The sequence below is a fragment of the Triplophysa dalaica genome, chromosome 23, assembly GCF_015846415.1.
Source record: "Triplophysa dalaica isolate WHDGS20190420 chromosome 23, ASM1584641v1, whole genome shotgun sequence".
Lineage (NCBI taxonomy): Eukaryota > Metazoa > Chordata > Actinopteri > Cypriniformes > Nemacheilidae > Triplophysa > Triplophysa dalaica.
In genome coordinates this window covers 17,463,636-17,533,804 of record NC_079564.1, presented here as the reverse complement: position 1 = coordinate 17,533,804, position 70,169 = coordinate 17,463,636, and the positions used below count along the sequence as shown (strand labels likewise).

The window sequence follows — 70,169 nt, the reverse complement described above, 5'->3', positions numbered from 1 at the left end:
TACTGGCTTCGGGATGGAGACTGGGAGGGATTGGACGGTGGTTGTGACTGCTGCGGCAGAGCACGGGAGGAAGCACGGGCCCCTGCGGGGGCGGTCGCTGCGGCGATACTGGCTTCGGGAAGGTGACATGGGGAGGGATTGGATTATGGTTGTGGCTGCTGCGGCAGAGCACGGGGCCGAAGCACGGGGCCCTGCGGGGACGGTCGCTGCGGCGATACTGGCTTCTGTAGAATTGGTGTCTGCTGCGGCAGAGCATGAGTTTGCTGCGGGAGAGTATAGAAAGCATTGGCCCCTGAGGCTTCTGATGAAACGCTTTTGCTGCGTTGGATCGTTGGGGGGAAACAGGGCTCTGGCCGAACTGAGGGTGGCTGGGGATTTCTTATTTGATACTTAGATGAGTCTGGTGATGAGTGTCCGATGGGCTTCTCTGATGAGGGCCCGGTCAGACCTGATGTAAGTCTTGAATGCTTCAGATGACCAGCGTCCGAGCGCTTGAATCTGAAGTTGAGAAAGGCCCTTTTGTGATCCTGTAGTTGCTGCGCCAATGCGGAATGAATGACTAGAGAAATGGTCTGCTGGAATGCCGGAGTGGAGCAAAACTGACTTCAGGTGTTTTTGGAACCAGAAGCGTGTGACGGGTAGGTTTGAATCGTCTACGAAGAGCGGTTCGGATGGTGATTTGACTTGAGATCTTCTAAAACGGAGGTAGGCTACGAGGGTTTGGTATGGCTGGAGTGGAGTTTGAAGATTGAAGATGTAAATAAAATGTCCTCTTTTGGCTTGATCTGTCTTGCTTTGCTTGATGAAAAAGGAGATTGTTTCCGAATCGAGCACTGATAGATCTGAAAAGTTGGGATGAATTGCGGGATCGTAATTTGCTGTGGTGGAGATTTCCGAACATCGGAGAAATCCAAAGAAAGCCAGAATGAACATGGCATCTAGCGTGCGAGCTGTATGTTTGGAGTGGTATCCTCTGCGAAGGGTTGTAATACATTTGCTCAAAATTTCTATAGTGATGGGTTGTCTGGCATCTGGGAGGGCGGGTCGGTTTCTCTGGATGCCTTTTATAAGCATGGAAGCTTGGGAGCTGGCTATGACTGGGGAAGGGGCATTGAACATTAATTTATGGAAAAATTGGATTCCGCTCAAGTATCCTTTAATTGAGCTTGCTTGAAGATTTTTAATGGTACTTAGGAAGGAGATAAATGATGTGATGGAGAGGAGAGAGAAATCTGGGAAGGGGAGGTTATAGGTGTGGTGAAATACTTTGAAGTTTCTCCAGGCTGTGAGATAATGCTGTATGGTCCTTGGGGAGACAGCTTGAATGATGGCGTCGAGTGAAACGTCCAGCATGGCTTTTAAAGGGTGATTTATATGAAGATCAATTCTGAATATGGAGGTACAGGTGTTGGATAGAGGTCCGCATCCGGCGCTAGCTGCCTGAATTTCTGCTAGAATCTGTGCCCTGATGTTGCTGGACACTGGGGGCGGTTCCAGGACCGGGGCGTTGATGGGCACCGACATAGGAGCTGCTGAGGCCAATGAAAATTGAGGGCGGGCCTGAGGCAGAGCGAGGAGGGAGGGAATTGCGGCCGCTGGAGCAGCTGACGGAGGAGGCCTTTCGATAGCGGCGGCATCCGTGGCGGGGGCTTGAGGGAAGGAGGGATGGCCGAAGCTCTGGGGGAGGTAAGGGAAATTTTGAGCCGGGGCCTGTGTCGCTGACGGAGGCGGTCTCACGTTAGTGGATGACATTGGCGCCGCTGGCCACGAGCTTGCAGATGTGAGGGGAAAAGGTTGGAAGCGATCTGGAACCGCATGCTGAGGCAGGCTCGTTGGATGTTGGTAGTTGAAGATGGTGGGGGCGGGCCGAATTTCCTGTGAAGCCGCGGGGAGAGGAGTATGCAGCGGCTCGTGCTGTTCATCCGGCGCGCGGCCCAGACTGGCCGAAATCCTTCTGCGACGGGCTGGGGTTTCCCTGACATGCCCTGCTGATGCGGCGGAAGGCCCTGCCCGGGCTGAAGGAGGCCTGAAAGCCTGAACCGGCTCATTGGCAACTTCCTGTTGCGGGGAAGATCTGGCTGGTGGGTGTTCTGACTGCAGCGCGACGTAGATGTCGTACAGCTCGGCTTTGCTCAGCCGGCTGCTCAGGTTCACATCCCGATTGGACAGTGCGAGTCGCAGTCCTGCGACTGTCCACTTCCCGATGGCTGGGATTACTGAGTGCGCCGAGGCGTATGATGACGCCGGTGAGGAGGACGGGGGCCTAACCTGGCTCTGTACGGAAGAGCGGTTGCGTTTAGAGGCTTGACGAGTCGGTCGGCTTTGCTGGCGGCCTCGTTCTTGTTCTGCCGGTTGGGATGTAGCTTCCGGGCTTAGGATGGAACGCTGCCGAGCGCTCGAAGAGGCCGGAGTATCTTGCATGATTGGGCTGTCGTTAACAGCGGATTCGTGGGTCTCAGACATGTTAGAAACAGAAGAGATGTCGCAGGTAAGAGGTCTTGCTTATTTATGGGCTGGCTCGCTTAGCAGGTAGGGTGGAAGCCATGATTGCTGATTGCGAACCAGCCGGGTTTGATTATATGCTCCGGCTCCTCCCGAACTTTGTTTATAAAACATCATTTAAAAGACTAACAAGCAGGGTGAGTCTTTATTTTCTTGCCTGTTAAGCGCATGTGTGACGCAATTGCGTCACAAGCAGCTATATGCATGTGAAATGAGCCGAAGGAAACTAAAAAGCAACATTGTTTCATAAAGCATCCCACGTTGAAGCACACAGAAGGTATTTTCAATGATGTTTTAACTTGTTCGCTCGACTGCATAAGTGTATTCCATATATTCAATATTAGTTGAATACCGTTTATATTTCAAGATCGCTTTCTCACTTCAAATGGAAGCAAACACAGTTGGCAGTAAAAATGACACATTTCTGTGGCATTCCCAATTTAATAAGAAATGATAAGGATTAAAACGTCAAATTCTAGTGTTCATTCATCTAACAATACTGCCAAGCTCGGTTCCAATAATTCAGCATTGTTTCAGAAAAAAGTATTTCTATTTGATGTTCAGATATGGCAGTTCCTTTTCTGTTGGTCTCTCGATGTTGTGTCGAACCGACAGATGGGGTTTGTCTTGTGAACCTATCAACTTCGACTAGACTTAGAAAAGGCCAATGAAATTGGCGAATAAAATTTGCATGCCGGACTCTGCCCCCGGATATCCGGGTATAAAATGGAGATGGCGTTGTTCTTTGGAGCCTTCAATTCATGATCAACTTCAGAACTATCGTTTTTTACTACACTTCTGCTGGATTTTTACGACGTGGTGAAATGGACTTTCCCTTCCTTCCTCCCCCGGGCATCTCGGCAGTTCCATAAGTGTTCAAGTTTTTTTCTCTAAAAGAGCTAAAAAGAGAGTCTTTGTTCCTCAACCACGTATTTGGAAATGGTGCGTGATGATGATGAGATGTCCCTTGCAGCATCGGTGGATGACTTACTGTCATCCGACTCCTACGATTCCTCGGATCTCCCTCCCTCGGGAATAATCTCCCCCCTTTCACACTGAAAGTGTATGAAGCCACCATTGCTGCTCATCACGACCCAGTTGCTGGTAAGTCTCTAGGACAGCACAACCTGATCATAAGGTTCCTAAGGGGTGAGAGAAGCGCTACGTACCCTCGGCTCCCCTTGAGCCCCTTGGAGATGCCACTCTTTCTCATCTCACGATGAAAACTGCTCTCCTGATGGCGCTCGCCTCCATCAAGAGGGTATGGGACTTACAAGCATTCTCCGTGTCCACAGATCGCCGAGAACTCGGGGCCGGTGATTCTCACGTTATCCTGAGACCACTAGCCCAGCTACGTGCCCAAAGTTCCCACCACTCTGGGGAGGAACACCCAACCCCATCCATGATGTGTCCAGTATGCGCATTGCGCCTCTACTTGGACCGCACTCAGAGCTTCATGAGCTCTGAGCAACTCTTTGTCTGTTTTGGAGGCTGTCTCAAAACCGAGATTGGCGCACTTGATTAATGGATGCCGTCATGACGGCGTACCGGTCTCAAGATTGCCCGTGCCTACTGGCAGTGAGAGCTCACTCCACCCGGAGTATAGCCTCCTCTTGGACACTGGCTCAGGGTGCCTCTCTGGCAGACATCTGCAGAGCAGCGGGTTGGGCTATGCCCAACACCTTCGTGTGGTTCTACAGCCTCCGCATAAAACCAGTGTCAGCCCGAGTCTTGAAGGGCATCAGGTAAGGCCGGTATGGTGTACACCTGCAAGGGCCTCTTCCCCCCTCCTAGGTGGTTAGTGTGCTATTTTCGTCTCCTGTTTTCCCCCACTGGGTGAAGAACAGGCATGTCCATCCATCACTAGGCATCTCCTTCGGATGGGCTGGGAAGTGCAGCCCTGCCCCCTTAGCCCGGGTCCCAGCTGAGTTATCTACCACATAGCTCTAACCGGTCTTAGTGCTCCAGACGTAGTTACCCCCCCGCAGGGCGGTTCCGTCTAATGTATACTTGTGATTGGTTCCCACTTTGCAAACCATGACCTTCCTTAGGTGGACCTCCACATTCCTCCCATGAGTTCTCCTCTAAACAGCGAGACCATGTTGGTATCTCCACTAAACTGCTCCCTATGGTAGGAAGTGGTCTCTGTTGCGCATCCCCCATTTGAGGAAGTTGCGCTTACCCAGTGGCCTTACGGTATCGGGCAACTTCTCCCTGTTAGAGAAACAAGGCCGCTGCCTGTGAGGGCCGAAGTCAGGCGCTTTCCACCTTTTCAAAAAAGCTCTGGGACCCCCTTGCTATCCACTGGTATATTACAATTTCACGGTAGAGCTCACGTCTGACACGCCCCGGCCAGTCACCATTGCTTTGCTTGAGATTGTGGCGTGGCGTTTTCCATAGGAACCACATCTGTTGGTTCGACACAACATCTAGTGACCGACAGAAAGGGAACGTCTTTGTCATGGATGTTACCTCAGTTCCCTGATGGAGGGCACGAGTTGTTGTGTCCTACATGCCACCCGCTGCAGCAGTCGTGAGAGGCTCTCTGGCTCATCAGCCCAAAGGTGAATGAATGCAGCACGTCGTCTCCCTTTTATCCCCGGATATCCGGGGACAGAGTCCTCATGCAAATTTTATTTGCCAATTTCATTGGCCTCTTCTAAGTCTTGTCGAAGTTGATAGGTCCTTAAGACAAACACCATCTGTCGGTTCGACAAAAAGTCTCGTTTCCTCCATCAGCGAAATGTAAGCTTCAGCGCAAGTTCTGCCGGGAAGACACAATCTCACGTCACTTACTACGTATAGACCAAGAAACAAACATCACCTAACACTCAGAGTATAGAAGATCGCCACTTACCCTTTGTTTGCGTTCGCAGTTGAAGCAGCCGACATTCATCCTTACTTATGCTGACTGCAGCCCAATAACCATGAGACGGCATCTGCGAGAGAAGGTTTTCTAGAACAAAAAATGTTACATGAATGCCATTCGTGAAGCCATCTTTTCACCACATGGAGCAACGTTGCCACCAGCCTCCTGGAAACAGTCGCATCAAGCATGCCGAACCGAGTGTTTGAAGTGAATAACAAGAATGTGGGGCTACTCACAACCATTTTTGACAATTATAGTTCTATTGTGGGATTTTTTTTGGACTATGATCTTAAACTTTTGATCACTTTTGATTGGTTACGATCCACGAGTGAGAAATGCAAATACTTACGGAAGGCGCTTCAGGTGCCTCCCGGACAAGAACCAGCAGACTAGGAAACAGCTTTTCCCCAGAGCTGTTTCATTATTGAACTCTGCTCCCCACTGATTCCACTACCCCTAATAACTTTAACTGTAATGCTGCTATTACATTGTTTACATTGCACTACATGGCTGCCATGCATGACTGAACTGTACACACCAGTACTTCATGTTATCTGCTCTATCGGACTGTTTACACACACATAGCATCATTTGCACTCTATACTGCTCACTTGCACACCAGGAATATTATACTGAATGCTCATTTGCACTAATGGACTACTCTTATAACTGCATTACCTCATCTACTGCACTGTAACTTTCATAACTGCATTACCTCATCTACTGCACTGTAACTTCAATAACTGCACCAACTTCTCTACTGCACTGTAACTCATCTATTGCATTACTGCATCTATTGCATAACTAACTGCATCTACTCATCTATTGCACTATAACTTCTATAACTGCATTAACTCATCTACTGCAGTATAACTTCAATAACTGCACTAACTCATCTACTGCACTGTAAATGTATAACTGCATCTACTCATGTATTGCACTATAACTTCAATAACTGCATTAACTCATGTACTGCACCGTACCTTTAATAACCACATCAACTCATCTACTGCACTGTAACTGTATAACTGCATCTACTCATGTATTGCACTATAACTTCAAAACTGCATTAACTCATGTACTGCACCGTACCTGTAATAACCGCATCAACTCATCTATTGCACTGTAACTTTAATAGCTAATGTCTGTAACTAATGCACACTCAAGTCACTTGCACTATTGTATAGTCTATATTGTTATCTGTTCATAACCACCTGTACATTAATGTTCACAGTATATAGCCTTCTGTTTATATTGTTCATAGTACATACCGACTGTCATATTTTCATAGTACATGCCCATTGTATAGTATTTTCCTAATATTGTATTCTGTATTTATTCACACTGTATATCCTGCACTTGCTAATTGCACTTCTGGTTAGACCTAAATTACATTTCGTTACACTGTACTTGTATATGTGTAATGACAATAAAGTCTAATCTAATCTAATCTAATCTAAAAAAAAAAAAATTAATACTTGTTATGTTTCCCTGGTATAAAGATTTTGTTCAGGGATGTATATCCCTTGAACAGGATTAATCTTTTGTCATGATTTGTCAGACAGGATCCCTTGTTTTATGTTGGAGAGAGACTATTTTGGCACCTATTGGTTGCCTTACTCTCTCTCCGGTCTTGTTCCTGTCCTCCTGTTTCCTAGTTAGAGTTAATTAGTTTATCCCCTGCAACTTTCCCCTCTTGATTTGGTTCCCTTTATATTGAACTTGTGTCTCTTGTCTTGTCTTGTGCTGGTTCATTGTATCTGTCTCTTGTGTCATGTGGGTGAGTTCTTGTAGTCTAGTCTAGTCTAGTCTTGATATTTGAGATGAGATGAGATGAGATTCAATTTATTGTCATTACACATGTACAAGTACTATGCAACGAAATGTATCAAGAAGGAAATAAAGCATAACATGAGGAAGGTGTGGAGAAAAACAAGCACACAGTACACATAGACAAGACTTGCAACAGGGAAAGTAATCCAGCTCCAGCAAGCATCCATCCGGTCCTGCAGCCATTACGGGGCTTAACACAGACCCGCTTGCCAAGCTGGCGGGTCAAAGCGACGGAGGCTTGGAATCGGTCAGAATCTGTGTTTGTGTGTGTGTCTGTATGATGGATAAGGTCCAAAAGTCTGTGTGTGTGTGAGTGTATGATGGGGGAGGGAACGCAAGAGCGTCTCGCCACATTGCCCTTCAGGGTTGTTTCTCCAGTATCGGCCTGGGTCAAGGCCAATCCTGGTTCAGGGGGGCCGAAAAGATAAGATTGCAGTTGTTTCGTCTTGAGGCGAGTAAACCGCATTCCAATTCCACGGCTACTCTCTTTGTCCATTTTGGTCTCTAGCATCATCAATTTTCCTTTCCATAGCCGTGAGCTTTTTCAAGATATAATCCATATTGCGATTAATAGTCTCAGTCTCAGTGCTGACTGCTCTTCCCACGGCCTCCGTCAAAACGGGAAGCCTTGTGAGGCTTTGGACAGCTGTTCCCGTTTTAAGAATTTTTCGATAACCCATGGCAAAGCATAATCCAATCAGCATAATAGATGTTATCATGGTTCCGAAAAGGTAGATATCTTCAATGTCCTCCACGGAAAGAGCCGCCAGACACACGATCCGCCATCTCTCCCACCCGTCCATCGTGTAGCCAGCTGCGAACATTCCGTCAGGGCATTCAGGTTCACCTTTGTTTCTCGTCGAGAAAATGGTGTCAATTGTGCTAAGGGACCAGTTGATCAGATCCATAATTTCCAAATTTAGAGAGCAGTGCAGAGAGAGTCTCTCAATAGATGAGACAAGACAAGACAGGAGACAAAGCAGGCAAGATATGTGCAAAGACGGGGAGTGAGAAAATGCGACCGCCTCCGCTGAGAGCCAAACGAGAAGGGCCCTGATTTGAAGTTATGTCTTCTGTTTAATTTTAGTCTTGTTTAGGTGTAGTTAGCCCTTGTTCCCCCTGTGTCCCTTTATGTTATGTTGTTAACCCCCTCGTGGGTTTTTGTTTTGTCTTGTTATTATTTATTATTAAAGTCTTGTTACCCCTTACCTCCCTGTCTGCACTTGGGTCCTCTGTCTCTCACTGCACCCACCCCGAGAATCATGACATCATTACATTATTTATTATAGGGCATATGACGTGACGTATGATTTATTTCAGTCATGTTTGAAAAACCAAAAGCAGGATGATTTTAAGTTAAGATAAGACTGTTCATGCAATGTTATGATTTAATTGCAAAATTAATAACTGTAATTACAGTGTACATTTTTTTGGAGCTTGTTTTGGTTACCATTGGTCACAATATTACAACTATATCACAACAATATCACAACAGTGAAATGTGATGTGCTGGTTCCACAACATAATATAAACACGCTCTTAACATTAAAACTTTTTTAAAAGGTTGAATTATTTATTCTTGCATGCAGTAGCCAGTGAGATAAGGTTGAAGCTGTTAGTTATGAGGTCAGAGGTGTGAGTACTGGCAGCAGGTGATGTTTCTGTACTTGCCTTCTCGCTGTTCCTCATTCTCACACATGCTGTCCGCTCTGCACCTCATTTTAAAAGCAGGTGTTATTTTATTACGCACAGTTCTTAAGCACATTAGCCATGTGCTATCCATTCACCTATTTAGAATGGGGTCATTCATCTCGCGCCGCTATACATTGAAATCTATACTGCAAGATGTGTTGATGGGGTGTGACGATGGAGTGTTGATGGGATGCAATGACATTTTTGGTTTGTCTTGTTTAAATTGAGTCATGCATTGCAGATGGGTTTAAGCAATGAATTAGCCATTTGACAATGTGAAAATGTGTTTTTTTTGTTTCCACTTTGTGGAATTGTTACTTATTTATTGCTATACAGTACTTCTTGAATTAATCATTATTTGGATTTCTCATCAATAGACGAAAGAAAGTGAACACTGGATATACAATCTTAAAGCTTATGTCTTGGGCCAATTTCAGGATAAAAGATATTACTATGTCCTACTATCTTCACTTCTGCCAGAATTACAAACACACAAACATCCCTATGTAGGTTAGAGAAGGTCATTTTGGCTTTGAGACACTTTGGCATTTTGACTTTTGCACACACTCACATAGCTAAAGGATTTATGTGTTGTTGGATGCTTGCTTGTTTCAGTGAAGACAGCTCAATGACAGATATCCCACGCATGCACACAGACTCACACATAAACACACATTAAAAACACACACACTCACAAAAGTTTAAAAAGCTATACCTGAACTATATTTATTCTAAATGGAGATTTCAAAATCTGATTATTAACTCATGCTTTTACAGTCTGTATGATTTTATTTTTTTATTAATAGATGACAGACGTTTAGAGACAGACAATCTCACTTAACATTCACCTTCACTAAATATATTTTATTGTCCATGCAATGGAAGGAAATGGTGACCGAGTCTTTAACATTCTTATGTTTGTCACCCACTGACAGAAGTAAGAGAGATGGGTTTGAAACAACATTAGGGTGCGTTTAAAAAAACAACAGAATTTATATAAAACTATAAATTAATTCAGAAATATACATAATTGAATACAGAATATGTGAAGATTTAAAATTTTCAATGAATTGGAAAATCTAAAGATGCCAATTAAAACTTGTTTATGACTCTTTCATCTGCAAAACACAACGATATTTTGCGGAATGTCTTTTGTAATTATACAATGGAAGACAATGGGTTTCAGTGTTGTTTGGTTATCAACATTCTTCAAAATATCTTCTTTAGTGTTCTACAGAAGAAAGACAATAATTTATGTTTGAGACATGATGTTAAGTTAATGAAGCCAGAATTTTTATTTCTACTAGTGGAAGTGATCATACACTTCCAAACAGCCCATATAATAATAGCAGAGAGCTATTCAACCTTGACAAAACTGCTTCCCTTTAGTCCTAAATGAGTGAGGTAAGCCCAGCGGTCTCTTCACAAGCATCTTGACAATTTGACCAGAGAGACCCAACGTTGCTCAATACACCTTCCTATCATGGCAAAGTATAATACGTATATTCAAAATGAAATGAATATCGTCCCGGCAGTAATGATAGCGTGCTCATAGACCTATTTCTGGTTTCGAGTGAGGACAGGCTCATATATTCAAATATAGCTTTCTTGCATGTATTTTAAACCTGATAATCTAGGATCATGTGTCCTACACGGTAAATGTGCTCGAGTGGATGTTTCTGCATAATTGAGTCAGTAGACACAGTTGTGTCCACTGCTAGGCAACAGTATACTCAGTATACTCTTCGTCACATGACTGAAGATGAAAAATAAATCTGACAAAGTCAAATCAAAGGTAGATTCATTAACTAAATAACTTAGTTGGGAGTCAGTATGTAGTCATTTGCATATTAATGCCTTCATTTTAAAGCTGTTTATTGTCCTCATTTTGAAAGCGAGGTCAAGTGTGTTTGCGTGTGTGTGTTTGTGTATGTATGTGCGGGATTAAGTCATTTGTCACAGTTTGTGATATCTAACTCTGCTCTAGTTGTTTGTCCCTGTCTTTATTTGGCTAAAGTTTGACATTGGTAACACCCTCCTTATGGTTTCTGATAGCCACGTGCCCATCTGTCAACACCACATGTCATCTATATAAACGCAACAGCATCTAGCGCTCCATCACATCCATACACACTCTACATAAAGACCAACTCAAGCGCCTAACAGAACCATTAAAATGCCTTTAAGCACAAGGCTTATGAAGCCCCAAGCCAAGAAACCAGGTAAAGATTTACTCTTATCAATTCATCTATGCATGGTTTTTGTTTTTTTATTTCTGTTGTGGAATTGTGGATGTATCACGTGAATTTCACTTGTGTGCATGTATTTAAAATATTATAACACCTACAGTGACTTAATTCAGTCTGTGTCCTTAAAATATAACATTTCAATAGCTTCAGTAGCCTTCATCCGATTAAAATGAATTAAAAAGAAATAATGTTTTTTATTAAGGTTTGGGTTGGTCAGAAATATTAAGATCTAACATTTTGCATTTAATCATTTAGCAGCAGAGGTATTATAGCTTATAGGGCTCTAGACTAACACTTGAGAGAGGTGGCACTGGTGCTACCAAGTTATTCAGTTACGAAACTGAACACCTTTTTCAAGGTTTGTTAATATGGGAATTTTTACATTATTTTGTTTTTATATGTTCGTTTCAGAGTAAGAAAGCGTGAAAGAGAATTCTGTTTAGTATTTTGTGCTCAACTCTCTGGGCGTGAGCATATCTCAAACAACCCGCGAGTCCTGAAGGCTTTTAGTGTTTAATTCTTCATGAAAGCTACATTGATACACGTTTGCCTTCTTTCAATAGCTTACAAAAGAATAGTATTCAACGAATGTATAACGTTTTGTATGCTTTGCGGTATTGTTAGAGAGCTTTATACAATAGCTTAGTGCTTAAAGTTTAAACACATGTTTCCTGCATTAGCTTCACATGCATGCAATACTCGCAACACATTTTGTTATGTTTGCTGTTTTGTACCTTAGCCGCAGAAATTCATGTATTCTGCATATTTATTTCAATTGCAAGATTGAGCGTCTGGTCCAGTGTTCGAATTGTGTCAAAGCTCTTGAGGGGCCCCTAACTAGCCCTTAAAAAATTGCTATCAATCTTACTGTTATTTTTCTATTTTGAATTGTACGTTTTTGTTTACAAAAACAAATGTCTTAAGATTTAGTCTGTACGATGTCTGTCTTGCTGAGATTTCGCCTTTTGCTAAATCTCTAGGATTCATTGATAATAGTAAGATTAACAATTTTTATGATAACATTTTTCCGATTTTCCTATCCTTTATTTATTTTTATTTTTTCTTGTCCTTTGATACTTGATATGAACCAATGCAGAATAAGAAAAACAAATGTAATTTCTTTGGGTGAAAGCAGAAGGGTATCCCTCTCGTCAAATTTGTTTTTATTTGCAGAACGGAGCGCAAAATAATATCAGTGGAATGTGAAAGTTTTCTAAAAGGAAGAAAAATATTCTTGGGGAAAAGCAAAAGTTTGGAAAGGAATGCATCGCAACATCATAACATCCTTGCATATCAAAATTAAAACTGTTGAGTAACTTTATTAATATTTTACATGAGATTTTATTTAAATTAATTCAGTTAAAGTTTTTGCAATGTTGCTATATGTTTTTGTTATTTTATAATTATTATGTTAATTTTGTTATCTTGCTATGTAAGAATTTTTAATTTAAGTTTATTTTTTGTTTATTATTTAAATTTTAGTGGCTTAAAAATTTTTCAGTTTATTTCTTAGGCAACATTTCAGTTTTTCGTTTAGTTTACGTTTTCCAATAATTTTTTTGGCCGATATTTGATTTCACAACAGAAAGGCCTTCAAAGTTTCAATTAATTAAACTATATTAATAACGTTCACATATACTGATTCTATTCAAAGCCACACATGAGGTGTTCGTAGAGAAAGTCTGTAGTGCTTTGTTTTACAACAAGTACAAACAGTCCAGGTACTTATTCTCAGTTTTGGGCAGATGTTAATCATTGAAGTGCTAGGAAGAAGTCACATAATCATTTTGAGGATTGTGGGTTATCTGGGCTACTGGGTCATTGGGTTACTATCACACATTTCAACAGAACATATGTATACCGAACGGGTCTGAAGTGTGATCCGAACATTGCAGACAGAAGACTCAGAATGGTAATTGACATTTTATCATAACATAGACATAATAATTTGAAAAGATCAGATGTATTAACGTCCCCAGAGTTATTACAGCTTTTTTATTATTACATTTAAAACTCTTACGGCATAAATTACAATTTATAAAACTTTTAGAAGAAAAAGTAAAATATGAAATTGTCCTACTGGTGAGTGTAATTAACATACATCAATTCGGGGTCTCATGTGTCAATTTTTCAAAATTGAGTTTTACATGATATAATATATAAATAAGCTCTCCATTGATGTTTGGTTTGTTAGAGATAGGACAATTCTTGTTTGAAATATAACAATTTAAAACTCTGGGATCTGAGGGTGCAAAATATTGAGAAAATCACCTTTAAAATTGTCCAAATTAAGTCCTTAACATAGCGTATTATTTCAAAAAACAAACCTACTGGTGCACTTAGGAAGCCTCTAAAGAACAGTGAAGGGAAATATACTGTATATACACATGTGGGGAACCTGGTCACACCAGTCGACAGTGTGGGGACCATAAGGAGATGATGAACCGAGGTGCAATGTTATCACAATTGGCAGAAGTGACTGAGACATTAAGAGGAGCTTCGTCGAGTGAATTTGCAGACACCAATAGGCCTTCAGTAATCCGAAGCCATAAATCTGACTGGAAGGCTGATGAAGGACCCAAAATGCTAAAGGAGAGTGCTTTTGGAGACTGTTTGACAGTGGACGTAAAAATTGCAGGGGTGCCCACGAAATGCCTGCTGGACACTGGTTCAAAGGTCACCACCATCTTGGAGTCTAACTTTAAACAGCATTTCGGAGAGCGAGAGATCCAACTGTCGTCTGCTAACTGGGTGCGCCTTAGTGCAGCAAACGGATTGCACATTCCTGTTCTTGGATGACTACAGGCATATATAGAGGTCATGAGAAGTGTGCTTCCATGAAAGTGTGTCTTTGTGCTCACAGTGTCCAACCCCGTTGCACAGGAGTTGAAAGGATTGGATGGAATTCTGGGAATGAATTTTGTTGAAGGGTGTTAAGGTGGACAAGGACAAGGTTCAGGGTTTGGATGCATGGCCTCGCCATCGAACGTGAGGGAGATTAGACGGCTGTTAGGATTTATGAGTTACTATTGCCGATTTTTTCCAGGGTTGGCACATCTGGCCATCTGGACACCCAGCAAAGGAATTTAGCAAGACAGCTTGGACGTCTGAAACTAAGGCATCAAGTACTGTTCTGAGTGATTTCGGGTCCAGGAGATGGAGGAGACATTTGGCAGTTGATAGTGCCAGAGTCTTTCCGGAAGAAAGTGTATGAGGGAGAGCAAAAGCATGGAGGACATTTTGTAAGTAAGAGTACACTGGAGTAGATGCGACGGAGTTATTATTGGCCCTCAATGGCCAATGATGTGCAGACATGGGTAACCCAGTGTCGGAGATGTACTTTGGCTAATGACGTGTTCCCCTGGATTCGTGTTTTTGCCATGGACTACACTGTGCTTTAGAGATCAGCTGGAAGCTAAAAAAAGGTTCAAGTTCTTACAGACATGTTTAAAAGATTTATTGTGATAGTCCCGACAAAAGACAGGCAGCACCTACTACCGTCAAAGTTATTGTGAGATACTGGATGCCCTTCTTATGCACTCAGATCAAGGGAGATGTTTTGAGCAAAGCATAATCAAAGAGATCTGTAAGCTGTATGGAATCAGCAAGAGTTGCAACAGTCCCTATCATCCACAAAGGAACGCACAGTGTGAAAGATTCAATTGCACCATGCATGATATGCTGCGGATGTCACCGGCTGAAAAGAAGAAGGATTGGAAAACACACTTGCCTGAGCTGGAAATGGCTTTCAAAGGTCATGTTAATTCTTTGGCAGGTTACTCTCCTTTTTATCTAATGTTTGAGCGGGATGCAAGACTGCCCATGGATGTAATGGGAGGAATGGATCTGGTGGATGATGAAGCGGATGATTTGGATGAGGGGTAAAGAATCATGATGAACAGCCGAGGACTGCAGTGGAGACTGCAAAGGCAACTTCCGCAGAAACTTCCGCAGAAACTTCCAGGAGTAGGAAGGGAAGAAGTGCTCATTAAACCTGGTGACAGAGTACTGTTGGGTAATCATAAGTTAAGGGGGTGGAACAAGATTCAAAATAAGTGGGAGCCTGTGCCATATTTGATGGTACAGCAGAATCATGATATTCCGTCCCAAATTAGGGGGTCCCACAAAGGTGGTTCACAGAGATCAATTGAGACACTGCACATTTCCCTCACCCACAAGACAGGTTGCACATGAAAAATAAGAAACTGAGTTTTCAGATACAGATGTCACCTCACCTGATTTGGTCTACATTCTGTATGAAACATGTGTCAATTGCTGATTTACCTGGGGAAGTTGAGGGTGGGGTTGAAGGTAAGGAATATAAGGGATAGAAACAAAACAAGACATTTCAGAAGCTGCTTCTAGGGCAGTACCTAGTCTTAAACATTCTGAGAAATTCACAAGGTAGATTGCCTGTGAGATATTAGAATGATTACATTATGTCATATAGAGGCTTCAGTGTCAATAAGACTGTAATTAAAATATCAAACAATGTGTTATTTGCTTCAAGAGCATAAACACATATTAATATGATCTGTTGATGAATCAAATAATGACTGTTCTTGTGCTTTCTGTTATTCTTGGGAGCTGGTCATGTTGGAGAGTCCTGTATATGCCAGAGTTTAGCAGGGGGGATGTGGAGGCATGTAAGGACTTTTATTTTGAAAAGGGTTTTTCAAACGGGTTACTGTGAGTTGTACCGCTGTTTAACCAAGTCGGGTGTTTTTTGAAGATATAAACAGGCGTCATTTGTTTTTGTTTTGTAATGCAGCCTAGCTGCTGTGATTTTGCTACTTGTCGTTTTTGGTACCATCATGCCACTGTGTGGACTCGTACGGCTTTGCAAACTCATTGACACTTTCTTTTGAAAACATTTTTCTTTTCTTTTTCTTTCCATAGTACGTTTTTTGGCAGATTTGCAGTAGTTTATTTAAAGATTCTGATTTTGTTTTAATAGATGGACTAATGAACTGATAATCGAGTTTGAGCAAGCGAGTAAATTTGCCTTGCAGGGTTAAAGGATTGTTTCATGTACCGGAAATGTTTGTAGAAATATTTCCCTCTCTGATGTTTCTCACTGGGATTGTAGATCTAAAGGTGTCATATATCGCGAATACATGTTTTTTGTGTCTTTGGTGAGTTATAAATTGGCCATGCATTTATTAGACATGTAAAATTGCAAAAATTAAAGTGTCGGAACAAAAGATGCATTTTATCTAAAAGCGAATGCTCACCCAGACATGCCTGAAACACTTTGTGTAATCACACCCAGGGGCGGACTGGCCATCTGGCTTTCCGGCGTTATCCCGGTGGGGGCGCTATCATTTTTGGATGGTTTGGCCGCTCAGACGGACGAATTATAAATGCAAATGCACGCAACGCGAATGCAAAAGACAGGTATCCATAACACCCCTCCCACTCCGTTGACAGACCAATCGTTGCGAAAAGAAAGCCTCATTGTTTGCCCTTCCAAAAGATGAAATAACTAAAAGAATGGTTACATTTTATTTACAATACTGTTCCAGAACTGTACAATCCAAATATTCAAGTGTGTGCAGCACATTTCACAGTTGTTTGCTTCATGAACCTGGGAGAGATCAAGGCCGGCTCTGCACGAAAGCTTTGGTTAAAAACTGGAGCAATTCCAACCATTTCAACTTCGCAACTGGCGCTTCAGATTCGCAGCCTGTAAGTATATTTTCATTGTAAAAGACTTTGTAAAAGACTGATACGGACTAACGTGAGTTGAGTTTGTCTTGTGTTTGTGCAAAATGCAGACACGCGTGCAACGTGAAAAAACACAACATAAGTCCTAATAATCAGTAATTATGTTCGAACTAGAGGCAACAAATGTTCTGTTTATAATCTTTGTTGAATTGCGTCGAGACATGGCGTAACAATGATTGATCACTAACGGCAAATCTTTATAGCGTCGTATATAAAAGGTAAAACAGTTAGCTATAGTTTTTAACTATTTAAAAAAAAAAAAAACTTCCCAATTCTTTACATCCTGTTTAAGTCTGTTATAATTTTTGTTTTCCCATCTTCTCTTTATTTGGGTTTTATTGTGGGGAGAAAAGAAACTTAACAAAAGTTTGAATCTGAAGGAAACTTTATTTTTCAATATATACTGTACATTTCTTGGTGAAACACAAAGAAAGGGAAACATAGAGTTTATATTATCTTATGATTGTTTCTTCACTTTCTTTTCTACACCTTAAAGAAACTAAATGTAAAACGTTTATCTGGGAGTAGGGGCATTTCCCGTCATGTTGTCTGGTAATTGGGAAAAGGATAAATTATTCAATTGCACACCAAGGGGGCATTTTTCTCTCCAGTCTTAACTAAAATAGAAAGACAAAATCAATACAGAGAAAAACATACTTAAAAGCTTAAGAATAGGAATTAATTGTTCTAGGGGTGGGGACCTAGCTCCTTTCATTTTCCTAGTTGTCCTAGATAGTGCAGAGATCCCCTACGTTGTAGTGAAATTGTCTCATACTTTTAAGAATTAAATTGTATTAAACTATGTACAAGTCTTCCAAGTTAATCTTTTAAGTAAACTTTGTTGCTTTAAGGGTCCATTGCTGGGCTTAGTTACTAGCGCAGGTAGTCAAGGACGATGTAAATTCTAGAGCGAGAACATTTCAACTGCGCCGTCTATTGGTGAATCGGGGAAGTCAAACTTAATTTTCCATCAACTAAACTGCTTGAACGCATATAAGACACCCCAGAATTATGGTGTAGTGAAAACATAGAAAAAACTACCGATAAACAAAATGTATTATCGGAGTTAAAGTTTCAAGTATGAAAATATGTTACTGTGGAAACATTAAGCAACTATTTATCAATCCATGCATCTACCTACCTACCTACCTACCTACCTATCTACCTACCTACCTACATGCCTACCTAAACTGTAAAACTTTGCTGTAGTTTTTGCAGAGGGTTTGCCAGTAACCTACTGTAGATTTAATTACTACTTAATATACTTTCCAATTAGTACTATTTTCAATTACTTTAATGAAAATGAAAAAACTTTGAGTTTCGAGATTCAAATGAACAAGAAGAGACTGGCATTAGCACAGCAACACTGCATTCTTCCTAAGCATTTTTCTTTTCTATGATGTAAAAATATTTAAAACTTCTTAAATAACGATACATTTACATAACAAGTAAAGCGACCCAAGATATTTAGTCTCGTTTTTATGAAAGAAAAATATATAAACTAAGGGTAAGTTCATTCTTAAAACAAATTTGTACATTAAATCTACAGTAAATTACTGGCAAACCTGCTGCGAAATTACAACAAAGTTTTACAGTGTACCTACAGTACCTATCTTTCTTTCTTTCCTTCCTTCCTATATGTTTGTCTGCCTGCCTTCCTGTCTGTCTGTCTGTTTAAAATGTAGATCATTTTTACTATTATAGACAACATATGGACTGAAATGGACACCTCTCTGGACAATGTAAAGAGAAGAGATAAACTACTGAAACGTCTAAATCAGATGTCAGTGAGAAAGCAAAATGATGTGTAAATATAATTTAGTCCAGAAAACAGCCCACTGTCAAGTCCAGATGAGATTTAAAAAAGTAAAATACTTCCTGATAAATCATATGAACATTGTTTAAGAGACAAGACATGTGTTTTTGGTGTTCGGTGACTTTCCTTTTGTCCCTCAACTTAGGTTCAAAAAATATAAAATGATACAATGTTGCTTTAAAAAAATGGAAGAAACAAATAAGAAAATTACACAATACCAATAGATGACCTGGGAAAAGAAATCAAAGCCTTGAGAGCAGAGAATCAGCGAATAAAAGCACTGAACTTCAAATTGCAAAATGGTAGGTTATCTATATACAAAGGCCCAATTATAGATTTTTTACTATGAATGAATGAGATCTTTAAAACATTGTTTTCTTTATTTAGAGATTATTAACAGAATTGCGGAGTTGCTGCCTTACATGCATGCTGTGCCAACCTCCCTAATAGGTTCAGCTTGCAGCGCTCCTTCTACTCTTCTCCTGACCTGGACCATGTGAGAATACTATTGTTAGATATTATTTTCACACCATATAAATAAATCTTGTGTGCTTTAAGAAAACATACATTTCTGTAAAACACAGATTAAAACATATTGCCAATTCAATTTATAATTTAATGTGTTTTGCACAGGTTTAAATCCAAAGAAATCGAAACATTGCGAAGGATACATTCCAAGTGTGTGTTGGTAGAGGGTCACATCTTTGTCAGCCATGAACAAGGATTTAGCTGTGCCTGCTTTTGAAAGGAGCATGTTAGCTACCGCAGCCTTTCTGAAAAAAAAATGTAATGCCCACAAAGAATCACAAGCCAAGGGTCTTTGGATACACAAAAGTGGAACTTATTATATGTATACAAGTGTTGAAGGTCTTTAGGAATAGTTCATCTAAAAATGAAAAATGTTGTCATCACTTTTACACCCTTCAGTTGTTACAAATGACAATGTGTCAATGGAGACCCAAAACGCAACAAAGAAATGTTTTGAGGTTTGCAACAACTGCAGGGTGAGCAAATGATGACGTCATTTTTCATTTTTGGGTGAATTATTCCAAAAATTTTCTCATAACAAGTATCTGACACTAAAGTATATTGACATTTCTCTTTCAGGCACTTTTCAGAAAAAAATTCCAGCAACTCCCCAAAAGTTTCTTTGGGCTGCTTTACAGGAAAAAAATGATGAGGAACATAAACTTCTTAGCAGGTTTTACATTCTAATTTGTGTTTTATATTTTAAGTGTTTTACACATTTTGTTTCACATATCAACAATTCAGTAAGATGATCATTTACTGTTCTCATATTTACAGTACCTTATACAGTATTTAAACATTTACACTCACCTAAAGGATTATTAGGAACACCTGTTCAATTTCTCATTAATGCAATTATGGTGGTGGTGTAATGGTGTGGGGGATGTTTTCTTGGCACACTTTAGATCACTTAGTGCCAATTGGGCATCGTTTAAATGCCACGGCCTACCTGAGCACTGTTTCTGACCATGTCCATCCCTTAATGACCACCATGTACACATCCTCTGATGGCTTCTTCCAGCAGGATAATGCACCATGTCACAAAGCTCCAATCATTTCAAACTGGTTTCTTGAACATGACAATGAGTTCACTGAACTAAAATGGCCCCCACAGTCACCAGATCTCAACCCAATAGAGCATCTTTGGGATGTGGTGGAACGGGAGCTTCATGCATCCCACAAATCTCCATCAACTGCAAGATGCTATCCTATCAATATGGGCCAACATTTATAAAGAATGTTTTCAGCACCTTGTTGAATAAATGTCACATAGAATTAAGGCAGTTCTGAAGGCGAAAGAGGGGCAAACACAGTATTAGTATGGTGTTCCTAATAATCCTTTAGGTGATTGTATATATTGGACATAAGAGGCGAGGTCAAATTCACTACAACACAGCATGTATTATTTATACATTTTTTATTAGCTAGGATTTATCTCTCGTTTTCCAGAGTCCAGAGGTATTTGGTTTCTGCTGAATAATGGGCAATGTTCTGTTCAGAGGGTTCATTTTCTTCACACTTGTCGCATCTCTCCATGCTGTTTTGAAGTAATAAACAATTAACATTTTCTGAAATCGTTTTTCTTTTTTTTGGTATTCAAATTGAGGCACATGACATTGCTTTTTAAAAGTATTTCGTTAGAAGGCCCTGAATATCCCTTCGGCAGTCCAACAGGATAATAGTTAATTGGGATTCATGCAGAAGTCCTGTAGGAACTGATCACTTCAGCTTTCCTGTACAGTAAGATTCCTGCAGGAGTCCTTAGGATTCCTGTATGTTTCCTGTATGGTTCATTCTTGAGTCCTTTGCAGTGGCGTAGCCAAAATTAAATTTTTGAGGGGGCCTGTCTGTGAATGAGGGGGCCATTAGGTATATGTATAGGTTTCTATAAATATAGACATTTATAGATACTAAAATGATGCACCTATATTATACAGCTCATTTCACCATTTTATCAATCATCAACATGTTACAATTAGTGATTTCAGGATGATTCTCTTTTTCACTTGCGTGTTAGGGCGCCACCTGCTAGGTGTCAAAACTAACTTGTTTGGCTGCAAATACACAAATCACTTTTGCACCATATATCACACAGATATTTGCTGCAAAATGAGAGTTTGTTCGAACTTGTGTCAGAGACTCGCAGCTGCAGATTCAAGCAGTTGTAGTTGTGTTCTTTTGTTTGCACTAGAACAATATGCAAGACTAAAACCTTTAATTTGTGAGAAAATGTTTTACAAGTATTCAACTCTCAATTGCATGAATTCACATACTGTTTGCGGACGTGCAAAACTCGTCTGTGAACGCACGTCTTTCGGTGCAGATGTGTGAATGTGTTTTGCACCATATTTACGGCAGCATCTGTAGCAAAAATGTGAGTGGACGAGTATCTTATATTTATATTGTAAAATTGGATTTGTGCACTTGCACTGAAGGATTCAAGAAGGTGTTACTGTTGTGTTGTGTTTGCGGGAGACAAAAAAGTTTACAATTTGCAACTTCAAATTTTTACTTCAAATTTACTGATACACATGTGAGGCCGACCTCTACAACTACAAATTCCACTCTCACAGGTGCTCAGTAGTTTTGCACCAAAAATACCTTCATAGAAAACAGTCTCTTATTCACCTCAATACCTTTACTATAGCTCACAGAACAGAAGCACGCTTTGTGCAGATATTTGCGTATTCTATACAGAAATGAAAAAGAACAACAACAAAATGTGCACTCACACAAATGCTCCCAAATATATTTTGAGGTCACACATGTTAAATAAATGGAGCATATGCGACTAAAATGGTCGCAATTTCGAGCCCTGCACTCCATAATGCCAATTACTTGAGGATATTGGGTTCTAGCGCGACCAATCGAATATCGCGAGACATATCCCAGCAAACATGTGGACGTTTAATGACTGTTGAAAAGACCTTTATTATAAGATATGTTGCTGCTTAATTTAAGCTTGCGTTCATATAATCAAACACCCATTGTGTAACATCCTGTAGAGGAAGCATTTAAGGTTAAATTGACAGAGGTTCTAAAAAGGTCCAAAATCAGTCCATTCAGACCTGAACGTCTATAAAACTTTTATCACGTGCACATCACATTAACAAACATTAACAAAATTAGCGTTTTAATTTAGGACAGTATATTTTATAGTGAACATAACATTTTTGAGTTGTCTTCCATTTGTTAGCTACTATTCAAACAAGAAAATATAAATAGTACAATGTTAATGGCATTTTCTCAAAACAGTTCTACATTAATGTTAAGCAGCCATAAATCAAACAAGAAAATCACAAGAGTACAGTATTATAGTTAACACATATGATACAATTTTACTCTTTCCATTTTTTTCAAAATGTTTTCTCTCATTTCTTGATCCACCAGCTCTTCCAGGAGTCTGATTCACGCTTGACTATTGATGCATTGTAGTCAGAACTATGGCACAACCAGTTATTTCCTAACAGTCTTTTATCACTGTTATACAGCAATTAAACGAATAAACAATAAAATCCTGGACTGGAGTCAGTGAAAATTGTTACCGACTCATTTTTTATATCCACCAACCCCAGCATGCTTCAGGTGTTCCACCAGTGCTGCATCAAAGTCTAAATCTGTTGCATTTAGGATACACATGTTCACAGCATCTGAGTGACAGAAGAGAATATGAATATTAAAAAAGTAGAAAAAAATCAAACGGAAAGTTTGAGGTAAATGAGAAACTTATTTTGAAAATGTATAATGATCCCACGACTAAATTTAAAGTACATTTAAATACATACAAGATTGTGATTAACTTTCATGTTATTTTACTCAAGAACACAAGAATAAACTTTTTTAAGGGTCATAAAAAAAAATGAAGAAAAAATAAATTCTTCATTCCATGCTGTTCGATTTGAAAGATTTACTTCAGTAAACAGCTTGCATTCTGGATCATGGCAAGTCGACATCTTCTATCAAGAGTCTCGATTGTGAGAGAATATATGTCCGATTAGTGAAAAACAGCATTGTCAATACAAGTTTATTTATATAGGGCTTTTCACAATGTGCATTGTTTTAAAGCAGCTTTACAGGGGCAAACAGGAAAAACAGAAAAGGTAAAATACAGCAAAGTGCATGGTGTTTATAGAACGAGCAAGGTCATGCTAATAAATAATATCTAATTAATGAATAAATAAATAAATAAACAAGTCTCCCGGTGAGCACGCCAACACTGCCCTGCTGTGGCGAGGAACCCAAACTCCAATGATTGATTGATGGAAAAAAAAAAACTTGGGAGAAACCAGGCTCAACCGGGAGGGCCAGATCCCCTCTGACGTGTCATAGCTGCACTCAGTGACCCAGACCAAAAGCCACCGAGCAAATATCCACGAGCAAGAGGGAGAGCCCACCATCCGCAACCCAGAAAGTCCCACTCGCCGAAAACCGTGCAGGTCCAACCCAGTCCCACTCCACGATCGACACCAGAAAACAATTCAATTCAATTCAATTCAAGTTTATTTATATAGCGCTTTTCACAATGTGTATTGTTTCAAAGCAGCTTTACAGGGGCAAACAGGAAAAACAGAAAAGTTAAAACACAGCACAGTGCATGGTATTTATACAACGAGTAAGTTCATTCTAATAAATAACATCTAATTTCTAAATAAATAAATGAATGAATGCAGTCTCCCGGTGAGCAGGCCAACACTGCCCTGCTGTGGCGAGGAACCCAAACTCCAATGATTGATTAATGGAGAAAAAAACCTCGGGAGAAACCAGGCTCAACCGGGAGGGCCAGATCCCCTCTGACGTGTCATAGCTGCACTCAGACTGGTGACATGTGATTTTAGTTTAGCATTTAATACCAAATATTGTAACTTCAGCATTAATAAGACAAATAGTCCGTCTTTGCTCTTGGTTGGGGATGTAGTGGTCTGAGCTGGGATGGTCCGATGGTCATATTTCTCTTGGCAGATGGTGGAATTGCCTTAGATGGAGCTGGGATGGTCAGTCAGTCTGCAGCTGTATCTGGTGTAATCTCAATTGGGGATGGGCATCTGTCGGTCGTCTGGACATGGTGGAACTTCTTCCTACCTCGGGATGGGCATCTGTCGGTCGTCTGGACATGGTGGAACTTCTTCCTACCTCGGGATGGGCATCCCGAGGCAGAGGCGGAAAGAGAATAAAGAGAATAATTAGCGTAGCTGCTGTTCATTAACTATGCATTAAGTGAAAGCTTGGCTGAAAAGATGTGTCTTTAATCTAGATTTAAATTGGGAGAGTGTGTCTGACCCTCGAATAGTATCAGGAAGGCTATTCCAGAGTTTAGGTGCTACGTATGAGAAAGCTCGTCCACCTTTGGTGGATTTTGTTATTCTAGGTATTGTCAAAAGTCCTAAGTTTTGAGATCTCAGCGAGCGTGATGGGTTGTAACGTGATAAAAGCTCGGTTAAGTAAGTAGGTGCTAAACCGTTCAGGGCTTTGTAAGTAATTAAAATAATTTTAAAATCAATGCGATACTTAATGGGTAGCCAGTGAAGCGATGATAAAACTGGGGTTATGTGATCGTATTTTCTTGACCTAGTAAGAACTCTGGCAGCTGCATTCTGAACTAACTGTAGTTTGTTTATCGATGATACAGGACAACCACTAAGTAGAGCATTACAATAGTCAAGCCGTGAGGTCACAAATGCATGAATAAGCTTTTCTGCGTCTGCAACACATAAACTATTTCGTAATTTGGCAACATTTCTAAGGTGGAAGAAGGCTGTTTTTGTGATATTTGAGATGTGATTTTTAAATGACAGGTTGCCGTCTAATATAACGCCTAGGTCTTTAACTGTATTTGTTGGAGTAACAGTGCAGCTTTCAATTTGCAGGCTGTAATCGGAGATATTCGGTTTACTTAATTTTGGTGCTATAAGTAATATTTCTGTTTTGCTAGAGTTTAAAAGGAGGAAATTACTAGTCATCCAATGTTTTATGTCCTCGATGCACTCTGCCAGTTTGGATAGCTTAAAGGAATCATCTGGTCTTGATGAGATATATAGCTGAGTATCATCTGCATAACAGTGGAAGCTAATTCCATGTTTTCTAATAATGTTGCCGAGGGGCAGCATGTATATGGAGAAAAGCAAGGGTCCTAAAACCGATCCCTGTGGTAATCCATAATTGACTTGCGTAAGATTTGACGATTTCCCATTTAAATGGACGTATTGATATCGGTCTGTTAAGTAAGATCTGAACCATTGCAGTGCCTGTCCCTGAATACCGATATAATGGTGTAAACGATCTAGTAGTATTTTATGGTCTACAGTATCGAAAGCAGCACTAAGGTCAAGCAGGACTAAGAGTGAGATGTTTCCTTTATCTGAAGCAATAAGAAGGTCATTTGTAATTCTAACGAGCGCAGTTTCAGTGCTGTGATGCGGTCTAAAGCCAGACTGAAACTTTTCGTGCATGTCATTATTTTGTAGGAAGGTACACAGTTGAGTTGACACTACTTTTTCTAGTATTTTAGACAAGTACGGGAGATTTGAAATCGGTCTATAGCTTCCAAGTTCATTTGGGTCTAAATTTGGTTTTTTGATAAGAGGCTTAATTACAGCCAGTTTAAAGGGTCCTGGGACATGTCCTAGATTAATAGACGAGTTGATTATGTTACAAATGGGCTCAATTACAGCAGGTAGTAACTCTTTTAATAAAGTAGTCGGAATGGGGTCTAATAAGCATGTCGTCGGTTTGGATGTTGCAATAATTTTAATTAAATCTTCCTGATTTATAGGAGAAAAACACTCTAGCTTTTCTTTTTGGGTGACGGTTGAAACTAATTCTTCCGACAAACTTGGAGGTTTGGTTTTAGCTATGTTGTCTCGTATTATTTCGATTTTCTCTGTAAAAAATTTCATGAATTCATTGCTACCAAGGTGCGGCGGAATACCCAGGTCAGGTGGAGTCTGTTTGTTTGTTAATTTAGCAATTGTACTAAATAAAAACCTTGGATTGTTTTTGTTATTTTCTATGAGGTTACGGAAGTGCTCGGCTTTTGCTGCTTTTAGTGCCTTTTTGTAACAGCTTGCACTCTCTTTCCATGCAATTTTAAAGACCTCTAATTGGGTTTGTTTCCATTTTCGCTCCAGTTTACGCGTTTCTCTTTTTAGGGCGCGAGTGGTGTTATCATACCATGGTGCTATGTTCTTTTCATTTATCCTTTTTGACTTCATAGGTGCGACCGCTTCTAATGTATTAGAGAAAATAGTGCCCATGTTGCTGGTCATGTCATCGAGCAATTTTATATTCGTTGGAAAGGTTATTAGAGAAGTCAGATCTGGCAAGTTCTTTACGAAACTATCTTTAGTAGTTGAGGTGATTGTTCTACCTTGTCGATAACGAGATATACAACTGATTTCTGCAGTGCGCAGTGTACATATTATAAGATGGTGATCGGAAACATCGTCGCTTTGAGGTATAATATCGATATTGGTTAGATCGGCTCCGTGAGATATAATCAAGTCTAGGGTATGATTAAGGCGATGAGTAGGTCTATTGATGTATTGTGTTACACCACAAGAGTCTAGTAGTTCTTTAAACGCCACAGCTAATGGATCGTTAGCACTGTCTACGTGGATATTAAAATCTCCAACAATCAGTACTTTATCGACGTTAACCAATAGATCCGATAAGAAGTCTGCGAACTCTATCAGAAAATTAGTGTAAGGCCCAGGGGGTCTATACACAGTAACCAATGTAAGAGAGACCAATGATTTTTTACTTTTGTTTGGAACTGTTATGTTCAACGCAAGCATTTCAAATGATTTAAATGTATGCATTGTTCTCCGCGTAACGGTAAGAAAGTCTCTAAAGATTGTTGCGACACCACCACCTCGACCAACCGGACGTGGCTCATGAATATAACCGTAGCTTGGAGGAGTAGACTCATTTAGACCAAAATAATCATTTGGCTTAAGCCAGGTTTCAGTGAGGCAAAGTATATCAAAACTGTTGTCTGTGATCATTTCATTTACAATAACTGCTTTTGGATTTAGTGATCTAATATTAAGTAGCCCAAACTTTAGGCGTTGGTTTTGCTCATTAAATATATTGTCTTTTGGTTTAATCATGATAAGATTTTTTCTCTGACTTTTAAATAAATTATTATTTGGTTGTATTATTCGGGGGACAGACACAGTCTCTATGCATTTGAAAGCAGTAACATTCTTAACAGTTGGGTGAGAAGAACACAGACTGTAGTTAAAATTTGTACTTACTAGTCAAATGGTTCGTAGCGTCTTTGAGATGTTGTCAGACAGAATTTCCGCTCCAATGCTGCTGGGGTGCAGCCCGTCGGGGCGGAAAAGCCTAGGTCGCTCCCAGAACAGATCAAAATTATTTACAAAGAGCAGCTTCTGTTCAATACACCATGACATTAACCAATTATTAAGCATAAATAGTCTACTGAACTTTTCGTTCCCTCGTCGGTAAGTTGGAAGCGGCCCTGATACGATGATCCTCGCCGTGGGCGATGCGTTGCGAACAGTATCGACCAGACTCCTGAAGTCCCTCTTCAGGATCTCCGACTGCCGCATTCTCACATCATTCACCCCCGCGTGCAGAACTACGGCTCCTACTCTTGCATCATCCTTCAGAATCGCAGTTACCTGCGCAGACACATCGAGAACACGGGCGCCAGGAAAACAGTGAGTGCGCACCTTACCTTCATTGAAGGAGGCGCGTACGTTCCGGACGATTGAGTCTCCGATGACCACAGCGTTGGATTTCGTCTCGCAGAGGGCGGCAAAGCGATTTCTCGTAGAAATCTCGAAGACCGGTCGCGGCGGTGGGGGAGAGGTCATCGCTCCGGTCCTGGATTTCGCCTTCCGCCGTGTGTGTGCAGGTGCAGGAGTGAAGTTCATTTCGGCTCGTCGTGGTCTTGAAGCCTGGGCTCTGTGCATAGAAACACACGGAGTAGAAGTGATAGGAGTATTACAATCACGTCGAACACTTACCGCAGCTTTGCGAGCGTCAGCCCGGGATGTTTCCATCGCCGTTTTACGTTCTCGCAGACGTGTTTGCCTCTCGAGTAGATCGTGGATCTGCTTCTCCAATACTTCCAGTTCTGACTGAAGTGCGAAGAAAGATTCATCATCTGCACTCAGAGGTAACGTTAAACACATATCTGAATCATTAGCCATTAGTGGTGTCATAATGAGAACAGTGAGTTAAGCAGTAAAGGCAATATTCAGAAACTTAAGGCTGGGAATGCTAACAGCCTGAGTGCTAATAGCGAATGATCGTATAAAACAAATCTATCTGTGCGTTATATGACGATATTTGGTATGGGATACACTTAAGGATAGGTTTAACCCTCTGTGAGTTATCAATTTACAATATAAATATTAAGAAATAACAGGAATAAACGATATATTTAGAAAAAGTTTGACGGAGCTCTGTCTCAAACCACGCTCTCTCAGCGAACAGGAAGTGATGAGGTCCAGAGGAACAACAAGGGAAAATAGTAATGGCATGTTGTAACTTTATTTCTCTGTTGTCCGACATCGACCACAAACCAACAACCCCCTCACTCCACACAAACACCCACCCAGGAACCTCCAATCTGGGCCACTGAATGCAGCTATAACTTCAAACTACGGACATGTGATGTAAGTTTAGCACCAAGTATTGTATTTTCAGCATTAATGTACAAGTAGTCCGTCTTTGCTCTTGGTTGGTCGTATTTCTCTTGGGTGGTGGTGGAATTGCCTTAGATGGAGCTGGGCTGGTCAGTCAGTCTGCAGCTGTAGCTGGCGTAATCTCTAGTTGGGGACGGGCATATGTCGATCATCTGGACCTGGCAGAATTTCTTCCTAGGCGGAGGCAGAAAGAGAATAATTTTTGTTTTTTTATTGATGATACAGGACAACCACTTAGTATAGCATTACAATTGTCAAGTCTTGAGGTCACAAATGCATGAATAAGTTTTTCTTTATCAGCAACACATAAATATTTCGTAGTTTGGCAACATTTCTAAGATGGAAGAAGGCTGTTTCTGTGATATTTGAGATGTGATTTTTACAGGTTGCCGTCTAATATAAAGCTTAAGTCTTTAACTGTATTTGTTGGAGTAACAGTGCAGCCTTCAATTAGCAGGTTGTAATATGAGATATTCTGTTTACGTGTTTTTGGTGCTATAAGTAATATTTCTGTTTTGCTAGTGTGTAAAAGAATGAAATTTACCCCACACCCTCTTCAATTCCACTGTGGTGCCCTTGAGAAATACCTTTAACTAGGTGTGTAAACTTCGTAAAAGTGTGATTTCTGGTAAAACCAGATATTCCTATAGAGAATGTCTATTAAAAAATAAAATGATCTTGCTACCAGTGTGTGTGCCCTGCGATGGGTTGGCACTCCATCCAGGGTGTATCCTGCCTTGATGCCCGATGACTCCTGAGATAGGCACAGGCTCCCCGTGACCCGAGGTAGTTCGGATAAGCTGTAGAAAATGGAATGGAATGGAATGATCTTGCTACCAATTTCCCAGAAAGAAGCATTACATAGCCAAGTCAAGTGTAGAAACCAGCAGAGTTTTTTTTAAGTTACGTTAACCCTACTACCTTCAAGCTAGTTAATTTTAGCCAAACTCAAACTATGTGACAGTCTATATTTCTTTCAGTTCCTTCATGTCAAACAAGTAAAACTCAACCACATTAATAAAACAATACAAAATTTACTTATTCAACAGAAGTTTTGTAATACTTAAAAAAAAGATTCCTCCTCTACAGTGGCCATACTGAAACGGAATGCTTCATCGTGCTCTCGCAAGATACTCTATGACTTTGTGAAAATCTATGGGATTGTGAAATATTGCGAGATTTGTAATAAAATCTTAACAGCACAGTTCTGGCAATCATCCACTTTAAATTGTGACCAAAAATATTTATAAATCTGTAGCTGATTTATATGTACAGTATATTAACTTAAATAAAAGTAATAAAATTGTAATGTAGTCCAACAGAAAAAGTCTAGAATAATGACTACAATGCAGTGGCTTTGTAATCACTTGACCACACTGTCATGATTCTGCCCCATCATGTCATGTTTCTCTTGATCTAGTGACAGGATCATTACAGTGGGTCGTGTTTTATTTGGAGAGTGGCAATTATGGCCCTCATGGCCTTCCATACACTCTCTCCGATCGTCGTTGTCCCTGCCCCCTCGTTTCCTCATTATCGCTTGTTATGGATTTCATGCCCTACACCTGTTCTCTCTTGATTTGATCCCTTACTTAATGCCCCTGTGTTCTCTGTATTGTGCTGGTTCATTTCGATTCATGTGGTTGAGTTCCTGTGTCCTGTGTCAGTGTAGTGTAGCCTAGTCTAGTTATTTGTATTTATGTCATATGTTATCTTTAGTCTTGTCTCGTTTAGTTAGTCCGTATTCCTGTTACCTGTCATGTTGTACCCTTGTTTGATATTTTAACCCATCGTGGGTTTTTGTTTTGTTATTTATTATTATTAAAGTCCCTTGTTAACCTGTAAATCGCTGTCTGTGCCTGGTGCAGCTGGCCATCCAGTCCTGCTCAGTCGCCAGAGAGTGCTGCCCAACTGTAGCCGGTGTAAAAGAGCATCCACTGGCCAAACGACATAATCCAATGGTGTGTTCTGCTTCTCCTCAGCGATTTCCGCATGAAGTTACTTAAGAACTGTTACAATTTAGTTCAATTTATTTGACTCTTTGGTTAAGACCGATCTGACTCCAATTTTAATATAATATAAAATAACTTATACGACATTTCAAATGTATCTGTTGATCGTAGTTAATTTATCTGTAAATCTTCATACTTTATTATTTATTATTGATAGTTATTCTTTTAATTAGGACCTGTAATCACACAGAGTCTCACGCCAGCCGGGTTCATGGATCTCACACACACAACACTGTCAGTTCTGATCTTTAGTCAGAGGTTTCTGGGTAAACTAATATCATTAAGTCTGGCCGCTACATGCTTGCTCAGAAACATAATAATAGTTATTTTAGTCAAGATCATGCAATTTGCTAAGCCAGGTGATAGGTGGAAATCTGTAACATGTGAGCTTTAGTAATGCCCCATTTATAATTTAAACTCTAGTATTAACTAGCCCATTATAACATGACATTTCGATTTTGCAGTAACAAAACAGGCTCCTTTCAATCTACCGGTAATAACACTCTGAAGATTTCTTAATAAATCAATAATAACAATTTATTATACCAGGCAGGTACAACATCAATTAAAATCATAGAATCTGCATACAAAGACAATTCTAACTTAATAAGCAAATATTATCAACATAGTAAAAGAATCAAATTAAACCACAAAGTTTATCATACCTGGAAAAATCGAGACACACGATTGCAGTGTGGGAAGTTCTGGTTACAAATGCTTCCAAAGCGAGAGACACAGTTGAAATGTGGGAAGTTCTGGTTACAGAAGCTAAAGGTCAGTGAGGAACTTGGTTTGTTTGTTTTCTTGTGACTGAAAAGAGGATCAAATGAGATCTCAATCTATTTGTAAACAGGATTCCCTGAGAAAGTCACACCTCATAGAAGAGTGCAGGTTATGTCCTAGAGTTAAAAGCTCTAATATACTCTTTGTAAGGTTTGAAAGAACTTGACCCATTTATCCATCGCACCATGACCTTTAAAACAATACCAAACATGATGATCAAAACTTTATACTATGAAAATAAAAATGATATGCACAGTATGAAATGTGTAAGCATTTTCCCAGTGATCAGGGCCTGAAGAGATGAAGGGGAGAGGTGTGATAAGAAGAGGAGGTTCAGTTCCTGGGCATCAACGACCCCTGAGAGGAGGGCAGGACATAATTCCTCAGGATCTAGCAAAAAATGGGAATTTATTATTTTGTGTCCCAGCATCACAAACAACCTTAGGTCTTAGGACTTTGTGCCCTGTGTTCTCTGTCTTGTGCTGGTTCATTTCGATTCATGTGTAGTTGTAAGGCAGCTGGAAATGTTCTAAGAACTAAGGTTGTTTTTGATGCTAGGATACAAGACAATCAAACCCCATTTGTTGCTAGATTCTGAAGAATGATATCTTGCCCTCCCCTAAGGGGTTGTTGATGCCCAGGAATTGAACCCCTTCTTCTTATCACACCTCTCCCCTTCATCTCTTCAGGCCCTGATCACTTGGAAAATGCTTATGCTTTATTCTGTGTATATCATTTATTGTCATAGTATGAAGTTTTAATGATTCATGTTTGGTATTGTTTTAAAGGTCATGGTGCGATGGGTAAAAAGGTCTAGTTCTTTCAAATCTAACAGAGAGTATATCATAACTGTTTAACTCTAATCCATCACCTGCACTCCTCAAAGAGGTGTGACTTTCTCAGGGAAGCCTGTTTATATGTAGATTGAGATCTCATTTGATGTTCTCTTCAGTGACGAGAAAACAAACAAATCAAGTTTCTCGCTGACCATTGGCTTTGTTACATCTGGGTATATAAGGTGAATTGGCAAAAGACTCGAGGAAGGCTTCTGTAACCAGAACTTCCCACATTGCAGCTGTGTGTCTTGATTTGTAAGCATCTGTAAACAGAACTTCCCACACTGCAAATGTGTGTCTCAATTTCACCAGGTATGATAAACTTTGTGGTTTTATTTTATTCTTATACTATGTTAATAATCTTTGCTTAGTACATTAGGAATTTCTTTGTATATGCATTCTATGATTTTAATTAATGTTGTGCCTGCCTGGTGTAATAAATTGTTATTGTTAATATTATCTGAATTCTTCAAAGTTTGTTATTACAAGTAGATTGAAAGGAACCTGTTCTGTTACCGCAAAATCGATGTGTCAGGATAGGTAGGGCTAGTTTATACTAGATTTTTTAAAGGAGCATTGCTAAAGCTCACATGATTTCCACCTATCATCTGGCCTAGCAAGTTGCATGATCGTGACTAAAATAACTATTGTTATGTTTCTGAGCAAGCATATCGCGGCCAGACTTAATGATATTAGTTTACCCCGCAACCTCTGACTAGAGATCGGAACTGACCGTTTTGTGTCCGTGAGATCCATGAGCCCGGCCGGCGTGAGACTCTGAGCGACTGCAGGTCCCAATCGAAAGAATAACTCTAATATTAAATATTAAAATATGAAGATTTATAGACAAATTAACGCTTATCAACAGATACATTTGAAAGGACATATAAGTTATTTTATATTATGTTGAAATTGGAGTCAGATCGGTCTTTACCACAGAGTCATTTAAATTGAACTAAATTGTAACAGTTCTTGAATAACTTCATGTAGAAATCGCAGAGGAGAAGCCGAACACGAGATCCCTTAAACCACGACATTGGATTCCGTCGTTGGGCCTTTGGGTGGTCTTTTACATAGTTATGTCATATGTTATCTTTAGTCTTGTCTAGTTTAGTTAGTCCGTATTCGTGTTACCTGTCATGTTATACCCCTGTTTGTTATTTTACCCCTTTGTGGGTTTTTGTTTTGCTATTTATTATTATCATTGTCCTTTGTTAACCTGTTACCTGGTGTCTGCGCCTGGGTCCTCTGTCCTTGTCTCACCTCGTACCGTGACACACACAGGGCACTTTGCAAAGATAATTTGTAATTAAATTAGTTGTGAATACAAATCATTTTGTATTTTCTATGAAAGATTTCCTGCTTTTATTACACTGGGTCTTGCGTGATGTGTAAAGGACGTCAGTGGACGTCTATTCACAACATATTAACACTAATTTGGGCACTTCAATTCATCATTGTAGTTTTATTCAAGGTGTAAGCACAATGGCTTTTGTATATTTCATGAGAATTTTACAGAGGGTCATGATGGACTAAAATACATGTGTAAAGGACATCACTAGAGGACGTCCTCTCACAACCGATTCACAACTGGGTATTTATAGAATTACATGTAGCTAAAAGTCAAAGTAACAATTATACATGCAACCCAGGAGAACTGTTGACAATAATACATGTATCTAAATGCATTTTATGAAATGTTCTGTGTCACATATTTTTACCGATTTATACCATCCTACCGCGACTATTATTTCGGCCAGGGACAAGACGTTGCTGTCGGACCAATGTATGCTAGGATCAGGTCTCGCGATATCTCATCTCACCCGTAATATATGTATATATACACTGAACGAAATTATAAACGCAACACTTTTGTTTTTGCCCCCATTTGTCATGAGCTGAACTCAAAGATCGAAGACTTTTTCTATGTACACAAAAGGCCTATTTCTCACAAATATTGTTCACAAATCTGTCTAAATCTGTGTTAGTGAGTTATTTCTCCATTGCCGAGATAATCCATCCACCTCACAGGTATGGCATATCAAGATGCTGATTAGACAGCATTAATAATGCACAGAGATACCGTGAGGAGATCCTGAGGCCCATTCATCCATGACCATCCCCTCATGTTGCAGCATGATAATTCACCGCCCCATGTTGCAAGGATCTGTACACAATTCCTGGAAGCTGAAAACATCCCAGTTCTGCATGGCCTTGATACTCACCGGTCACGTTACCCATTGAGCATGTTTGGGATGCTCTGGATCGGCATATAACTGAAACTGTGTTTCAGTTCCTGCCAATATCCAGCAACTTCGCACAGGCATTGAAGAGGAGTGGACCAACATTCCACAGGACACAATCAACAACCTGATCAACTCTATGTGAAGGAGATGTGATTCACTGTGTGAGGGAAATGGTAGTCACACCAGATACTGACTGGTTTTTGGATCCCCAGACTCCCCAATACAGTAAAACTGGACATTTTAGAGTGGCCTTTTATTGTGGCCAGCCAAAGGCACACCTGTACACTAATAAAGCTGTCTGATCAGCATCTTGATATGTCACACCTGTGAGGTGGATGGATTTTCTCGGCAAAGGAGAAGTGCTCACTAACAGAGATTTAGACAGATTTGTGAACAATATTTGAAAGAAATAGGCCTTTTGTGTGCATAGAAAAAGTCTTATATCTTTGAGTTTAGCTCATGAAAAATGGGTGCAAAAACAAAAGTGTTGCGTTTATAATTTTGGTCAGGGTACATATAATATTATTTTATTTAAATCTAAAGACATTTTATATTCTTTCTCTTCAGACAAGCTTCCAGTTTACGAGCCAAACATCCCTGAGCCAACATCTAGAGCGGAGCTGCTCAAATGTGAGATACACTTCGAGAATCAAATAGACACACTCGAGGTTCACTTTTACAAAACTGACATGTTCATTTCATTAGACTGGATCGTTCTTTCATTGGACGAGCGAACTGCCAATAATGTTCTGTGGCTGTCAGAAGGCGGGTCTAAGGTGTCCCGTCTGATGACTGAGGTGTGTCCTTGCCTCAATAGGCCAGAGAGATTTGATCACTACCCACAGGTGAAACAAACACACTTGCACACACAATGGAACAGATTTTCATATTTGGCTCTTTTCCTTCATGTTTATTGTATGACTGTGTGTGTTTGTTCAGGTGATGTGTAAAGAGTCTATCTGGGCATCTCGCTGTTATTGGGAAGTGTCGTGCTCAGGTTGGGTTGTCATCGGTGTGGCGTACGAGGGTGCTGGCAGGAAGATAGGCGACGGTCAATGTGGCCTGGGGGAGAACGAGGAATCATGGGCTCTGGGATGGGACGGGTCCTGTTATGACGCCTGGCATAATGGAGTCAGCATGAGGGTTTTAGACATGCCTCACTGCAGCACCATAGGGGTGTATGTGGACCAGCCGGCCGGCCTGATCTCCTTCTTCACCGTGGAAACGGAAGAAAGTTCCAAGAAAAAGGATGTGAAACTTATTCACAGGTTCAAGAATCCCATAAAAGAGGGAATTGTGCCAGGTTTCTGGATGGGAAGCACTTCGTCATGTCTAATCCTGAAGAAAGAAGAATGAGATGAAAAATATAAATGGTCAGTGTAAAGATGTTTAATTCAGTTTTAAATAATAAATGTCAAATTTGCAACGGAGAGACCGGGGTGTCTTGTAACACATTATTATGACATTCAGGCTACACCAATGCTTAAATGAACCTGGCAAATCTTTTACATCATGTTTCTTGTAACATAATGATTTGAATGGGATTATGGGTAAATATTTAGAGGGTGAGCTCTGTCTATATGCATATCGTCGCTGTCGGGCGGAATCCTTGCATCTCCAAACCATTATTTTTCAGGAAATAAAAAAACTGCATTTTTTTAATATTAAACATTGTATCGTTAAAATTGGTATTATACCTTATATTGCTATCATATACAGTTGTGGATAAGCATTAACAAAACATTTCCCGAAAACCATGTTTAATCGGAGATACAAGGTAAAAAATAGCCGGGAGATATGAGATTACGCTGTCATTGATAAGAATGGTACGGACACAAACGTTGCTGCTGCCAGCAGTGTTCATCAAAGTCTGCGGTCGCGTTGAGCCGACGACGAGGCTTTAAGAGCTAATGAAAGCAAATGATCGTGGTTACATACATATTCCTAAAGTCTTTTTTAAATGTTAGAGCTATGAGTGATGGAATATCAAAATAAAACGTTAACCGACTAGACTATTTTATATAGGCGGAAATTAATCTGCACGCAAATAAAATTGGCGGTCGCGTTGACACTCTTGACAAGAGAAAAGGCTTCAATAGTTTACCAAAACTAATGACTTTGGTAACGTACATCGTCCTAAACTCTATTTTAAAGGTTTAAGAACTATAAGTCATGCAATACAAAAAATTATGAGCTGACTAGGTTGTCTCATAGGTGGAAATTAGCCTAATCTGGACGCAAATTAACATAGCTCACGGGTTTCCTTCTGCACCGAAGCATTACAGCTATCGATTTTAACACAACAGGACTACTCAAATGTATCTAACATAACTATTTTCACTCGTTATTGTCTAAAAAACAAACAGAGTTATCCGACTTTCAATCAGGCGACGTTATGACGAGAGGCTCCCGTAGAGTTGGAGTTACGAGACTTCTCAAACAGTTGAAGTGTCTAATGGAGTTAAGAGATTTACTCTCAAACGATTTTCAACACTTTAGATTGGTTAATAATTTGTAAAAATAACACACCCACATCGGATCTGAAATATGAAATTGACAAAATTTGGACATAGGAGGTTTCCGCCCAAAACAGCGACGATATTCTTAATTTCTGGACGATATATTCAATCTGGTGAAAAAAACTCAGGTCATTGAGATTTTATACCTACCTCTCCAGCGGCTTAGAGCACATGTCATCTCCATTTGGATTCTTGAAGACAATGTTTTTTTGAGAAAGTTTCATTTGGAAAAGCCATCAGTAAACTGGCTTTAAATCATTTCTCTGTTGTCAGATCACACTGAAGTACATTGCAGTACGTTAGGGAAGTTTGTAAAATCTGTTTTTGAACAATATGTTATTATTCACGGTATAATGTTCCTCAGTTTGTTTTTCAACTATTCAGAATGATTGGCTATTTAAATTTCAAGATTGCACATTTGTAAACCCTAGAAATTCTTGACATTAAACAATTGAATACAAAAAATACTTTTTCTTCTTTTACTCCTTTTATCCACCTCTGATTGCAATATAATACATGCAGTATTGTTGAAACTGTTGGTCGATTGAACACAAGGGTTTTTCTTTGTTTTGTCTGTACTGTTTTATCACTGCCTGTTTGAAGTGTATATGGGGAATTCTGTTTCAAGGCCATTGCCGGGCGAAACGGCAGTTGTATTTATGTACAGAAATAATCAAGGATTTTATATAGATCCATATGTTAGCAATCTCGCAGGATGGTCAGAGGGAATAAAACCGAAAATGTATATTCCCTATCCGAGGGAAGGTTCCTTTTCTGATGAGTGTATGTTATTGGCAAAGGGCATGGCACATGAAGGCTGGGGAGAACCAATGTGGGATTATTCATATATGAGTAAAGCTTATGCAGTCTGGAAAGACGTGAGAATGGTTTGGGACCAGGGTCCGGAAAAACAAAAAATTGTTGCCTATGCAAATCAAAACCGGTGGTCATTAGAAAAGCCGCCGGGATACACTGCCCCTTGCCCCTTGCACCCTCACTGTCGATAAAACCAAAAGCTTCCGCAAAACTTAACACAACAGGTCAAGAACAAACAGTCGAAATGAAACTGAAAAAATTTATTGATAAAAACACGGACATAACAACAAACCCTCAAAATTCAATGGTTTGGGTAAGAGCTGGAAACACCCTAAATGTTAGACCATTAAGAATGTCTGATATGGAAGCAATTTGTAAAAGTTTGCCTTCCCCACAATTATCAATTGAAAATGATAAAATCACAAACAGCGATACGGGGGAAAACAACACATGCGTTGTTTGGGAAACTTTTACAGATGTTGAAATATTTTTTTAGACAGATAAGAGTATTTCTTGATAAATTTCTAGGGAGTCAACAGGACTTATCCTTTGAAACAGGCAGCAAGAGAGACTCAGCTGCTAAATTTTTTGTGCGTTTTAAGAAAGCAACGATTAAAGATTTTAAATTGCCATTAAATAATGACATAAAGCCTCTGCATTTTAGCACTCTGTTAAATAACGTGAATCATAAACAAGCGCAATTGATCAGAATAACGACTTCAAACTTGCATGATATGACTTTAGAGAATGCCATGTTTATAGGCTATCCAGGAAAAAGGAACATTGAACAAACTTCTCTAAATCGGCAATTACCGCATCCTAGCCAAAGAAAGAAGTCAGAAATAATCTGCTTTCATTGCGGAAAGAGGGGTCATTACAAACGAGAGTGCAGACAGTTGCGCAAGCCGACTTCTGGTGACACACACAACAGCACACACCACAGTGCAGACATGAGAACACGGGTGCTTCATACCCAACCGAGTGGAATTCAAACCAAGCATAGGGATGCTCACAGAGTGATGTCGGTTCTGATTTATGTATGATGACCCTAACATTCTCGAGTAAAGGGGAGGTCGATGGTCTTAAACCATTTTTTCCACAAAATTATCAATTATTCCAGGTGCTCCATTAAATATTTTAGGTCGTGATATGATGCATAAATTAGGCATGGACATTACGTTTACTAATCACAAGGTTGTTTTTTCTTTTCTGTCTAGTTTACAGGCATCAGTCGATCCTTTGCCTACAAGAGGCTCAAAGGTATCTGCCTCCGGTGGCAGCGTGCCTACAGGGGTGGACTCCATGATTAACCCTTTGTTATGGTCTCAGTTCAGGGATGATACTGGTTTCATTGACATGGAACCTTACAGGGCTAAACTTAAAACAAACAAGCCTGTCTACATTAAACAATACCCTTTGTCAAAAGATAAGGAAGGAGATATTCAGTCTTTGATTGAAAATTTTGTCAAGCAGGGCGTCCTCGAACAAACACATTCACCATATAACACACCAATTTATCCTGTTGTGAAAGCTGATGGGAAAACTTGGAGATTAACTCAAGATTTAAGAGCATTTAATCGGCTAATTTTACCGCTCGCACCAATTGTGCCTGATGTTCTGACTGTTACGAATTCAGTGCCACATTCGCACAAGTATTTCACAGTAATAGATTTGTGTGCAGCTTTTTTCTCTATACCTGTGCACCCAGATACTCAGCCTTTGTTTGCGTTTACATTTAAAGGACAGCAATATTCGTGGAAACGCCTTGCACAGGGCTACGTAGACTCACCCGCTGTCTTTTCTGCAGCAGTGCACAGAACTTTGGCCAAAATGACTGATCTGCCTTCATCAGTTTGTGTTCTTCAGTTTGCAGATGACATTCTCATGTCGGGGGAGATGTAGGAGGACTGTGAAAAAGCATCTGTAATTGTTTGCAATGTACTTGCTGAAACAGATTTCAAAGCTTCGAAAGAGAAACTGCAATGGGTCAAAACTAAGATTAGATAGAAGTTAGATAACATAGTCACAGGTATGCCAGCATGTCTTCGTGCTGTGGCTGCAGCTGCTCTGATTGTACAGATGGCTGAGAAAACTTTGCTGTCATACCCTTTAATATGATATGCATCCCATCAGGTAGGTGTAATTTTACACAACATGCAAACATAACACATGACAGCGCAATGACGCTCAGGTTACGAGGCTACTCTGCTGGCAACGAAAAATCTTAGCATTCAAACGACAGCAAACATTTATCCTGCTTTGCTGGGTATTTTGGGTATGGTAGACATGCCAGATTTTAATGTTGAACATGATTGCATCTTTGAACTGACCTCCTCTTACTCTTCTAGGTTCGATCTGTTGGACACGCCCCTAGAGGGGGAGAACACATTTATGTTGATAGGTCTTTTTCAAAGCAGTCTGACGGTGTCTACCTCTGTGGCTATGCTGTGATTTCCAATTCTGGAGAGGTTAAAGAAGCTTTTGCTCTAGACTACAATTCGGCTCAAGCAGCAGAGTTGATAGCATTAATACGGGCCTGTGAGCTGATGACTGGAAGGAGAGTAACAATTAACACAGACTTTAGGTAAAACAGTGGTAAAAATCTTAACGAAGGAGATATTAGACCAGTCACCATAGAATCGGACAACGCGACAGGGTTCACGTCAAAAGTAACACAGCTCTTATCAAAAGCGTTGTCTATTGATTGCCATTTTAATATCCCGTACCATCCGTAAAGTGCAGCAGTTGTGAATCGAACACTGAAAACACGTTGGTCAGGAAGAAAGTGGGTTGATCTGTTGTCTGCAGTCTTGGCAGAAATAAGAATGACTCCATCTTCCACGACAAAATTGTCACCTTTCGAGGTACTAATGGGTAGACCATTCCCGACCCCGTGGGTCAAATGCCGGTCGGGTATTTCTTCTTTAGGTGATCTGGAGGTGATCCAGGAGGACTACGTGACTTCCCTAGTTGTAGAAATTCTATACGTGCTGATGGATCTTTGTGCCTTGTTCTTCCCTCAGAGCAGCCTACTCATAACTTTGTTCCAGGACAAAAAGTCTTTGTGAGGAGTCTGAAGCCAACAAAGGTTGGAGAACCAAAGTACCACAGACCTGCGACTGTGCTTGCCGTAACACAGACAGGAGTTCTGACGGACTACCAGCCACAGTGGATACACGCTTCCAGATTGAATTGGCGTTCTGCAGGAGAGCAGGCCAGCTCCAATTTAACATAGAATCTCAACAGGGGATTCACCCTACTACACCTCAGGGTGAAGAAAGCACTGACTAAGCTGAGGAAAGAACTATCTTTCGTGAGGTGGGGGCCACCCAAACCAAGAAGATAGAAGGCCCATTGAGCCAACAGTGCTGACTCTGTAGCTTACCCTGAGGTGCATTGAGGGCCAAATTCTATTCTAAAATGAAAAATGGGAAAAATTGTTATCCTAAGTGCATATTTCCCATGGAATTCTTAGATATCAATTCCTATACTGCGTGCACACTTACAGAAGCCCTTATTGTGTTTGGCCCAGATATTCTTAAATGATAGAACCTAACCGGCCATGGCACCTGTTCAAGCAGCCAGGTAGACTGCGTGGAACAACGATTATTCTAATCCTAATAAGTATAATAATCACTGGTATAATCCTAAATCAAGAACTAAAATTAAAGAGAAATGAACATTTTACAATAGACATGATTTTAAATGATGATGGTAACTGCGAGATGCCAAAACAAATGTCTCTTATAGTACAAATGACTCTGAATATTCAAGAAGGAAAACCAAACAAAAATGCGCGAATGAAAGTATCATTTTATTAAAGATTTTGTATTAACACCTTGTTCTTCAAAGGGACACAGGACTGGTTGTAAGACCGAAAGGCAGTCGACAGGCTCAAACTCGACTGGCCGCATGAACAAGAGGCCCCCTCGGGCCCTCCCTTTCTTTGAGGATCTCCACGGCGAGCTATCTCGCTCATGGCAGAAACCTCATTCCTCCTGTATTTGTGCCTTTGACGTCGATTTACTCAACCATCGTTGGTGCGAAGACACAGGGATACATGGCGATGCCAAGGGTGGAAGAGATGCTGGCTAGCTATCTCTCCCCTGGGACGTCGATATCCCTGAAAAAGCCTTCTCTTCCCACCAATCCTTGCAGAGTCACATCTGCGCTCGTGGGAAAGGCTTTTCAGGCAGCGGATCAGGCTGTTGCTGTCCTGCACACCATGGCGGTTCTGCAGAAATACCAGGCTGACCTACTGGATGATGTCAGCACTGGCGGGTTTATTGACGAAACAGTGTTTTCAGACCTACGCTGCGCCACAGATTTCTCTCTTCATGCAACCAAGCAGACGGCCCGTACCATCGGCCATTCTATGGCTGCTTTGGTTACTGCGGAGAGGCACCTGTGGTTGAACCTCACAGGCATCAAGGACAGGGACAGAGCATTCCTCCTTGATGCCCCGATCTTGCCTTCCGGACTGTTTGGAGATGCGGTTAATACCGTTGTCACCAGGTTCCGGGAGGCAAGACGACACGAGGAGGCATTCGTCAAATATCTACCCCGCCGTGCTCAAGCGTCTGGAGTGTCGGCCACCCACTCTGGATCAGTTTCCCAATCCCGGCCAGGCACACAGTCTCGGGTGGGTCCGGTCTACCTGAGGCGTGAGGTCCTCAGGGAGAGTGTGGCGAGTCGCACCCCCAAAAAGTTGACAATCAAGATGAGTGTGTCTCAAATTCAATGTCACGACTGGTTTGTGACAATCGATCTCAAAGACGCATACTTTCACATAGAGATCTTGCAACAACACAGAAGATTCCTGAGGTTCGCTTTCGGGGGCGAAGCTTATCAGTATCTGGTTCTTCCATTCGGCCTAGCCTTGTCACCCCGCACGTACACAAAATGCATGGATGCAACTCTGGCTCCTTTGCGACTCCGGGGTCTGACCGTGGCTGTATTTCATTATTGGTGCTGCTAGACCTTAGTGCTGCATTTGACACCATTGACCACAGCATACTCCTGCATAGACTTGAAAATTCTGTCTGCATTAACGGAATGGCATTGAAATGGTTTAAGTCTTATTTATTTGACCATTTTCAATTTGTAGCAATAATCAATGAGGTGTCCCGCAAATCGCAAGTCCAGTACGGTGTCCCACAGGGCTCAGTCTTAGGGCCTCTGCTCTTCACATTATATTTGCTACCTCTAGGTGATATAATAAAGCGACACGGAATTAGCTTTCTGTCATGGTTCCACCATCATGTCATGTTTTATTCCTGTCTCAAGTGGAGCCATGGCATTGCCTGATGGTTTTATGTGGGAAAGACATGGTTCTTTCTCATGTCTTGTCATAGTTCCCTACATCTCGTTCCTCGTCAGCCTCTCCTTAGTGCTTATCCCCAGCACCTGTTCCTCGTTATGATCCTGTGTTTGTTCCCTTTAAAACACCCTTGTGTTCATTGTCCTGTGCTCGTTCATTGTATACCATACCTTGTTTGATGTCGATGTTTCCTAGTCGCTGTATCCTGTTTCCTTGTCTGCCAAGTTCTGTTTCCTCTGTGTTTAGTAAGTCTAGTTTTGTTAATGTAAGTTTTATATCAAGTTTTTGTTTTCTTAGTTTAGTCAGTCCGTGTTCTTGTTTTTGTTTAGAGTATCCTGTCTTGTTTTAACCCATTGTGGGTTTTGTTTTGCCTTTTTGTTAGTCTTTGTGATAATAAATACCCGTGTTCACCCCTATGTCTGTCTGTGCCTGCACTTGGGTTCTCCTGCCATGTCTTCCCGTGAAATCCCTGACAGAATGAACGAGCCACGTCCGAACCCAGCAGGCAGCATGGATGGTACGGCGTCAGTCCCACGGTCTCTCCAGGCCCACTTAATGCTCTGTTTCCGCCAGGGGAGTGTCGGTGACCGAGTTCGCCAAGCTATTCTCGATGGCGGCGGTGATGACCGAGTTTGGAGAGGAAGAGTTGAAAACAATTTTCAACTGCTGCCTCACTCGGCGCCTCACGCCGTCAGAGAAGAGGCTGCTGGCTCCCCTGGGGTTTACGGAAATGGTCAGGCTCGTGAGCAAACTGAACGATCCTGAAGGTGAAGTTCCGCTTGGGACTTCCACCTCGCGGTCGAGCACTCCGAAGGATCTCGTCCTGGTCGCCACTACCCTGGGGGACTCAGTACCCGCTGGCTTGAGCTCCATGGTCGCCGGTCCCTCTGGTGGAGTCCGAGATGAGTGGGGGAGGAGAGACTCTGGGACGCCGCCAATAGACTCCTCTGTCCCAGAAACCCCTCTGTCCTCCTCGGGCCCAGCTAAGGGTCCGATTTTCCAGAGGATGAGGCAGGGTAGAGGAGCGTCCAGTCCGGTGCAGCATCCGATCCCGAGTCCAGAGGTCCCGAGTCCGGAGGTCCCGAGTCCGGGGGTGTCAAACCCCAAATATTTTTTGGGGGGGCGCCATGGGGAGGTGATGGTCCGAGTGGCCAGCCCGGCCACAGATTCTCCCCAGCAACCAGCACCAAGTCCGGTACAGCAACCGACACCAAGCCCGGTCCAGCAACCGGCACCAAGCCCGGTCCAGCAACCGGCACCAAGCCCGGTCCAGCAACCGGCACCAAGCCCTGTCCAGTCGACGTTCCAGCCAGCACCAAGCCCTGTCCAGTCGACGTTCCAGCCGGCGTCAAGCCCTGTCCAGCCGGCCTTCCAGCCATGGTCCAGCCCGGCACTCCAGCCGGGATTCAGCCCGACATTCCTGCAGGGGACTAGGACAGTTCCCCCAAGGACTTCCCATGTCAAGCCCCCTGGGGCTCTGCGCTCTGGCGCGTCCCCAAGGGCTGGAACTTCCCCACCCAGCCCTACCCCTTCTGGACTTCCTCCCATGTTTCCTTGTTTGCCCCCACCCCCCCTCCCTTGTTTGTTATTTTTATTATCGCACCCGAACCCATTTGTGATTATTTCTTGTATGCCCCTTGTCATGTTCACCTTGTCTGTCTGGTTTATGTCCTTGTCCCAGTTAGTCTTGTCTTGTTAGTGACCCCTTGATGAACACCTGGAGGTGTTCATTTAAGGGGGGGGGCTTATGTCATGGTTCCACTATCATGTCATGTTATATTCCTGTCTCAAGTGGAGCCATGGCATTGCCTGATGTTTTAATGTGGGAAAGACATGGTTCTTTCTTGTGTCTTGTCATTGTTCCCTACATCTCGTTCCTCGTCAGCCTCTTCTTAGTGCTAATCCCCAGCACCTGTTCTTCGATATGATCCTGTGTTTGTTCCCTTTAAAACCCCCTCGTGTTCATTGTCCTGTGCTCGTTCATTTTATACCATACCTTGTTTGATGTCGATGCTTCCTAGTCGCTGTATCCTGTTTCCTTGTCTGCCAAGTCCTGTTTCCTCTGTGTTTAGTAAGTCTAGTTTTGTTAATGTAAGTGTTATATCAAGTGTTTGTTTTCTTAGTTTAGTCAGTCCGTGTTCTTGTTTTTGTTAAGAGTTTCCTGTCTTGTTTTACCCCATTGTGGGTTTTGTTTTGCCTTTTTGTTAGTCTTTGTGATAATAAATACCCGTGCTTACCCCAACGTCTGTCTGTGCCTGCACTTGGGTTCTCCTGCCATGTCTTCCCGTGAAATCCCTGACAGCTTTCACTGTTATGCTGATGATACTCAACTTTATATTTCCTCGACGCTTCATGAAACTCAGAAGTTCCATCGAATAAAGGAATGCATAGTTGACTTAAACAAAATGGATGAGTACCATTTTTTCACAACTGAACTCGGACATAACAGAAGTGTTACTTCCTGGACAGAAAACCGCCCTTACTTAACAACCAAGAATACTGCTTAACTATTGACGGATGCTCCATAAAATTCTCGTCATCAGCTAAGAATCTTAGTGTTGTATTCGACAGTAATCTGTCATTTGAGAGCCATGTCGCCAACACCTGTAAAATTGCATTTTTCCATTTTAAGAAAATTTCTAAACTACGTCATATGCTGTCACTGTCAGATGCAGAGAAATTAATTAATGCATTCATGACATCAAGACTAGATTACTGTAATGCACTTTTAGGTGGTTGCCCTGCAGGCCTATTACAAAAACTGCAACGTGTTCAAAACGCGGCAGCTCGAGTTCTTACCCGTACAAAAAAGTATGAGCATATAACCCCGGTTCTGTCAACCTCGCACTGGTTACCTATAATGCATCGCATTAACTTTAAGATCTTGTTTATTACCTATTAAGATCTACATGGTCTGGCGCCGCAGTATTCGAATGAACTTCTATTGTATTACAATTAGTGGTGGGCATAGATTAATTTTTTTAATCTAGATTAATCTAGATTAATTCCAAGATTAATCTAGATTAATCTAGATTAAAATGGCTCATTTGAATTCTGCCGAAGGCATTCAGAATATGTGTGCTACCCAAATAATGACTAAAAGTAAGTCTTTGAGAACGGGTTTCTCAAGCCAGGTGGCGCATTAGACCAGTGGCAAATCTCCTGTTTCCAAAATGCATCCCAAACTGCTTGAGAAAGCTGTTCTACTATGATAATTGGTGATGAAAATTAAATTATGTTCAATAAGATGAACTTGTGTTTACTTCCGCATTAGCTAAGGGATGATTTGCGTTTAGGTGGTACTTGAGAGTGGAAAAGCTCCTACAGTACATTTACATTTAGTCATTTAGCAGACGCTTTTATCCAAAGGGACTTACAAAGAGTGAGGGAGCAACAAGCGATATGTCATACAGGAGCCATAATACATTAGATCTCAATACAAAGTTACTGGTTTCAACTAAAGCTAGACCACTACCTGTTGAAAGTGTTTTTTTAACCAATTCCGCATTGCACAAGGCGCAAACAACATTAGTCTTGTCGATGTTTCTATTGGGAAGCTTCTTAAAAATGAATATTCCCTGAAGCAAACCCGGCGGCTTCATAGCTGCATCCATGTTAGCACGTCACGTTTGATGCGGTAATTTCACAGTAACGTTATGTTGTGTTCAGACCAAACGCGAATGGCGAGTCAAGCGCGAGTGATTTATATGTTAATGAAAAGAGCCAATAGACCTACTTGCTGCGCGAATCAAGCCCTGGTTATGAGATGATGAGGCGGTGCTAAGGACGCGAATGAAGCCCTGGTTATGAGATGATGAGGCTGCTTCTGCTTCCGCGAATGACGCGAATCACGCGAGTTGAAAAATCTTGTTCTCGCCCCGTACAGTGCAGTTAAGCTGGTATACATCCGCGCTAAAATATCCAGGTGAAAGTCATCATAGCTTGCGTAGTATAGACCCAGCTCCCAACCCAACTTTGAGAATAGATTAACGGCGACATTTTTTTTATCGCGCGATAAGAGTCTCACTGCGTTAACGCCGTTAACGGCCCACCACTAATTACAATCCTCCACATGCATTACGCTCTCAGGCGTCCTGTCAGTTGGTAATACCTAGAATTTACAAAATCAAGTGCATGTGGTAGCTCCTTTTCTTATCTAGCGCCTAAACTTTGGAATATTCTTCCCTGCACTGTCCGGGAGGCAGACACACTCTGTCAGTTTAAATCTAGACAAAAGAAGCATTTTTTTCAATCTTACATACACTACACTTCCATAATATTAATCCTCAGAGGATTTAGGCTGCATTATTTAGATCAACCGGACCCAGAAACACATCCAACAACAAAATGATGTACTTGTTGCATCAAAGAGTGCAGAACAGTACTCAACTCTCAGCCAGTCTTGTCTTTTTGTTCCAAGGTTACCGCAGGATGCAGTTCATGCCCAGACCTGATGGGAGAGCTGAGAATGGGAAGCGGTGACCTGACAAGAGCTGAGATGATAGAGCTGGATAAAGGACGTGGCAACTTGACACGATTTTTCTACACTTCAAATGCTATTAGATTGTTAATGATAATCTTAAATCTATAATTTACCTTATTAGTACGTTTATTTATTTTTTTATTTAGCCTTGTTGTGCAAGCACTGTTGAGCTTGTGCAGAGGCAGCAGCTTTTGCCAGAGGGGAACTGGAATCCCCTGGTTGGGCCTGGGTTCTCCTGAGGGTTTTTTTCTCGATTGGAGTTTTGGGTTCCTCGCCACCGTTTGCATATTGTTTTGCACTATTTGCCTGGCCGGGGGGGCTGCTTTAGAATTTAGAAGTTAGACATAATTCATATTGCATTTAAGAATTTATAGTCCGTTTAATATTTGACCGGTGGTTATCTCTCCTTTATCTCAAATGTCTGCTTTCACTGTGCGTGTGTGAGAGTATGTTTGCGTGTGTGCGTCTATGTCAATGTGAGTAAGTATGTATGCATATTGTGTATGTGGAGCATTTGTATGTCTGTCTTTTGTTGTTTTCACCTTTTTCTTGTTTTTACAGGTATATGTCTTTAGTTGTTTTTCTTGTATTCAATGTGTCTCATGTACAGCTGCTTTGTAACAATGAAAATTGTGAAAAGCACTATTAAAATAAAGTTGAGTTGAGAGATTTTTTATCTCAGGCATAGGGGACTGTGTTTCATCCTCGTCCCGAGCTCTGGAACCTCCATGTCTGGCCCTTGAAGGGCACCAGCTGAGAGGCACTGGGCTCCCGCCTGACGTAGTAGAGACTATTCTAAGTGCTAGGGCTCCCTCCACTAAAAGGTGCTACGCCCTTAGATGGAGCGTTTTTGACAGATTGTGCCTTGCACACCATGCAGACCCAATTCACTGCCACATCGTTTCAGTGTTGGAATTTCTGCAAGAGAAACTGTCCTCAGAGATAAGCCCCGGTACTCTCAGGGTTTACTTGGCCACCATTTCGGCCTGCCACGCCCTGATTGATGGGGTTTCTGTGGGAAAGCACCCTTTAGTTGCCCGCTTCATTCGAGGAGCGAGGCGACCGATGCCTCCTTTTAGCGACTTAGCGACAGTGCTCGAGGGTCTAGGTAGCGCCCTCTTCAAATCTATGGAGTCAGCGCCTGTCAGGCTTCTCACCTTTAAAATGTTTTTTCTAATGGCAATCACCTCTCTTAAGAGAATCGGAGATTTGCAGGCGTTCTCGACCTCGCCGTCCTGTTTAAATTTGTGGATTGGTGGACAAAACACATGTGGATTGGTTGGGCAAACTCCCATGAACCCTTCAGCACCCTGGAGAGGGTATAGAGCTGGTCCAGTGTTCCACGACCGGGATGGAAACCACACTGTTCCTCCTGAATCCGGGGTTCTACCATCGGCCGGATTCTCCTCTCCAGTACCCTGGCATAAACTTTCCCGGGGAGGCTGAGAAGTGTGATCCCCGATAGTTGGAGCACACCCTCCGGTCCCCCTTCTTAAAAAGAACCGATTATTATAAATAGCAAATTAAACAGGCAGAACAATATTTATTAAACTTATTTTTGCCTCGTGCTCTCTGTATATCAGGTGTAACTCGTCCTACAGTTTCGCTTCTGCCGGCGTCCAGTAAAGAGATTTCCAGTAAGCAGACAGCAACACTGATGTGTGTGGTCAGCAAGGGCTTCCCTTCAGACTGGAGCTTGAGCTGGAAGGTGGATGGGAACAGCAGGTCTCAGGAGAACAGTGCTTGACTCCTGCAGAAGAACGGTCTGTACCGCTGGAGCAGCAGTCTGACTCTCTCTGAACACGACTGGATCAAGAGCGTCTCAGTGAGCTGTGAAGCCACACGAGGAGACCAGACAGTCACTGAACAAGTGAAGAGAGATCAGTGTTCTCAATAGATCTAAAATTCAATAAAAGAAAAATAACAAATGATTTTGTCGATTTCTTTTGTCTCTTTTGAACTTGAATATGTGTTGGGTCATTTGGGTCAAACTCAGGGCTTTAAGTTTATAAGTACACTTGACTCAGTGAACCATGAACACTTGCAGATACTTTTATCAACCGGTGATCCATTGTATGTTTGTGGTGTGACAAAGACATGAAACTCACGAGAGTGTGTGAACATCTGCTGTGTTGTGAGAGGAACAGAATCCTGATGATGCAAATCTGAGTTTCAGTTTCACTGTTTCTCACTTTGTTCTCTGGAATGAAGCAATTCAGTTTCCACTGACAGTTAACACACTGAATCATTTATTTTGTGAACACATAATCTGTATTACTCTTTACTTCTCATTCAGTGTGTCCAGATCCACCCTTTTCATCACTTCGTAAACATCTGAAGTTTTCTTTATTTTGTCAGTTGCCTTTGGCTGCTCACTGGGACTTTAAGACACTGAGACTATAAAAATTGTTTAAACTATTTTTATCATATAAAGCATGATAAACAATGTTAGAATTACTGTGCTGCTTTAATGTTTAGTGTGTAATAGTGTGTGTGCAGCAGCAGAATCAGTCAGTTGTGTCAGTGTCAGTCTGACACAGGGTGGGCTACAGACTGGAGGTGAACTGAATCTACAGTTCAGGGTTACAGATTCATCTGGTGCAGCAGTTTTCACTGAAGGACATTGAGTTACTGTGATCTGTGATTTACAACCTGGAAAATAAATGATAAGATACTAATGTAAAATGCAGTTAATAGAAAAAAGAAATAGAAAATAAAAGTGTCCAGATGAAGCTCATTGTTAATGTTTATAACAAGTTTATATTTTATGTGTGTTTGTAAATGTTTATGTTCATGTGTATGTATTTTTGTACTGATGTTTGATTATTTGTAGATTTAGATTAACTCTGGACTTGTCATTGATGATCAGATGATCAGCATCATATGTTATTATCTTTAATGGCACAATATCAAGAATCATTTTTGAAAGGGACACACAGTTTCATATCATCACAAAAACATTATATTTTTTTAAATAAGAAAGCTGACAAGCATTAAATACTTTTCATTGGTCAAACATTAAAAGCCCACAGACAAAATGAAAAATAGATTTTAGTCTGATGGCGAAGGTGTAGTGTTGAGGGTGAAATGTAAGTGTAAAACTATTTATTTATAATATTGACAGAGAGTATTGTGTGTCTGTAGTTCCTCTTTGTCAGGAGGAGGTTTTTGTACGGCTCTGTATCACTGTGTGAGTGGAAAGTCATAATACTGTTGACAGTAATAATCTCCTGCATCTTCAGTCTGAACATTTCTGATATTCAGCATGAAGTTTGTGTTTGATCTTCCATCAGTAAATCTCTCAGACACTCCAGACACTCGGCTACCAACACTCGAGAAAAGGAGTTTGGGTGTTTGTCCAGGTTTTTGATGATACCAGGCTAAATAAGTAGAAACTGAACTGCTGGATCTACAGTTGAGAGTGACGCTCTCTCCTACTGACACCATCTGAATGGTGGGACTCTGAGTGAGAATAATCTCACCAAAACAACCTGTCACAACACAAACATCAGTAAAACATTCATTAAGAGACACAAACACATGTAGTGATCTGAATTAGACAAATGCATTTCCAGATGTATTTTTTTGCCTGTCATGAATTGATAGATTATTTTGTGTTTTAATCTCACCTGTAAGTAAAAGCATTAGAGAGCAGATGAGAGTTTGTGCCGTCATATTGCCAGTGAATGAGTGAGAAGTGAAGGAGCAGTGATGTTGCTTTAATGATTGACTGACAGTCTGATGTTGTGATGAGATCAGACCTGTGACACACAAATTCAAATCTGTTTCCTGTCTCACTGTACATTGCAGGACAAACATTTCAAATGAAGATGAACTTTAGAAAAGGTGCAGTAAATATACTATTATATATATATATGTTAAATTCAAAATTTAAATGGAAAGACGCTCTCAAACCTATAATGCAGAATACAGAATCTGGAAACTTTCTCACACTATGACATAATGTCCAACACTAATGTCACTGTTATAGTTTAAGGTGTGTTTTCAGTGAATCACAGTTTTGTGTTTTGATTCTCAGCTATCAGTCATTTATGTTACTGGTTTGTTGATATTCTACAAACAAGCAACATGCAAAAATCTGTTTACTTGAAGGATCAGTTAAAAGGGAAAATGATTCAATATCTTTGAATTTGGACAAACAATAAATATAATGTATTAGTTTCATAAAAAGAAACACTTTCTCCAGCAGTGTGTGTGCAGCTGCAGTGTCAGTTACTCTGAGGGGTTTTTGTGCGACTCGTTTTTACTGTGTGAATATCCTTGTTGTTATGTCATTAGTAAGTAACAATGAGGAGGCGTATGGACATAAAGAATACTTTATATAAAACAAAGAAAGTAGCAGAATAGTATAACGCATGTAGTCGCTGGTGTAACACTTCTCACTCTCCGTCTCCTATTCCCACATACCCATAGAAGCAACCGCCTCTACTGCCACCTACAGGTAAACATGCACATAAGAACACAACATATTCCCTCATTACTTAAAGCAAACTGTCTACACAGTTTTTAACGAACAACAACACGAAAATCCAATAAACAAAGTTACTATAGTACCAAGTATACACTTTGAAATAACACAATTACTTGCAATTAGACTAGGAAAATAAAGCATCATAAGAATTATTAGAATGTAGCATTCATATGAAAATCTATTATAAGATGACCTATGAATTACTCAAACTTTATAGACATGTAATGCAAGATGACTATGTAACGTAACCTTCCATCCAATGAGGAGGTCGGCTTACAGGGGTAGAAACCCTTTGCAAAACTTCAGGAGCTTGAGGCTCTGCAGGAGGAAGAAACTGAAAGGACAAGTCCACAGCATCTGTGTCAGTAGCCTCCAAAACAGGTGCAACAGTACGAGCCAGATGAGAAGTATGCCATTTCTTCCCGTCGGATAACAGGTAAGTACAAACCCCCAGTTTACGCACAATTTGGAGAGGATTACCAAATTTCGGATGTGCTTTCGGAACATGAGTTGGAATGCGCACACGCACCCAATCCCCCACTATAAAATCAGGAGCACGAGCTACACGTTTAGAATCAGTGTATGCTTATATTTTCTGTTGTTTCAAAGAGATTCGCTGAAAGAGCGCAGGAGCATCCGTCTGCGGCAGGGAAGGAGGAAGAACATTAAGACGCGTTCGCATCTTTCGTCCATGAAGCAACTCAAACAGGGATAACCACGTAGCAGAATGAGGTGTTGCACGATACACTTGGAGAAATTCCATGACTGTAGGTTTCCACGGCTTTGATTCCAGAACAGCAGACTGAATGCAGCTTTTCAACACGCGATGAAACCGTTCCACAGCTCCATTCGCAGCTGGGTGGTACAATGAAGTACGTTCGTGGTGAATATCTCTCTCTTTCAGAAATTTTGAAAAATCAGCAGAGGTGAACTGAGGCCCGTTATTTGACCCGACAGTACGTGGATTGCCTTATCTGCTAAACACAGATGACAAGAAGGCGATAACATTCTGAGTAGTGACGGAAACGGTGAAAGCAACTTCAGGCCACTTACTGTGATAGTCAATCAATGTGAGCGCATAACGACAGTCTCCCACAGCTGTTTCAAACAGGCCCACCACATCAATAGCTATCTTGTCCCACGGAACAGACGGAAAAGGAACTGGCTGCAACGGCGCAGCTGAGGTGTTGGCAGTTTTGTCAGAGGACAAACACAGTTGACAGGTCTGGATGTGCTCTATAACTAGGCAATCAATGCCCGGCCACCAGTACAGTTCACAAAGCCATTGTTTGGTACACACAATTCCCCGATGACCCGCGTGAGCTAATTTAATTAATGTGTGCCGTAGCACGACAGGAACAATAAGGCGCTGTCCCTGAACACATAATCCTGCTGCACAGTTAGTTCGTTGCGTAGATGAAAGTATGGACGTAGAAGAATATCCACAGAAGTTGAAGAAGAAGGCCACCCGCGAGCTATTTGAGCACGTAATGCACTCAGTTCCCAGCATGCTGCGGAGGCAAAAGCAACCTCAGCAGGCGACAAAGCTGACATCTCCGAAGACAGAAAAGTCACAAACTCTGGTTCAGGATCGAAGTTGTCGTCAGCTGATGCAGGCAAAGGCAGACGAGAAAGAAAGTCGGCCGTATTATTTTGAGCTCCAGGCCGATAAACAACATCATAGTTAAAGCACATAAACCACGCTGCCCAGCGCGCAATACGCATTCCGGCGCGATCAGTTCCTTTGGATGAGAAAAGCACAGTTAAAGCCCGGTGATCCGTGCGTAGGAGAAATTTACGACCCCACAAGTAAGTTCGCCACTTTTCAACGGCCCAAACACAAGCAAGTGCTTCCCTTTCAATGGTCATGTACATGCGTTCAGTAGATGACAATGTCCGGGACGCAAAAGCAACAATGCCCTCTGTTTTATCCTCGTGAACCTGAGCAAGAACAGCTCCCAGGCCATAGGCAGAGGCATCCGTAGATAATACCGTAGGCAAATCTGGGTCGAATAATGCGAGACCAGGGCTGTGAACAAGCAATTTTTTTACAGCCTCAAAGCATTTCTGCGACTCCTCCGACTAGGCGAAATCGGAGCCCTGTCTGATGCAAGCCCGCAGAGGCTCCACGAACGTGGCGAAATTTGAAATGAACTTACTATACCAGGATAGTAGACCGAGGCAAGAGCGGAGTTGTGTTGCATCTGTTTAGATTAGATGATTAGATTCAACTTTATTGTCATTACACATATACAAGTACAGTGTAACGAAATGTAATTTAGGTCTAACCAGAAGTGCAATTAGCAAGTGCAGGATATACAGTGTGAATAAATACAGAATACAATATTAGGAAAATACTATACAATGGGCATGTACTATGAAAATGTGACAGTCGGTATGTACTATGAACAATATAGACAGAAGGCTATATACTGTGAACAGTAATGTACAGGTGGTTATGAACAGATAACAATATAGACTATACAATAGTGCAAGTGACTTGAGTGTGCATTAGTTACAGACATTAGCTATTAAAGTTACAGTGCAGTAGATGAGTTGATGCGGTTATTAAAGGTACAGTGCAGTACATGAGTTATTGAAGTTATAGTGCAATACATGAGTAGATGCAGATATACATTTACAGTGCAGTAGATGAGTTAGTGCAGTTATTGAGGTTACAGTGCAGTAGATGAGTTAATGCAGTTATTGAAGTTACAGTGCAGTAGATGCGTTAATGCGGTTATTAAGGTCACAGTGCAGTAGATGAGTTAATGCAGTTATTGAAGTTATAGTGCAATAGATGAGTAGATGCAGTTAGTTATGCAATAGATGCAGTTATGCAATAGATGAGTTACAGTGCAGTAGAGAAGTTGGTGCAGTTATTGAAGTTACAGTGCAGTAGATGAGGTAATGCAGTTATGAAAGTTACAGTGCAGTAGATGAGGTAATCTAGTTATGAGAGTAGTCCATTAGTGCAAATGAGCATTCAGTGTAATATTCCTGGTGTGCAAGTGAGCAGTATAGAGTGCAAATGATGCTGTGTGTGTAAACAGTCCGAAAGAGCAGATACATGAAGTTGTCATGAACTCTGGTGTGAGACATGGCGTGAGAACCCAAGTGCAGGCAGACGACAAGGCGGATGAAGGGGTTAACAAATGTATTTATTTAACAAAGACAAAAGGGCAAAACAAAACCCACTATGGGGAAAACAAGACTGGGTAAACTAAAACAACACAAGAACACGGACTAACTCAACTAAGAAAACAAAGACTTGACACAATAAACTAACACTTACTAAGACACGTTGGAAACAGGAAACAGGAACAACAACTTGGCATAACATTAACAGGAACGAGTACAAGAACATGTACCTCAAACAATGCACGAGCAACGAGACAAAGAAACATGAGGACTCTTTATAGGGAAGGTAATTAACACAAACTAGGAAACAGGAGGGTTGGGCAATGACGCGACTTGAGGAGAGTATGGAAGACCGCAAGGGTCAAAAATATCTCTCCTCACATGAAAACAGAGGATTCTGTATGATTCCACCTCCAAACCAAGAAATACCTGACAAGGAGAGGTGGAACCATGACATGAAGTACTGGTGTGTACAGTTCAGTCATGAATGGCAGCCCTGTAGTGCAATGTAAAGAATGTAATAGCAGCATTAAAGTTAAAGTTATGAGGGGTAGTGGAATCAGCGGGGAGCAGAGTTCAATAATGAAACAGCTCTGGGAAAAAAGCTGTTTCCTAGTCTGCTGGTTCTTGTCCGGAGGCACCTGAAGCGCCTGCCGGAAGGCAGGAGAGTAAACAGTCTATGAGCGGGGTGAGAGGAGTCCTTGAGAATGCTGCGAGCTCGACGCAGACAGCGTTTCTTTTGGATGTCCTCAATGGAAGAGAGTGTAGTCCCTGTGATGCGCTGGGCTGTTTTCACCACTCGCTGCAGTGCCTTGCGCTCAGCAACAGAACAGTTCCCGTACCAGACTGTGACACAGTTGGTCAGGATGCTCTCTATCGTGCAGCGATAGAAGTTCACCAGGATAGTTGAAGACAGTTGGTTCTTCTTCAGTGTCCTCAGAAAGAAGAGACGCTGGTGAGCCTTCTTGACCAGGCATGAGGTGTTGGTGGTCCAGGACAGGTCCTCCGAAATATGGGTCCCCAGGAACTTAAAACTGGAAACACGTTCAACAGCCATCCCGTTAATGTGGATGGGGTCGTGTGTGCCTCCTTTCGCCTTCCTGAAGTCCACTATGATCTTCTTTGTCTTGGAGGTGTTAAGGAGCAGGTTGTTGTTAGAGCACCATGTGGCCAGGTGCCGTACTTCCTCCCTGTAAGCAGTCTCATCGTTGTTGCTGATGAGACCAATCACTGTTGTATCGTCTGCGAACTTGATGAAGGAGTTAGATCCATTCACAGGTCTGCAATCGAGTGTGAAAAGGGAGTAGAGAAAGGGGCTCAGTACGCAGCCCTGTGGTACACCAGTGTTGAGGGTGATGGTGGTGGAGCAGATGTGGCCTAACCTAACAAGCTGAGGCCTGTTCGTCAGGAAGTCCATAATCCAGTTGCAGGTTGAATTGTTAATGCCTAGGTTTCCAAGTTTGATGATTAGCTTGGAAGGGATGACGGTATTGAATGCAGAGCTGAAGTCTACAAACAGCATGCGTGCATAAGTGTCCTTATTATCCAGATGTGTGAGCACCGAGTGCAGCGCCATGGACACCGCATCATCTGTGCTCCTGTTGCTACGGTAGGCAAATTGGTATGGGTCCAGTGTGGATGGTAAAGAGTCTTTTAGTTGTGACAGGACCAGCCGCTCAAAGCACTTCATAACAATGGGTGTGAGTGCTACAGGGCGGTAGTCATTCAGGCACGTCGGGCTGGAATGTTTTGGAATGGGCACAATGGAGGTGGATTTGAAACATGCTGGAACCACTGCTTGGGCAAGGGACAGGTTGAAGATATCCGTGAAGACCCCAGCGAGCTGCTCCGCACATGCCCTGAGTACGCGACCAGGGATGCCATCAGGACCAGCAGCCTTGCGTGCGTTTATCCGGCTTAGTGCAGTATAAACATCTGTGGAGTTTAGTGTGAAGATTGGGAGGCCAATAGAAGGTGTGAGCCTGGTGGCGGGTTCATTATTGTCTCTCTCAAAGCGTGCATAAAAGTCATTAAGCTCGTTCAGAAAGGCAGCATCTGTGGCTATGGGGATGGAGTGGTTGGGTTTGTAGTCACTAATGGCCTCGATGCCCTGCCACATGCGTCGAGGGTCAGAATTGGTAAAATGCTCCTCTAACTTCAACTTGTAGCAGTGCTTGGCCTTTTTGATGCCCCTCTTCAGATTTGCCCTGGAAGTACTATAGGCCTGTGCATCACCTGATCTGAAGGCGGTGTTGCGTGCTTTCAACAGGAGGCGCACTTCCTTGTTCATCCATGGCTTCTGATTCGGGTATATGGTGATCTGCTTTTGATCTGTGACACTATCAATGGTGGTATTGATGTAGTCCAATACAGAGGAGGTGTAGGTGTCTATGTCCGTGTGAGAGCCACTGGTGGCCTGAGAAGCAAACATACTCCAGTCTGTGTGTAGAAACCTTTCCTGGAGTGTGAAGTCTGCCCCCGCAGGGCACACCTTGATGGTCTTCACTGATGGCTTCACACGATTAATGAGAGGTGAATACTTGGGGGTGAGGAACAAAGAAAGGTGATCAGATTGACCCAGGTGGGGGATGGGGGTCGCGGTGTAAGCTTCAGCCATGTTTGTATAGACATGATCCAAAGTTTTGTTTCCTCTTGTGTGGCAGGAAACATGCTGGTGAAATTTAGGGAGCACTGTCTTTAAGTTAGAGTGATTAAAATCTCCCGCAACAATAAATGCAGCCTCCGGGTGAGCAGTCTGTTGTTTACTGATGGCTGCATGAAGTTCTTTCATAGCAAGCTTGGCATCAGCATCCGGTGAAATATAAGCTGCCGTTATAATGGTTGAAGTGAATTCCCGTGGCAGATAAAACGGTCTACATTTAACCATGAGAAACTCAAGGTTAGCCGAGCAGTGTCTCCCGACAATAACAGAGTTCGTGCACCAAGCTTTATTGACATAAATGCACAATCCACCTCCTCTTGTCTTACCGGATTCCTCTGCCGTTCTATCCGCCCGGTGTGTGTTGTAGCCCGCTAACTCAATAACGTTCTCCGGTATGCCGCTGTGTAGCCATGTTTCCGTGAAGATTATGACATTGCAGTTCAAAAGTCTTTTATTGTTGATGATGCGAAGTCGAATCTCATCAATTTTGTTCACTAATGATCGTACATTAGCAAGGAAAATGCTGGGTAAAGAGAGCCGGTGGGGTGTTAGCTTTAGCCTAGCTCTTAGCCCTCCGCGTTTTCCCCGCCTTTGTTTACGATCTCGACGCCGCCGGCGAGCACTTCCGCCCGGCCGTGTGGGGTGAGTAGCGTCGGGTGTTTTAGCGATCTCAGGAACGAGTTGAATGTTGCTGATATAACTTCCGGGAATGCGCAAACCGATATCCAAAAAGCTCATGCCGGGTGTACGATGTGAATGCACAACTGTTCTGAACGAACAGGCCCGAGATGAGCAAGAAAAACACTATATAATTGCTAAAACTGGAGAGACGCTGAGCCTCGCGATGTTCACGCGCCGCCATCCTACGCCAAAATCTGTTGGTGCAGGTGCATGAAGAATGGCAGAAACATGATCCTCATCAGGTTGAATTCCTTGCGCATTCACTGTATGACCAAGGAAACGCAGGCTGGATTTGTTGAACTGACACTTTGATTGATTAAATTTCAGTCCGGCATCCTGCAAGCGTTTAACAACAGCTTTGAGTGTGTGGTCATGTTCGTTTTGTGTACGTCCCCAGAGAATGATATCGTCAAGGTAATTGGTAACATTCGGAAGTCCTTGTAAAACTGTTCCCAACATTTTTTGAAAGGCGGAGGGTGCTGAAGCGAGGCCATATGGTACACGGCAAAATCTGAAAAGTCCTTTGTGAGTAATAAAGGCGGTCAGATCTCGACTTTCGTCATGCAATGGCACCTGAAAATAGGCACTCTCCAAATCGATAGTGGAAAATAACCTCACTCCCCGTAACAAAGACAGTAGTTCATCAATGTGAGGTAGGGGGTAGCTATCCATAACCACAGCCTTATTGGGTTCTCGCAAATCCACACACATACGAATGGCACCCGTTTTTTTCTGTACCACTACTATAGGAGAGACCCACGGCGAAGCATCCACACTCTCGATAACGCCTAACTCAAGAAGGCGATGGATTTCCTCAGTGATGGCATCTCTAGCCGAAAAAGGTAAGCGGCAGAGTTTCTGGCGCACATGGGCGACAGCTGAAGAAATCTTAACTCTGTGCACAAAGCCTTTTGCACAACCGACACCTGCTGAAGGCGTCAAAGCAGACAATCACAGGACAGGAGTAGAAATCTGCTTGGGTAGCACAGAATTGCCTTCGAAATGGAGATGTAAGCCATTAATAAGATCCATACCCAGCAAAGCCGTACCCGATTCAACCACAAAGAACAAAGTAGAGCAGGTGATGTCATCCCTAGAGACAGTGACAGGTAAACATTCAAGTACAGGAATCGGATCACAAGAGTACGTCACCAGTTTCAATGACGGAGGCAGAAGGGCGTCTTTCTTTAAGTGAGTTTCATACAAAATTTTCGGTAAGGTAGAAACAGACGATCCAGTATCCACAGTAAGCTCGACTGGCACAGAAGTAGTCGCGGTCGTAATGACAGCAGTGCACCGAATTTTATCCGTCAACGAATCATGCATATAAAGAATCTGCACTTCAGGCAAGTCAATTTCCCACACTGAGCGAGCTTGTCCCGAACGACACACCCGCGAATAATGTCCCATCTTTTGACAGTGATTACACTGTGCTGATGCAGCAGGACAACTACGATCGTTCAAGAGGTGTTTCCTAGACCCACATCGATAACACTCACATGCCAACGAACCAGGTGCAGAAGATGAAGACTTTGAAGAACGCGCTGTAGACTGCGGTTTTGGAGGCGGTCTACGGCGATGACGCACAGCTGCAGACGCAGACTTGGCATGTATCACTTGTACAGGTACTGAACGATGACTTGATAACACTTTGGCTTGTTCACCAGCAGCTTCTGTTTGCGAAGCGATAGTATGGCTTTTTCAAGAGTCAAGTCCGTTTCCAATAGCAACCTCTCACGAATCCGATGACTGTACACATTCTCCACCAGCTGATCACGCAACTGAATAATGGATTCTCCTGGTGCTTGAACTCGTTTCCTGAAAGCATGGCGATCAGCCACGATGTTCCGTTGGGGAGTAAAGTGAAGTTTCAAGGCCGCAATCGCATCTTCCATAGAATCCCCTTGATTCGACAAAGTATAAAACAATCGCTAGCCTTCAATCCCCAAACAATGTAGAAGCAATACTCGCCTGCGTTCAACCGGCCATCCATCTCCAGAAGCATCAACCACCAGTAAATAATTCTGTAACATCCGGAGCCACGTGTCGAAAGGGATAACTGGATCTCCAGGACATGGCAAAAACGGCGTGGGAAACGAAGAAACAGAAGCCATCCTCATCACAAAAAAAGAAATCCTCGTCGCCAATTAGTTATGTCCTTAGTAAGTAACAATGAGGAGGCGTATGGACATAAAGAATACTTTATTTAAAACAAAGAAAGTAGCAGAATAGTATAACGCATGTAGTCGCTGGTGTAACACTTCTCACTCTCCGTCTCCAATTCCCACATACCCATAGAAGCAACCTCTACTGCCACCTACAGGTCAACATGCACATAAGAACACAACTCTTGTGTCGCCAGGCAAGTGAAAACTCTGACAGTAATAATCTCCTGCATCTTCAGTCTGAACTCCACTGATGCTCAGAGTGAAATCTGTGTTTGATCCACTGTTTTTTATCCAAACACTATTGATCCACTCCAATAGTATTATTCCTTTTGTTTCACTTGGAATACCTTGTGTCTCCAGGCCAGTAATCCTAAAAAATGTTTCTCCGACTTCTCTTGAAGAGTTCACTAAATTAGTGGGTTCTATGGAAATTTCTTCTAGTCCACTAGATGTCATACTCTCTGTTTAAAAATGTTATTGACATGGTTAGTCCTTGTGTGCTATCCATAATTAATTCATTAACGTCTGGTCGAGTTCCATTGTATTTTAAATGGGCTATTGTTCAACCTATTTTAAGGAAAACAAACGTCTTGGTTACGTATGTAACCTCAGTTCCTTGATGGAGGGAACGAGATGTTGTGTCGAAAACGACAGATGGGGTTCGCCCTTGAGAACCATTCAACTCTTACAACTATAGAAAAGGCCAATGAAATTTAGCGAATGAAATTTGCATGCCGGGCTCCGCCCCCGGATATCCTGTTACTGCGTCTGATAGCACCAGGCCGGTTAGAACTATCTGTGATAGGTCATATGGTGTCCCGGCCTAAGGGGGAAGGCTGCTCTGCCCAGCCAACCCCCAGGGGGTGCTTGCTTAGTGATGGATGGAATGCCTGTTCTTAACCAGTGTCTGGATAAGAAGGAAGGTTGGTGAGGTACCAGTTTCTTAACCATGTGTTTGGGGAAGAAGAAAGGTAGATAGCACACTGACCCAACCTCTTGGAGGGTTGAGAAGGTGCTTTCGCAGGCATACGCCCCCCCGGATGCCAGTCCTACATGTCGCCACGCAGGACGTGGGCTGACACCGGGTTTACGCAAAGGTTGTTAACCCTTGCGAAGGTGTTTGGGCGTAGCCCAACCCGCAGCTCTACAGATGTCTGCTAGAGAGGCGCTTCTGGCCAGTGCCCAGGAGGCTATAACCCATGTGGAGTGAGCCTTCAGTGGGCATGGGAGTTCTGAGATCGGAATGCCGTGGTAACGGCATCCACGACCCAGTGCGCCAGCCTCTGCTTGGAGACAGCCTTCCCGTTCTGCTGTCCTCCAATACAGACAAGGAGCTGGTCAGAGCTACTGAAGCTCTGCGTGCGGTCCAGGACACAACACGGATGGGGTTGGGTCTTCCTCCCCTATGGGGAGCGCCTGCAAGTTCACCACTTGGTCCCGAAAGGGAGTAGTGGGAACTTTGGGCACGTATCCGGGCCTGGGTCTCAAGATAACGTGAGAGTTACCAGGGCCGAATTTAAGGCAATCCGGGGACACAGAGAATGCTCGGAGATCCCCTACCCTCTTGAGCGCCAACAGGGGGGCCATCTTACTCAGGTGAGGAAGATCGGAACCTCCGAAGGGCTCTTGGACACACGTTAGGGTCCAAGAGGGTATGGAGCGGAGATGAGGCGGATTCCGCCCTCTCGTGCTCCTTAGGAACCTGGTGACCAGGTTGTGTTGCCCTAGAAACTTTCCATCAACTGAGTCGTGATGAGTGGCGATAGCGACTACATACAATTTCAGTGTGGAGGGGAGATGTTAGTCTCCAGTCTCGTAAGAAGGACAACACAATCCTGATCGAGCACCTCAGTGGGTCTTTCTCACTGAGAGAGACACCAGGACAAGAAGATGCACTGTCTAGAGGCGTGTAACCGCCTTGTAGATGGGGCCTAGCCTGGGTGATGGTCTCTGCCGTAGAGGGAGAGTAGCCATCTCAGGATCTTCTCGTCCAGTCTAGAGACCAGACATGGGTGTTCCAGAGGTCTGATCTGGGATGCCAGAACGTGTCCTTCCCCTGAGAGAGCAGGTCCTCTCTCAGGGGAATGGTTCAGGGGGAGTCGCTGTCCAGAGCATCAACTCTGAGGCCAAGTGTGGTTAAACCAGTGCAGTGTAACCAATTACACTTGGTGCTCCTCTTCCCTGACCTTGCACAGTGTCTGTGCCAGGAGGCTCCTGGGGGTGAAAGTGTGCTTCCGCCCATCAGCTGAGCGCCAGGGCATCCGTGCCGAGGGGGGCCTTGGTCAGGGAGTACCAAAGCAGACAATGGGTGGTGTTGTGGGAGGCAAAGAGGACTATCTGTGCCTGTCCGAACAGCACCCAAATGAGCTGGACCGGGGATGAAGTCGCCACTCTGCGCAAGGAGTATACTGACGAGAGAGCGTGTCGGCTGTCTGGTTCAGTTTGCCTGGGATGTGTGTGGCCCGCAAAGAGTGGATCACCTGCTAACTCCACAGGAGGAGGCGTCGGGCAAGTTGTGTTAGCTGCCGTGAGCGTACGCCACCCTGGCGATGTACGGTTCGGCTGTCATGCTGTCCCGGAGGACCAACACGTGCTGGCCCTGCACTAGAGGCCGGAGCCTTCTCAGCGCAAGCCGCACAGCCTACAACTCTTGACAATTGCATACCAGCTTAATTGCATGTGCCCGTTGCACACTGTACCCCACCCCTGCAGCAAAGCATCCGTCGTCACCACGACGTGCCTCGTAACCTGCCCGAGGGGAACCCCGCCCGGAGGAAGGTCATGGAAGACCAAGGGGTTAGGGTGCGTCGGAGTATTACCCCCGCGGAGAATGCCATGTGTCCCAGGAGCCTCCAGTTCAACTCTGACTAAGCGAGTGCTGCGGACAGCTGCGCCGTCATGGTGCAGAGTTTAGTTCCGAACCGTAGGAACGGCCGGTGTCGAGGGGGATCGAGACATAAAAGTAAGCGTCCTTCAGGTCGATTGCCACGAACCAATCCTGACACCTGATAGATGTCAGGATGCGCCTCTGCGTGAGCATCCTGAACGGCAGCTTGTGAAGGTGCTTTGTTCAGGGTACGCAGACCTCTGGGGCGCAACCCCCTGTCTTTCTTGGGAACGATGAAGTGCGGGTCGTGACCCACAGAACATCTTGGTTTTGAGGGACAAACTCAATACCTATTTTGTCAGAAGGGTGGTGACCTCTACCCGAAGTACGGAGGCGTCCCTGCCTCTGACAGAGGGAGAGATGATGCCCCGAAACTTGGGAGAGTCTCTGGCAAACTGGATTGAGTAACCAAGACGGACCGCCCGCATTGGTCAGCGAGACAGTGTGGGCAGTTCTCGAGCTCCCAGGGACTGTGACAGGGTGACCAAGGGGACGGTCTGTTTCATCATTCCCATGGGGGTGGTTCGTCGGCTGGCGGAGCTAACCATCTGTCACTGGGGGTCCCCGGAGGGAAGGTTGGTTCCGCCTTTTTACCTGCCTGGCGGGACAACGGCACGCACTGTCGGTTTGAGAGTGGTGACGGCTGTCGTATGTATACGACCTCACACCTCGGCAGGGTGTGAGGTGGGTTCGACGAGCACAGTCCAGTGGAGTGTGCGATCGGCTGCAAATACACCCGGGGAGAACGGAAAAAAACTCTGCGAGTAAGTGGGCGCCAGGCCCTGAAAAGGGCCCGGCTTTGGTGACGAGGCAGGAGTCGTTCCGTACCGACCAATCAGAGCCGTGGCTGTGAAGGTTCAGGCCCGATGTTGTTCTCCCTGGGGTCGTCCCGTCAGTGTCCCTTCTCGCGAGAAGGTTGCTGACGGGGTGGAGGTTTCCCCCTCGACGTCTGCTACCGGGGTGCCGCCTGTGAGGGCACAGGAACCGGAGCCGATGTCGAAGGGCAATCTGCAGGGAAGCAGACGTCACGCGGGATCTCTGAGGCCTCTAGGCAGCCGAGTCGCGGCGTGAAAAAATGTGGCTAATTGCCACTGTCTGCTTCACAGTCAAAGAACTGCTGTGCGCAGTCCTCGACGGTGTTACCAACAACCCACCCTGCGAGATGGGTGCATCAAGAAAGCGGACTTCCTTGGTGTCACTCCTCTGCACAAGGTAAAGCCGGGGGTGTCTCTCCTGGACCACTACCGTGGACATCGTCCGACCCAGGGCCCGTGCCGCCGCCTTGGTCGCCCGTAGAGCGCTGCCAGCGGCGGCACGGAGATCCTGCATTATACCCGGGTTGGCCTTATCCTCGTGGAGCCCTCTCAACACCTCGGCCTGGCGGACCTGCAGTATGACCATGGCATAGAGAGAGGAGGCAGCCTGGCCCACGGCATCGCAAGCCTTCGACACCAGTAAAAAGCCGAAGTCTTACGCGCTTTGGGCGGTAGGCGTGGCCGATTCCCCCCAGGTGATAGGCGGACGTTCCAACTGGGGGATCTCGACGTAGTCCTTGGCTGCCCCACCATCGAGGGAAGTAAGAGAGCCGCAGTTGGTTTCACTGGAACGGTCCGTGAGTGGAGTGTTCCAAGTTTTACACAGCTCCTCATGCACCTCCGGGAAAAACATGGCACCCGGGGTGGGCACGGTTTGCACCGCGCTCCGACCTCAGGAACCACGCATCCCCGGATTAGCATGGATGACATCACTTCTGCTTCCTCCTGAGCTCGACCGCTGTGGGTGGAGCTCGGATTCGTCAGAGTCGGATGCCAGTCTCCCTCCGATGCTGCGAGCGACATCTCATCTACTCGTTTGGCTCTCATCTGAGGCGGTCGCATTTTCTCTCTCCCCGTCCTTGCCATATCTTCCTTGCTTTGTCTCCTGTCTTGTCTCGTCTCATCTATTGAGAGACTCTCTCTGCACTGCTCTCGAAACTTGGAAATTATGGATCTGAACAACTGGTCCCTTAGCGCAATTGACACCATTTTCTCGACGAGAAGCACGAGGTTCGGGTGAACCTGAATGCCCTGACGGAACGTTCGCAGCTGGCTACACGATGGACGCGTGGGAGAGATGGCGGATCGTGTGTCTGGCGGCTCTTTCAGTGGAGGAAATTGAAGATATCTACCTTTTCAGAACCATGATAACAGGTATTATGCTGATTGGATTATGCTTTGCCCTGGGTTATCGAAAAATTCTTAAAACGGGAACAGCTGTCAATAGCCTCACAAGGCTTCCCGTTTTGACGGAGGCCTTGGGAAAAGCGGCCAGCACTGAGACTGAGACTATTAATCGCAATATGGATTAAATCTTGAAAAAGCTCACGGCTATGGAAAAGAAAATTGATGATGCTACAGACCAAAATGGACAAAGAGAGTAGACGTGGAATTTGAATGCGGCTTACTCGCCTCAAGACGAAACAACTGCAATCTTATCTTTTCGGCCCCCCTGTACCAGGATTGGCCTTGGCCGAGGCCGATACTGGAGAAACAACTCTGAAGGGCAATGTGGCGAGACGCTCTTGCGTTCCCTCCCCCATCATACACACACACACACACTTTTGGACATTATACAGACACACACACAAACACAGACTCTGACCGATTCCAAACCTCCGAAGCTATGACGCGCCAGCGGTCTGTGTTAAGCGCCGTAATGGCTGCAGGACCGGATGGCTGCTTGCCGGAGCTGGATTACTTACCCTGTTGCAAGTCTTGTCTATGTGTACTGTGTGCTTGTTTTTTTCCCCACCTTCCTCATGTTATGCTGTATTTCCTTCTTGATACATTTCGTTGCATTGTACTTGTACATGTGTAATGACAATAAATTGAATCCAATCCAATCTACGTCACACATCGTTTCCGAGTGTGTGCGTGAGAATCCGGACGGTATGCCACCGCCGGTTGGCGAACGTTCAGAAGAGCGAATCGGGGTGCGAACGGCCCGTGAGCACTTGGCTGGCGGGTTTACGTTCGCAGAGTTCCCCATATCACTAACGCTGCTAACGTGGGTGGTCATCAGGGCCGTAGTCATAGATGTTACAGCCCAGGTAGCAGACGAAATGGTTGCTGGTTCCCGTAGGAAGACAGCCACCTGTGGCCGCAACTTCTGAATGACAATCTGCCCGGGCAGATGTGTCAACGAACGCTGCTTTAGCGTGCTGGATGCCCAGACGCCTAACGCAGAAATCGTGTCCATCCCCCTCCTCGATGAGGGTGCCGCACCCAAGAGAACAGCGGGACATGCCGCGCTGGAGAATGCTCAGTCAGTCATGAAAAGGATATATAGATGACTCTATAGTAGTCAGAGTTGATTGGTTCTCAAGGGCGAACCCCATCTGTCGTTCTCGACACAACGTCGAGAGACCGACAGAAAGGGAACCTGGATCCCTCTTTACCCCAAAATTTTAGAAGTTTTATGGTAACCCTTTAAGGTGACTTAAATTACCTTTTATGGATAAGGTTCTGGAAAAGTGGTTGTAAATCAACTCACAGCTGTTTTCAGATGCTCATAATGTGTTCGATACATTCCATTCTGGTTTTTGTCGTATGCACTCTCCTGAAACTGCTCTTCTTAAAGTCATAAACGATTTGTGAATGCAAGGTGTTGCAGGAGAATGTTCTGTTCTGGTTTTATTGGATCTTACGGCTGCTTTTGTATGAGTTGATCACTGTTTATAAATTGAGAGACTTAGACAGTAGTTGAGAGACTTAGACAGCAGAGTGGACTCTCTGGAACAGCTCTAGATTGCTTCTTTCATACTTATCTGGGCCTGTGTTCTTAAAGCTTCTAGGAATCCTCTAAGAAAGCTCTTAATTAAGCTTAAACTCTTCTACGTAGGAGTCTTATGTGAAAAGTGATTCAGGAACAATCTAAAGGCAACTCTAAGCAAGGAAAACTTTTATCTTAGTGAGGAGGCGGGGCTGACCCCATTGCTATGTCTTTTGAAGACTGTGATTGGTTGGTTGGCCAAGAAGGAAAAAATGGGGCTTTTAAGTGTAAGGTCATTAGTTTGAAATCGCACATGTAACTTTATGTAACTCACACACACATATATTTTTTATTTACCATGCTGTTAATGTTAACACAGTAGATAGAAAATGAATAGTGACACAATACGTTTCTGTAAGTGCTGTAATTGTTTGTGTGATACCATAGAAGGTTGTGACAGAACCAAATCATCTCTGCTGCACAGTTGCATTTCTCCAGTTTCTGAATATGTTAATGTAGTGATTTTGTAGTGAGTCACAAACACGAACCTTTCACGATGTAATGTGTTGTGTCGATTAACTCTATGTCATTCAATTCAATGTAATCTTTTTCTTAGAACTAAGTCACTAAGAGCAACTCTTTGCGTATGTCTCATCAATAGCGCCTCCGTCCTGTGGTGTTCCTCAGGGTTCTGTTTTGACACCATTGCTCTTTGCCCCTTGTTTAGTCCCTCTGGGGCAACTGATAAGTAATTTTGAAGGTATTCATTACCACTGCTATGCAGACAATATACAATTTTAAGCCCCATGAAAATACAAAATTGTCGATTTTTTAAACTGTATTAATTTTATTAAAGTCTGGATGGCAAACAATTACCTGAAGTTAAATTCTGAAAAAAACGGAGTACTTGTCTCGGCCCCTACTGGTGTTTTCCCTTAAGTGATATTTGTCTTGGTCCATAATAACATTCTGTTAAAACTACCCTCCGGAATTTTGATGTTCATATGGGACAAGCTTTCAGCCTTGATCAACATGTGAATTATTCTGTTCGAAATTGTTTTTATCAATTGAGAAACATCGAGAAATTGATGCAGTTGTGACCACTGCGGAGATGGAAATGATTATACTTGCTTTTATTTCCTCCTGCCCCAGTTATTGCAAATCTCTTTCAACTCATCTTAATAATTCATCCAGAAAAACTTACAAGTGGGTCAAAATCATTTTGTAAGTGAAGTCGCTGTATGAGTAAACATGAATGTCGGCGCTAGACGGGTTTATCAAATAAGGGAGATCGGTTCCCGATTTAGACTAAACATTATGTTTTACGTTACATCTGTGCTAGTTATATACACATAAACAGTGCAGTGCCAATTTACTTAATGTAGGCTAACAGCCACCACCAGTGTTTAAATGTTAAGCTATCTTTTAAATTCTTAAGCTATTTATCTGGTCGTGATACTCAAAAGATTACCTCAATTGCAAATAGCCTGTTTACATATCATAAAGGGCTAATAAAATACAGCTAAGTTACTCCATAGTACAGCCAGCCATGTAACGAATCTAGTTTTGTGTTACGAGATGGACTCTGACAATTCATAATACTTTTTTAAGCCAAATCACGTTACAAACACCAGGTTAAGTAAATTATTATTTCTCTTTTGATTTCTCTTCCCGATGCGGCAGTGCTATTCATTGTTCTGAGTTCCGAGGAAATAAAGGTGTACAGATCTGCTCTATGTCGTTTTTCAGACGCTTCAGTATTTTTATCATTAATTGAAAACATATTGTGGAGGTAATAGATGAACACGCAGTCATGCAGAGAGAGTGACAGCGCTAGTGCTAATCAGAATGAATGGCAGAGAAACATATTAAGTTATTGTTACTAAATAATGATTCAGCAGTTGATTGTGACATTTATTTCATGGACTGTGGCTGTTGTTGTCACTTTGAAATATAAATGTTGCAGATTGACCGTTTAATGTGATATTCATTTGAATAACAATAACTTGTATTTATGCTTTTCTACATATTCTTTATTTATTTTAGTAATGTATACAATATGTGGTGATTAGAGTGTGGCTCTCTCTATATATATCCTCATTGGAGGCTGAGCCCCCCTAATATTGAAAACCTAGAATCGCCCCTGCTGTAGCCTAATTGCTTAAATCTAATCTTTCGATTTTGCAAACACATGGTGTACCATATAAGAGGTACCATTCTTATACATACAGTGCCTCACAGTCGTTGCATATTACATAACCAGCACTTGATTCATCCTTGTTAACCACTTTTCTTTCCTACCTTTTGTTTTGTTTTTTTACTCTCCCTTTTTAAATTTCTGTCGGATCTGTTTTGCCTCCATTTCTGCTTTAAGAAATAGACTGTCCTCTACTGCCGCGACGCGCGCATTTCTTTTAAATTACTGCAAATCAGCGCCTGCTTTAAAATGCATTTAAAAAAACTTTGTATTTTTTTTGAGAAAT

General features: G+C 42.5%; 1 protein-coding gene and 1 gene segment (V, D, J or C); one reads left to right on the top strand and one right to left on the bottom strand.

Annotated features, from left to right (window-relative positions):
* Positions 1-10,992: 10,992 nt before the first annotated feature.
* Positions 10,993-37,743, top strand: LOC130413059 (stonustoxin subunit beta). The gene is made up of 4 exons (XM_056737992.1): positions 10,993-11,118; positions 35,335-35,397; positions 35,473-35,612; positions 35,707-37,743. Exons 1-4 carry the CDS (start codon positions 11,073-11,075, stop codon positions 36,121-36,123), a joined length of 666 nt encoding a protein of 221 aa, XP_056593970.1. The 5' UTR covers positions 10,993-11,072; the 3' UTR covers positions 36,124-37,743.
* A 13,293-nt stretch (positions 37,744-51,036) lies between these two features.
* Positions 51,037-51,633, bottom strand: LOC130413066 (immunoglobulin kappa variable 4-1-like). The segment is given in 2 exon segments: positions 51,037-51,396; positions 51,535-51,633. Coding segments are annotated over 2 exon segments (354 nt in total).
* Positions 51,634-70,169: the final 18,536 nt, after the last annotated feature.

Coding starts and splice junctions, on each gene's coding strand:
- LOC130413059 (XM_056737992.1), top strand. CDS start 11,073: ATGCCTTTAAGCACAAGGCTTATGAAGCCCCAAGCCAAGAAACCAG. Junction 11,119..35,334: donor GCCCCAAGCCAAGAAACCAG/GTAAAGATTTAC, acceptor CTTTCTCTTCAG/ACAAGCTTCCAGTTTACGAG. Junction 35,398..35,472: donor TAGAGCGGAGCTGCTCAAAT/GTGAGATACACT, acceptor TCATTTCATTAG/ACTGGATCGTTCTTTCATTG.